This window comes from Dendropsophus ebraccatus, unplaced genomic scaffold, assembly GCF_027789765.1.
Source record: "Dendropsophus ebraccatus isolate aDenEbr1 unplaced genomic scaffold, aDenEbr1.pat pat_scaffold_976_ctg1, whole genome shotgun sequence".
Classification (NCBI taxonomy): domain Eukaryota; kingdom Metazoa; phylum Chordata; class Amphibia; order Anura; family Hylidae; genus Dendropsophus; species Dendropsophus ebraccatus.
Window position 1 is genome coordinate 1 of NW_027210576.1, and position 62,814 is coordinate 62,814.

The 62,814-nt window shown below is 42.3% G+C and overlaps 1 long non-coding RNA gene across 1 annotated transcript; it reads left to right on the plus strand.

Moving 5' to 3' along the window:
* The first annotated feature begins 31,632 nt into the window (after positions 1 to 31,632).
* Positions 31,633 to 42,792, plus strand: LOC138781410 (uncharacterized). The gene is made up of 4 exons (XR_011361474.1): positions 31,633 to 32,034; positions 34,628 to 34,773; positions 38,753 to 38,863; positions 42,663 to 42,792. It is a non-coding gene; the product is annotated as an uncharacterized lncRNA (long non-coding RNA).
* The last annotated feature ends 20,022 nt before the right edge of the window (positions 42,793 to 62,814 follow it).

Here is a 62,814-nt window from a genome sequence, read left to right on the forward strand (position 1 = left end):
TATTATAATAAATCATCATGAAAATCCCTTGAATTAATCTTTTTGATCATGCATCTACTGATATGGCAAACCACATCCCAGATGAAGGGCTGATAGGCCTGGCAGTCACAAAGACCTTAAAGGGTGTCTATTACTTTGTCATATAGCACGGCCAGGAGTTCCCATACCTCGCCTGCGTCAGGAGAGACAGCCTACCTCTCAGCATTTTCACAATGAATCCTGCCACAACATTTCATACATTTCATGTGAGGGAAAGCCATATTTTACGGCATTGCGATTCCAATTAGGCACTAAGGAACTACGTATCATGGTTGCTCCTTTCTGAATATATCTGTACACAGCTGTGTTTGTAAACTCGGTGAGCCTAATAAAGATTGTTTTATACTATTTCAGTTTTTGGATGTGTTTTTTTTTTTTGTCTCAGGCTTTTTCTTTTTGTGGAGTAGTACTATTTTGCACCTTTTCCTGGCGTACACCAGGTGCATAAATGATAAATTCCTCCTAAATGTTCCGCAAGTGACTGCTGGTATTTGTTGAACATAACACAAACTTTCAATTTCATCTTAGGCCATGTTCACACAATGTAAGTTCAGTAGTAACCACGGCTGTTGTTGACAATTTTCAACAACGACCGTGATTTAATACTGACCTTACATAGTCTAGAGGGAATCCTCCCCGGAGTGTATACACTCTGGCCAGGATCGCTAGCGACCCACAAAAAATGACATGTCAGTTTTCTGTGGCCGCTATTCATTGAATATCGGCCACAGAGAAACCTGTCAGTTCACACAATGGAGCGTGCAGCACCAGACGCCTGCTCCCCTGTGTGCAGAGGGGAATTCGGATGCGAACGCCTGCGTCCGAATTCAGCAGAAATGAAGATCTTGAATGATGATCTTCTCTGACACCGAACAGCCAGTGTGTTATGCCATGTAAACATGGCCTTATACTGTAAACGCCCTTATATAAAGAGACCGGTTTGGTGACAAATCCTCATTAATTTATCAACTGATAGCTCTATCATAACAGATTTTCTGAGAATTTCATAATACTTGGATGAGAAAACCTTAAGGTTTTTATATTAAATTGTAGTCATCCTCAGTATTTTAGCTGAATGTTCTTTACTCATATGATTAGTATATTTATAGTGTATTTAGATTGTATGTTATATGATTCTGTTTGATAAGAATGAAGCAAAATATAAAACATGTTAGCGAGTGTAAAGGATTCTTGACAATAGGAATGTTGGAAATATTGAGGTCAGGTTTAAAAGATATACAGAAATAAGGATAAAGGAAGGTATATGATGTACTTTACACTGTAGGAGAGATGTAGTACATCAGTTGATGATAAGTAATACAGAAAAAGATAGCAAGCCTTTTAGACTTGTAAAAAACAGTAAGACAACACATAACTTTTATAGATATAAAAGAACATGCTGCGCAAACTTGATCAGTAAGATAGTTTATTCTTTCGTGTTTCGGGGACTGGTGTAACTTGAAATATTGCATCATGTAGTAAAAACGATGAGATAAACCTGGATTGTGGCAGCTACAATAAAATATTACATGTGATTGTCTCTGGACATTATCGTCCTAAACTTTTACAGTTTTTTTGCTATCTATCATTCTAGCGCAACAAGCATGCAACGTTTTTACAAATCCAGTAATACATTTTAAATGGTTCAGGCATTAAACTTTGCAGAGATCTGAAATAAATAGACATCTTGCACTGTGGGATACCCATCAATCTAGCCCTCTATCAAGTACCATAGGACACAAACTATATCTAAAATAGGGTGAGAAAATAGATAGTTCTTTTTAATTTAAATATCATGGTAGATTTTAGGGGTGGTTTGCAGGTTTCCCTTTAGGAATGATCACAGAACGTCACAGGCAACTAAATTACTTGATCTTCTTTCAAAATGGTGACACAAACACTAAATGATTATGCAAGGTTCCTCTATGCGTCAAACTCGAACCGCCAAATTTGACTGTTCGTGGATACAGATACACTAACATTCAGGCATGTGTGTACCTGTTCGTTGTTCTGTAATAAAGTTTGTTGGAAAGCTGCCGAGCAAATCAGCAAGCTTGTATGTGCCACTGTTGCCCTGGCAATTCCAGCCATGCCCTGGTATAAGCACTAGGAATAGGGAGATTATGATTCTGCTGTATAGCTCTCTAGTGAGACCACATTTGGAATACTGTGTCCAGTTTTGTAGACCTTACCTAAAAAAGCATATTGATAAATAGAACGGGTCCATGGGTGCGGTGGCTTGTTCCAGACGACCAAATGGTAATGGGCCACTGGGTGGCTGGGGTTACGTGTCTACCACTGCTTCCATCAGAGAAACAGATCACTGATCTCAGGGAGACCAGCCAAAGATAACACTGTCATCTGCTGGTTAAAGTGCTCACTGCTAGTTAAAGTGCTCACTGCAGTGAAATCCTAGGTGCATTGCCCCTAGGTGGATAACTGACCTTGGTTTTTCCCTTGTCATAACATTGACTTATAGGGTATAAACCCACACACCGTATATGCAGCGTATTTACTGCTGCGATACGCAGCAAATACGCAGCAAATACGCAGCAGATTAGATCTAAATAACTGAACACAGCATCAAATCTTCACCATCAAATCTGCTGCGTATTTGCTGCATATCTGCTGCTTATACAGTGTGTGGGTTTGTACCCATAGGGGGTTTCCCTATAGGCACCACCCCTTGGCTGGGTCCTTCCTGGAGGGATATCTGGCTAGTCCTGTGTTTCGAGACTCTTAAATGAGGCTCCATGGCTCTTTCTTTGCATATTCATTTCTTCCATCAGACTCTCATGGGCTTCAGTCCATGTTTGGTCTACAACATCGTCATCACCTCATTAAATGCTTTGCATCTTCCCTTTTGCCCTCCTAGCTATTCTCCTATATGCAGATAGCTGCCTGTACTTGCAGTACTATGCAGACGTTGGGTCAGACTGAGATAATGCAAAGTGTGTGAAATCCTGGAACAATGCTTCCCCTATGATCCTTTGGGATTCGTCACTTCTATTTTGATGTTATGTTTCCTTTCTGCTTTCTGTTCCTGCCAGTAAAGGGAACGGTGTGGGTGGGGTTATGCATCCACATTCCTTTAGCCCCACCCACATCAGGTGGGGTGGGGTTATTTGTCCACATTCATTTAGCCCCACCCATATAGGAGGAGCTACAAACTAAACCCAGTAGAAACTGGAGCAGTTAGGGCAGCATGACATGGGGGAGACCAGGAGCTGATAGCTATGTTATGGGTGGCACAGAGGTTAGCCATGTTGTGGGGGAACCCCATGCTTTGAGTTACACAGAGGTTAGCCATGCTGTGGTGGGCACAGAGGTTAACCCAGTTGTGGGGGGGCAAAGATATTAGCCATGTTGTGGATGGGCACAGAGGTTGGCCATGTTGTGTGTGTGTGTGTGGTGGGGAGGGCACAGAGGTTATCCATGTTGTGGGGGGCATACAGGTTAGCCCAGTTGCTTTGTAGTGCTTGGGTCAAGGGATAACAGCTGCAAGTATGTGTCCCAATGTTTGCATGGACTTTACCACACTCTCCAAAACATTGTGAGCTTCATTGGGGACAGGGGCCAAGATGAGAGACACACAATCAATCTCTGTACAGCACTGCAGAATAGGTTGGAGCCATATAAGTAAAGGAACTATGGGGGAAGATGTCATTTATCATAACTTATGCAGAGGAACAGGGAAACAGTTGTCCATAGCAATCAGTCAGATTATAGGTTCCATTTTTAAAGGCCTGTTTAAAAATAAAAAAAGCAATCTGATTTTGTTGCTAAAAACAATTACTCCACTGCTCCTCTGCACAGGCTTTTGTTTTTTTTCTCCTCGTGTTTAAGGGTGCGTTCACACCTACAGGATCTGCAGCAGATCTGCAGCAGATTTGATGCTGTGTTCAGTTATTTAAATGAAATCTGCTGCAGAAAATCAGCTGCAGATCCTGTAGGTGTGAATGCACCATAAAAGGTTATAGCGCTTGAATTTTTTCATCTACAGACCTACATGAGCCCTTACTTTTTGCCCCAGTAGTTGTTCTTTGCAATGACAGACTTATTTTCCTGTAAAACAAAATATGCTGCGAAACTGGAAAAAAAAGTATTTGCGCTCAAAAATAAACACTTTTTTTTTTAAGGTATGCGTAGCACTTAGCATATTTGCACTTTATTGGAAGCTGGGCATCTTGTATGGTTGGAAGGCTGGAAGGGACATCCATTGCAACACGAGACACTGCCATAGGAGACCATGTCAGCCATACTATCATAGTATTTGCACTTTATCTGTACATTGCCCTTGGTGATGCTTATGTTTCTTATACATTTTTATGTCCAGGTGTAGTCTGTGGTCTATTTATGCCATCTCTGCATGTCTGTCAATTTTAATATATTGTGTTATTTAAAAATATTTCTTCAATAAAGGAATCATTGTTTCATATATTTGTGGTGGACACTATTCTTTGGTAAGCTGGTAATGTATTTAGTATTGTAAATTAGTCTATATAGGATTTATAAGAGGTAGAAGATAGCAAAGCCTAATACTGCTAAATACAGAACAACCTTGGACTAGAAAAAAACATTACCTGCATGTTGTAAATAATAGCTTCAAGTACTCATTCATAGTTCTATAAAGGATAAGTAAGGACAAGATTACTGGATATAAGATGCCATGTACAAAATAGGACTGTGATTAGAACACAGAACATACTGCTGGACTGATCATCACTTGATCAGCTGGGCACATCTACACTTTGCCTGACATAGTGAACACAGAGGCAGGTTGGGGTGGCTATAATGTGATCTTAACTTCGAAATGCTAAATAAAAATGATGGAAAGGAATTCAGTGAACTATCCTATGTATGTCAAGGAAAAGAGTTTTGCTTGGTGCCTACAGCATGGCATAATCAAATAGCGAGACAAATAAATAAAGTGGCAATAAAGTGATGGTATTTAGTGGCCTCCTTCCGAGCCTAATTTTTCATGGTTTAGTTGCCTTCTCCTGCACCTGATTTATCATAGTTTAAAGGGGTTGTCCAGCGAAAATCTTTTTCTTTCAAATGAACTGGTGTCAGAAAGTTGTATAGATTTGTAATATACTTCTATTTAAAAACCTCAAGTCTTCCCATAGTTATTAGCTACTATATGTCATGCAGGAAATGTTGCTGACATCTCTGAAAACTTCTCATGCTCTGGACTGTTCTGTCTCGAACAGAGTTGTCAGCAGAGAGCACTGGGTCTGACTGAAAAGAAAACAACATTTACTGCAGGACATACAGCAGCTGATAAGTATGGGAAGACTTGAGATTTTTAAATAGAAGTAAATTACAAATCTATATAACCTTCTGACTCCGAATAATAAACCAGGCATAAACAATGGCAGAAATCCTCCTTGATTTACTAAGAGGTGTGTGCCTCTTAGTTAATCTGGCGGGGTGAATAGGGCAGGCTTTATTAAAGACCAGCATACAAGTCTTGATAAATGTCCCCCTTGGTGTCATAAATGCCAGTTAAAATTATACCTAGGTTATTATATATGAATTATATAAATTGCATATAGGGAAGATGGAAAAAGGGCGAGAGGGGGCTGGGTATCATGGGAGAGTGCAACTGGACTCTACAGCCTTCACTGATCCTCCTTCCTGTTCCTTGTGAGGAAGCATCCATGGAGGCAAATGCAATGCATATGGAATAGTGTTGTCAACAGGCATCTATTAATTCTGCAAAAAGCAATCCCAGCATGCAAGTTCCATTCTTTGTATGCTGCATTATCTTGTCTCACTTTCACTGTGTTTCAGAGTGAGGAACAAACCTGTCACTACTTGCAGAAAGAAGCTTAGTGTTCTTAGAGCTGGAGTCACAGAAAATGCCACTGCAATTTAAGCAACCGTGATCAAAAGGAACTATCTGAAATCAACAGAAGTCAGGTTCAATCTCTTGTCTCTAATCCAAAACAAGCAACGGACAACATGTTCAAAATAGACAATTTTGTGAAAGCCTTGACCTTTAACTGGCGACTCAAAAGGCTAAGAAATACTCTTGAAAAGAGTTTTACTGGTTTTAGTTTTTAACCTTGAAAAGTTGAATACTAGCTACAAGTCACAAAGAAACAGAGAAGTGGATGAATAGTAAAGCAAGGGAAATTCACTAGATTAACAATACACAGAAGAACATTATTAAAGGAATGAATGATTATAAAGGAAGGGATGATCGTAACTTAGCACCACCCCCTCCCACGTCTCGGCTTTAGCTGGGCAACTTCTTTAAGGGTATTCCGGGCAAAATGTATTTTTTAATATTTTGTTACATAAGGAAAGTTATACAAATCACTAATATACACTAATTATGTGAAATGCACATAAAGTGCTATTTCCCTCAATTTAGTAGATCAGGCAGGTTTACTTCCTCACAAAAAACGTGAAGTCACGTCTCAAGTGCTCAGGTGTCCCGGCAGGGTCCAGCAGGGAGCGCACATAGACATATAGACTAAGAATAGATGTCTATGTAGAAGCCTGTGTAGTTGAATATCCCCCTCCCTCCCTCCATCCTATCCTGCTGCCTGTCTCTCTCCTGGCCATGCTGCTAATACATCTGGCGCCCCGTCCCATGCAGTGGAGTGCTCCTTATCTGCCACTCACCCCTCTGCACCTCGTTCCAAGCAGCTGCCCGTGCTGCTTGGAAGCTGCTGCCAGCTGCCTCTATGAGCGGCTCCGTGCCTGGCCACCCAGTCCTGTGCAGGAGCGCTCACCCCGCTGCCCGGTCCCATTGGGATGAGCGCTCCTGCCTCTCTCCCGTCCTCTCTGAGCCCCTGTGTCTGCGATCCCCGATGCGCCTCAGTGCTGCCCAGTCCCGTCGGGGTGAGCATCGGGTCCAGGAGCGGGACTTCCTGGAAGGATTAAGTATGCGGGGCTCCACCGGGGGGGGGGGGGGTCTCTGCCATTCACTTGCTCTCTAAAGTATGCCATTCCTTGACAGATGCCATTGTCACAGGATAATCAATATTTATCACTTCGCCTGTCAGTGATTTTAATGTTATGGCTGATGGGTAGAGATGAGAGATGAGAGTTCATAACGAGTTCATAAACCGCACATGTTGCAGTAAAGTCCAGTGAAAGGGCGCATGCAAGGAATTAATCACAGTCCAATGCAGCTAGCCAATTGTCTATAAGCCACCTCCCTCCAACACCACACTTCCTCCTTCAGTTTATATACAGGAGTGTTTCACCATCCCGTCATTCAGCTCGTGTACAGTGAATGGAACATACACATACATATAATGTATTCAGAGAGAGATAGAGAGAGGGAGAAAAGGAATAGTCACAGAGAAAAAAAGGGTGAGTCAGGGGAGGTTATAGAAGGTTTATTAGATATAAGGAAGAGATAGAGGAAAGTAGTAATGGAATCTATGTAGCTGGGAAATTTCAACAGTCGCTATGGGTGTCAGTACACTGTGTCCATTAGGCCCCGTTCCCACTGAGCAAAGCTAGCGGAATTCCGCGACGGAATTGTCCGCCGCGGAATGCCGTTAGCCTCCCGCTCATAATGGGACTCTATGGGAGGCGCGCGCTGCTGCTCTATACGCGCTGAAGAGAACATGTTCATTCTTCAGCGCGGACAGGGCAGGAGCGCGCGCCTCCCATAGAGTCCCATTATGAGCGGGAGGCTAACGGCATTCCGCGGCGGACAATTCCGTCGCGGAATTCCGCTAGCTTTGCTCAGTGGGAACGGGGCCTTACTGTCCTCCCAAAATGTAGGAGCAGTATTTTACCACACCCCTCCCCCGCCCTCCAGACGCTGATTGACAGTTGACTGCCTATACATGGATAGATAACTGCCAATCAGCAGCTAGTGGGCAGAGCTTTCTGCTTCATTTCAATATTGAGGACTACTGGGCTCATGCACATAATGGAGAGGACTACTTGTCCACGTTATTCAGGAGGATATCTTTACATTAGCTGCACAGGACAATGTAAGTGATACATCATTCTGTTCAGCTAGTTTATGCTACCCTGAGATAGGACAGTATAAACCTACTGACAGAGTCTCTTTAAACGTCTAAACTGTATAGTGTCTGCAGCTGCAGGGAACTTGGCAATGCTGTATACATACCTGTACTGTTCAGCTGCAAATGCCTGTTTCCAGGCTGCCTGTTTTTCCCCTCTCTCTGATCATGAGCTGTAGTTATTGCATTAAAGCAATCCTGTTTTGTAACCTTACTTGTTTGGGCTTCTTCTAATGTTTTGTTAGAGTTTTAATTTTGGAGACTACAAATAGTTCCAGGCGGTGTTGGACTGGTGTATCCTGGCAGCCCCCCAATGACAAACCAATGAGAAACGACATGTCAGTCAGTGTTTGTGCAGGTTCTAAAGCTGGGGGCCCACCGGAGGATTCTCGGTCCTCTGGTGAGCCAGTCCAACACCGGTTCCAGGCACAGAAATCACAGTGTTTTGGCTTTTGGGTCCTGATAGCTTGTAAAGCCTACTGTACAGTTTTGTTCTCTTGCCTTATTCAAGTCTCTAACAGTGCAATACAGCTGCCATTAAATGTTCTGCCCTCTGCTGACCCTGTCCTTCTCTACACAGCAAATCTGACAATTGAGCCTTCAATATTAAATAATAGTTTATGCTCCAGTGACTAAAATGAAAACTGCAATGTGTATTAATATACGTAGTAACATAGAAAACAAACAAACCAATTTTCACCAACAATAACATTAATTATAAAAAAAAATGTTTAACATAAAATGTGTTTTGATAGGAGCTAATTATATTTTTGGAATGATAGAAACACATCTAATTATAATGTGCACCCAAACAGAGAACAGAAAAAGGAAAATAGTTTACACCCAATGTACTGTGATAGGATATCGCTGTTGCAAAGTCAGTTTATGAACTTTCTTCTCGCCAAGATATTCCACCTTCAACCATCCAACATCAACTGTGAGCAGTATTCTTGAAAAGTGCCATTATTTGGGAATCTACCACAACCCAATCATGAAGTGACAATCCACATAATGTTAGAGAGTGGGGTCACTAAGTGCTGGGGTATACAGTAAAATGCAAGTCACCAAGGCTCTGCCGATTTAATAACAAAGAGCTCCAAATCTCATCAGGCATTTATATCAGCCATGGCCGAGCAACTCCATTAAAACCTTACATCATGAAGTGAAATGTCAAGCGTTGGATGGAGTGGTGTAAAGCATACCGCCACTGGACTCTTAAAATTTGTTTTTTATGGTGACAAAGCACTTTTCTTTTTCTGGCAGTCTGATGGACAAGTCTGGTTTTGACAAATGTCAGGGGAATGTTACCTGCCTGATTGCATTGAGCCAACTGTATTGATTTGTAGAGGAGGGATAATGCTATGGAGTTCTATTTCAGGGGTTGGCCTAGGTCCCTTAGTTCCAGTGAATGGATATTGTAATGTATTACATACCAAGACATTTAGGGTGCGTTGACATGTAACGGATCCGCAGCGGATTTGACGCTGCGACTTTCAGTGAAATCAGCTGCGGTTCTCTTCTTTGTCCGTTTTGTCAGGATGGTATCTTTATGGAGCATTATGCGGCCCTCGGCTCGTGCTGTGCGGCCGAGAAGGCAATTATTTTCTTGTATTTTGTTCTGTGTTTTGTTTTTGTGTGAACACTGGTTTTTGCATTCCCTGATCTTTGCCTTATTCCTTTACCTCCCTTGCTTGCCGCCTGCCCTGACCTTTTTGCCTGGACTGTGACTACACCTATTGGTTTGTGATTTTGTACCTTTGCTGCCCGATTGTTTTGACCCAGACTGTGTACCATTCTTTATTGTGTTTTGTCTGTCTGTCTTGTCTTTGTGTCCCACCTAGCCAGTGCAGGGACCGCCGCCCAGTTGCTCGCCACCATCGTAGGGCGGATTGTGGCAAGTAGGCAGGGACAGTGGGCTGGGTTCAGCGTCAGGGCTCACTGTCTTGTCTTGTCCTGCTGTCCGGTTCCTGACAGAATAACCAGCCTAATTTTTTTTCTCTCTCCACCTGGTTATGGACCCTATGATAGCTCTGGTTGAGCAAATGCAAAGTCTCAACCAGCTTGTTCTGGACCTTGCGCAATGCGTGCAGCAGGTAGAGTCTTTCCTGGGCCAAAATGCTTTGCTATCTGCTGCTGTTCCCCCAACCTCCAGTGCAGCTTCCTGAAAGGTTCAAAGGCAAGAGAAAGGCCTTTCAAATCTTCAGAGAGGGATGTAAGTTTTTTTTTCAGACTTTGTCCCCGGTCCTCTGGGGATGAGAGCCAGAGAATGGGCATTATTATGTCACTCCTACAAGGACCTCTGCAGGAGGGGGCCTTTTCTTTGCCTCCAGATGCCACTGAATTGTCTTCTGTGGATCTGATTTTCTCTGCATTGGAACTTCTCTATGATGACCCTGACAGGGCAGCAGCAGCTGAGAGACAGTTTAAAGCTTTGAGACAGGGCAAGCGACCGGTGGAGGAGTTGTCAGGAACTCACCTGACCTGGCTCCTGCGGCGTCTTCCCCGGCCTCTGCTCCGGCGGCCGGCTCGAGAACGCGCCGGAGCTCCGCCCGCCGGAGCAGAGTGACGTCACGGAGACCCGACGGCGTCCCTAGTAACCGGGGACGCCGCGGTCTCACGTGACAGTCAGTCAGCTGACTAGTCTTGCAGCTGATGCGGCTCGTGCGGGCTGAGTGGCAGATCGCTCTGCCACCTGGTCTGCAGCACCGCAGCTGCAGTATTGCTGGATCAGGAGACTGGACCAATCAGTGTCTGGTCCGGGCTCCTGGTTCAGTATAAAGTAATGTGAAAGCCAGCTGGTAATTGCTGGCTATTAGTTCTTCTAGTCCCAGCTCCCCTGCTCCGTCCCAGCGTTCCCTGCCCTATATCCCATTCTGCTTGACTTCTCGTGTTCCTGACCCTCCGCCTGACCCGTGACTATTCTTTGCTTGCCGATTGTGTACTGCGTTGCCCGTGTGGTTTGACCTGGCTTGTCGACTTCTCTTTATTGTGTTTTGTCCGTCTGTCGTGTTTTGTGTTCCACGTGTTCAGTGCAGGGAACGTCTTCGTGGTTGTCCGCGACCGCCTAGGGTCGACTGAGGCAATTAGGCAGGGACAGTGGGTGGGATCAGATCAGGGCCCACTGTCTGGTTGTGTTGCCGTTGCTGACAGAATAGCCAGCCTGATTTTACCGCCATGGACAATCGGACGGCCATGTCTAATATCGTGGACCAAATGCAGCGGCTCAACACTATGGTTCAGGAGCTTGCTGTAAGGGTCCAAAACCAAGAGACGACACCCCGACAACTCACGGTGACTTCCCCAGCATCTCCTGAGCCACCCGTTCAGCTCCCAGATAAGTTCTCGGGGGACAGGAGCAGGTTCCGTGCATTCAGGGAGGGGTGTAAGTTATTTTTTAGATTGCGCCCCCGCTCTTCAGGAGACGAGTCTCAGAAGGTCGGGATCATCATATCCCTCCTTCAAGGGCCGCCGCTAGAGTGGGCATTCTCCCTGCCCCCTGACTCCCCTGACCTGCAGACTCCTGACCAATTTTTTTCGGCCTTGGGGTTACTTTATGACGACCCAGACAGTGCAGCCAATGCTGAGCGTCAGTTGACTGGGTTGAGACAGGGTCGACGTCCAGTGGAGGAGTACTGCTCAGAATTCAGGCAGTGGAGTGGCCTCTCCATGTGGAATGACTCGGCCCTCCGGTTTCAGTTTCGGGCAGGCCTTAGTGACCGACTGAAAGATATGTTGGTGGCATACCCCCCTCCTGACTCCTTAGAAGAGAGCATGACTTTAGCTATCAGAGTGGACCGCGGCGACTTAGGGACCGACAGAGAGAAAGAGGTACCCCCGACCGACCAAAAACCCCTGAGTCACTGTTTCCTAAACCCAAGCCTTCCCTTCCTGTCTTGTCCGCACCTGAAGAACCCATGCAGGTAGATACTACTGAGGCTAAAACTCGAAGAGCCCATCGCATACAGAATAATCTGTGTTTCTACTGCGGGAAGACTGGACACCAGATCCGACAATGTCCTTCTAGGCTGAGGTCACCGCCGGAAACTCCAGCGCCTGAGAGATTATCGAGGGGGTCTCTCAGGCGCACAGGTACCCTCCAAAAATAAGCTACTGTTACCTATTTCTCTATCTGTGGGAGGTAAAAGTATCAATGGGTACGCCCAGATTGATTCTGGATCCTCCGCAAATTTTATTAATCCTGTGTTCTTTTCTGGTTTAGAGGTATGTCCCCTGCTGCTCCAGCGTCCTGTTAATGTCACTGGAGCAGACTCTGCTCCCTTTGCCCAGGGGGACGTACGATATGTGACCCCGTGCCTGGAAGTTAAGGTGGGGTCGGTCCATGTTGAAAGTCTTGATTTTCTTCTTATGCATAATTTGTCATCAGATGTAATTCTGGGGTTATCATGGTTGGAGACACATAATCCAGTGTTTGATTGGTCAAGCAGGGAACTGGTCCGGTGGGGGCCTGGATGTGATTCTCATTGTTTTGCTGTGTCTCTCTCAGGATGTGCTCCTGAGGAAGGAGAAATTCCAGAATTCTTGTCAGACTATGCTGATGTCTTTGATGAGAAAGCGGTAGAGGTGTTGCCACCCCACAGACCGTATGACTGCGCCATAGATTTAGTTCCTGGTGTCAAATACCCGCGAGGTCGCATTTTTAACTTGTCATGCCCTGAGAGGGAAGCTATGCGGGAATACGTTAAAGATAGTCTACGTAAGGGTCATATCCGTCCCTCCTCTTCCCCCATGGGGCAGGGTTCTTTTTTGTGGGTAAAAAAGATGGGGGTCTCCGACCCTGTATTGACTATCGGGAACTAAATAAAATCACTGTTAAAAATCAACATCCGTTGCATCTAATCCCCGATTTGTTCAATCAGATTGTGGGTGCTAAATGGTTTTCGAAGATCGACCTGAGGGGAGCGTATAATTTAATTCGTATCAGGGAAGGTGATGAATGGAAGACCGCATTTAACACCCCAGAGGGTCACTTCGAATATCTCGTCATGCCCTTTGGGTTGTGTAATGCCCCAGCGGTCTTCCAACACTTTGTTAACGACATTTTTCGGGAACACCTTGGTCGTTTCCTTGTTGTATATCTTGATGATATTCTGGTTTTTTCCTCAGACTGGTCGACTCATTTGCAGCATGTTCGTATGGTAATGGAGCTTCTGAGACATAATAATCTTTGTGCCAAGTTGTCAAAGTGCCAGTTCGGTATTCAAAAGGTCTCGTTCTGGGTATAATATTACCCCTGATTCGTTTAGTATGGATCCCATCAAAGTAGCAGCCATTGAGAATTGGGAGCGACCTTGCAACCTGAAGGCCTTACAAAGGTTTTTAGGTTTTGCTAATTATTATAGAAAATTCATCAAGGGTTTTTCTATCATAGCCAAACCTCTCACTGATTTGACCAAAAAGGGGGCGGATCTGGCACAGTGGTCCACAGAGGCTATCAAGGCCTTCGACACACTTCGTCACTGTTTCTCAGAGGCTCCAGTGTTAATTCAGCCAGATTTTGAGCGCCCATTCATTGTTGAAGTGGACGCATCCGAGGTAGGGGTAGGAGCAGTTTTGTCGCAGGGATCGAACACCCTTACCAACCTCAGGCCAGTTGCGTACTTCTCGAGGAAATTCTCGCAAGCAGAACGCAACTACGATATTGGTAATCGGGAGTTACTAGCCATTAAAATGGCATTTGATGAGTGGAGGCACTTCTTAGAAGGTGCCAAGCATAAGGTTACTGTATTAACTGACCACAAAAACTTAGTATATCTCGATACTGCCAACGTCTTTCTCCACGTCAGGCCCGGTGGGCCTTATTCTTTGCTAGATTCAACTTTGAGATCACCTATCGACCTGGTTCTCGCAACATCAAGGCTGACGCCCTCTCCCGCAGTTTTGATCCCGAAGACAGTTCCGAAAATCAGGTCGATACGATTTTACGGCCTGGGGTGGTGGTGTCTGTCCTGCAGCCAGACCTGGTGACACTAATCGCGCAGTCACAAGACCTTGCCCCCCATAACACACCTGAATCTCTCCTCTTTGTGCCGCCGAATCTTCGTCTCCGAGTGTTGGAGGAGATCCATAGTTCTGTGTTGGCAGGGCATCCGGGGGTGGCAGGTACCAAGTACTTACTCTCGCGTCACCTTTGGTGGCCAACCTGGGCTCGTGATGTTAAATCATTTGTTGAAGCCTGTGAAATCTGTGCTAGGTCCAAGGTTCCCCGTAGACCACCGGAGGGTCTATTACATCCCCTGCCGGTTCCTACGAGACCCTGGACGCATTTATCCATGGATTTCATTACAGATTTGCCGGTGTCTAGGGGTAAGACAGTCATTTGGGTGGTGGTGGACCGTTTCTCTAAAATGTGCCACCTCATCCCACTACGTAAACTCCCTAGTGCTCGTTTACTAGCCACGCTGTTTGTCAATCATGTTCTGCGCTTGCATGGGGTACCGGAGAACATTGTTTCCGACAGAGGGGTCCAGTTTGTTGCTAGGTTTTGGAGAGAATTTTGTGGTAAATTGGGTACCTCGTTGTCCTTCTCTTCTGCCTTTCATCCCCAGACCAATGGACAGACTGAGAGGGTTAACCAGTCACTAGAACAATTTCTAAGGTGTTTTGTGTCAGATACTCAAGACAAATGGCGTGATTTCATTTCCCTCGCCGAATTTGCTATCAATAACCATGAGCAACATTCTATCAAAATGTCGCCATTTTTTTGTAATTATGGTTTTAACCCCAGATACTCATCCGTTCACTCTGCTGAGTCTGTAAACCCCTCTGCTGAGGCTATTTTTTCGAAACTGTGCACAGTTTGGGCCCAAGCTCATCAGAGCTTGGTTAAAGCCCAAGAATCTTACCGAAAGTATGCTAACAAAAGACGCATATCTGGCCACCAATATGTAGTGGGTGATAAAGTCTGGCTCTCTACCAAGAATCTTAAACTAAGAGTACAGTCCGGAAACTAGCACCCAAATACATCGGGCCATATACCATTCTGGAAATCATTAATCCTGTTACTTTTAGACTTAAACTGCCTACATCTTTAAGAATCCATTCGGTTTTTCATAAAGCCTTGCTGAAAAAATATGTACCACCAGTGTTTCCGTCACCTCCTCCTGCTCCGCTAGTCGTCCAGGGTGAACTGGAGTATGAGGTAGAGAGAATTCTAAACTCTCGGTGGGTGCAGGGTTCATTACAATACCTAGTCCACTGGAAGGGTTTTGGACCTGAGGAGCGTACATGGGTGGCAGAGATATACACGCTCCTCAGTTAATCCGACGATTTCATACCCAGAATCCGTCTAAACCCGGTCCAGTGGATAAGGGTCCTGAGGCCCCTCATAAGAGGGGGGGTAATGTCAGGAACTCACCTGACCTGGCTCCTGCGGCGTCTTCCCCGGCCTCTGCTCCGGCGGCCGGCTCGAGAACGCGCCGGAGCTCCGCCCGCCGGAGCAGAGTGACGTCACGGAGACCCGACGGCGTCCCTAGTAACCGGGGACGCCGCGGTCTCACGTGACAGTCAGTCAGCTGACTAGCTTCTTGCAGCTGATGCGGCTCGTGCGGGCTGAGTGGCAGATCGCTCTGCCACTTGGTCTGCAGCACCGCAGCTGCAGTATTGCTGGATCAGGAGACCGGACCAATCAGTGTCTGGTCCGGGCTCCTGGTTCAGTATAAAGTAATGTGAAAGCCAGCTGGTAATTGCTGGCTATTAGTTCTTCTAGTCCCAGCTCCCCTGCTCCGTCCCAGCGTTCCCTGCCCTATATCCCATTCTGCTTGACTTCTCGTGTTCCTGACCCTCCGCCTGACCCGTGACTATTCTTTGCTTGCCGATTGTGTACTGCGTTGCCCGTGTGGTTTGACCTGGCTTGTCGACTTCTCTTTATTGTGTTTTGTCCGTCTGTCGTGTTTTGTGTTCCAAGTGTTCAGTGCAGGGAACGTCTTCGTGGTTGTCCGCGACCGCCTAGGGTCGACTGAGGCAATTAGGCAGGGACAGTGGGTGGGATCAGATCAGGGCCCACTGTCTGGTTGTGTTGCCGTTGCTGACAGGAGTATTGTGCCAAGTTGCGCCAGTGGTGCGTTCCATCCGGATGGAATGATCCTGCGCTCAGATGCCAATTTAAGCAGGGATTGTCTGATGTCATTAAGGATGCCTGGACAGGATACCCAGATCCTTCCACCCTTAAGCAGGCCATGAACGGCTATTCGCTTAGACCGTAGGCTCCGTGACAGACATAGGGAGAAAGTAGGCTCTGACGCTTCTAATACCCGTCTCCTACTCTGTCAAAAAACCTTTTGTTATCCCTGATATTCCTGAGGATGAGCCCATGCAGCTGGGACGATTGGACGCCAGGACCAGACGAGAACATCGTAGACACAACGGTCTGTGTTATTACTGTGGTAGCAGTAGAATGAATTCCAGCAGCAACCAACTAAGACAGGAGATAACCTTCCAAACGAGCCTGGCGCAGGTGTAGGGAAATCCAGTATATCATACACCACCAAGGAGAATCTCCAAGCGGTATAATATCATAACAAGCGGTATTTATTAACAGATGCAACGCGTTTCGTCTCACAAATAAGATAGAGCCTTCCTCAGATGGAGAAAGGTCTATCAGGAAGGTCACTTGGGCGCACAGGTACCCTTCTGCAAAATAAACATTTCTAGTTCTACTGTAACTGAGTTGCCTGTATCTGATATGAATTTATCATGTTCTTCTTCTCGTCCTGTCAGTAAGCCTCTTCTCCATGCCATGGACTCTTCTTCTGATGAATGGGAGTCAGATGGCAATGGGAGTCAGATGGCAATCCTGAGGCCCCTCATAAAAGGGGGGGGGGTACTGTCAGGATGGTATCTTTACAGAGCATTATGCGCCCCTTGGCTAGTGCTGTGCGGCCGAGAAGGCGCTGATTTTCTTGTATTCTGTTCTGTGTTTTTGTAGTGTGTGAACACTGGTTTATCTGCTCACCTTGTTTGGAGACACACCCGACTTCACCTGCTGAATTCTGTCTGGCCATGTTATGGTTAATCTGTGTTTGTTTCTGCTGTGACTGACAAGTATTCCTGCCAGTGGATCTGTTTTGTTTTCAGGTGTCTGTGCTTGGAGATCAGGGGATGGTCCAATTACGTTCTGGACCAGAACCCTGACCTTCTATATAACTAACCTCAGTCTGGGCACTCATTGATGGTTATTGACTTTGTCTCTGCCCACTTGTATCTTCTGTGTATTTGCATTCCCTGATCTTTGCCCTATTCCTTTACCTCCTTAGGGCGGATTGTGGCAAGTAGGCAGGGACAGTGGGCTGGGTTCAGCGTCAGGGCTCACTGTCTTGTCTTGTCCTGCTGTCCGGTTCCTGACACCTTTCAATATGATTACATACCACCAGCGGTATTGTCATCCTGCTTAAAAGACGACTCCTAACTTTTAAGAAGAATTTCCTGGGTTAAAAAGTAGTCTTATATGCAGGAAAATACAGCACATATTTTTTATGAATTTAAAATATGACTAACAATATCTCCAACTTGGAGTAGTATGCTATTTCATGCCGCCTTGCACAGATTTCAGAAATAGAAACTCCTTTATAAGTAGGTTGCAGGGTTGCTAATTAGCACTTGAAATGAATTGTGACACAGCTCCTAACTAGTTACAAAATAGGCATTGAGAGATGAGGCAGAGTGACAGTAAAATGAAAGGTATTGTGAGCCGGCTGTCATCTCTCACTTCATTAACAAGGAAACATGTCTGTAGCTTCTAAAATAATGTTTTTAATGTATGAGCAAGAGGAGCTGCAACAATCTAGACTAACAGAGAAGGCACCTTGAAGGAATAAATGAAATAAGTAGAAGTGGAGAACAGCAGACTTATACAGCAATCAAAGCATAGTAGAAAGGGCAGAAAGCAGTAAGAAACATGTATCCTCTAAAAATCAGAAATCAGTCAGCATAACAAATATGCAATATATAGAAGCTATGGAAAGTGTGCTCTGCTGCCATACAAGTAACAAGCAACAGAAAAGAGTGTTATTTCAGGGGGAAAAAGCAGACCCATTTCTACACCAAGCCAATATGTGAAATTCTGTGATTCAGAGTCACACTTCCTCTTGCTGCTCTGTAGGTATTAGATCCACCATTAATTAGGCTTATGGGAAGAAGCTTCTTGATTTGAGTCAATGGGAATCTATGTCACTCATAAAGGCTTCAATACTTCTTGTAAATGGACCAAAGGCATAGCTAGCAGGAGGGGCAGAGAGGTCAGCAACCCTGAACCTAATTACATGGTGGGGCTCACTTGAGTGTGTGTGTGTGTGTGTGTGTGTGTGGGGGGGGGGTTACACACACTAAGTGACCCCCCCCCCCTTGTGTTCTTAGAATGCAGATGTAGTAAATATTTTTTGGTAGAAAAAGGAACCACTAACTGGCGGGTGCAATACATTGGCATCATCACACCTGCCTACACCGGGCCCCTTATAGTTTAGACCATAGACCAGTAAAGGCTTATAGTCTGAAGTGTTCTGCTCTCATTGTGGGATTTGAGGTTGAGTATATTTTTTTTTTAGGGACAGATTTGCTGTAAAGAGACATCTCCACTTGATTCACTATCAATGCAAGGACAGTAATGGGGGCACTGTTAGGCTTGGTTCACAGACAGTAAAATAAAAGCAAAATATGACAGTAAAATAAGTATAAAACATGGCCATTTTTTAAAATGTAATAATGTGCTACATTAAAGTCTTTTCATTTTGCTTTTATTTTAATGTGTGTTAACATAGCCCTAAGGTAAATAGGGCACTTCTGTGTGGGTAACTGTCCTTTGAGAAGTGCCCTAAGTGGCCACTTTTTGTATGGGGGGCATTAAGGAGTACTATTTCTGTGTGGAGACATAAAGGAGAGCACTGTTACTGTGTGGGACACAGAGGATAACACTATTGTTGTTGCTGCCACTATTACTATCTGAGTCACTCACTGTGTGGCACTGTTTTTGGGGGATTCCTTTAGTTATGGCTGTAATGGGGCAGGAGCAGCATAGTATTGGGCCAAGCACTGAAGAAGGATGCCTGGACAGCAATTTCTACAGAGAGAAGTTGTGGCTAAAAGAAGTCCTCTGTGCTGGGTGGAGAAACAAAGCTACATTTTTTATTCGAATCTCGAAAACAGACATCACCTGTGTGATAAAATGTAATGAGGAAATTTCCAGTTTTTAAGACTGTCTACATTTTGCCCGTCTCCTTAACTCAATATTATCTTGGTATTTTGTCTGTAAATTAGTTCAATTGCTCCTGAATAACTCACACAATCTCAAAAGCCATTTAAAAAATTTAGAGGACAAATTGGCATGCAAATGCATAACACTGGCAGCAATGCGTTACACGGCTCAGTTTTGATCTGGAATGTCTGTTTTTACATCACATAGCAAATAGAACAGGATAAATTGGTATAATTCTCATAAAAAAGATCAAAGTTTCTTGCTCTAGTTACATAACACACAGGATCATTCAATCGCTACTCCTAAGGAATTTATTGTAAAACTAAGTTTTTCAAGGTCAGAGAAAAGGTCTTAAGATAAGAAAGCTAATGCTGTGTAGTTGTTATTAAATGGGAAAAAGAAGGAGAGAAATAACACTGAGGGAGTTAACCATATACTTTACTATATGTTTTGCAAGTACCTTGTTAAATGCAATACAAATATCCCTTCATACTATTCAGTATACTAAGAAAATTAACCATTATAGGGTAAATTAGAATTGATTTAAATAACATTTCCTAAATGTGAACTCCAATACTACTCAGAAAGCCACAAAGGAATATGATTTGTTCCATACTGAACTTATTTGCATCCAATTTTACATAGCAAGCGTGAAAATGTGTATCCAAGCTTTTAATGTGGCATATTTTATGCCATGCTAAGCATGGTAATGCTCTTTAGTTATTCTGTACCTAAGTTTCTTTCCAAAGAGCTTACAAAGTGCACTAGACGTACTGTTCAAATATATATGCTTGCTAAGGTGTTTATATTTTAAGCATAATGACTTAAAGGGGAACTATTATAGAACATTTCAAATGATTACTTTTTACTTAAATGTGTACCCAAATACTGAAGCAATAAACATCCCATTCCAAATATCATTTATTTAAGTAAAATGTGTCTTTGTGTTATTCCAATTACATTAAACGGTAAATTCTCTTGTTGAAGAATAGTAATGCTGTTTAACCATGTAGCTCAGGTGTGCAGATATAAATTAAAGGTTTAAATATTAAGGAACTGTATATAATGCTGCCTTTGCAATCTGTAGATAAAAAGGGCATCCCAGAAGAAATCAAATTCCCAGACTACAGTTTCTGCTATGATGTTGTATTTTGTTAAACAAGGATATTTTTACAACAGTATATATATATATTATATATATATATATAATATATATATATATATATATAAGCCAATATACACAAACTAATATCACCAATAATCCCAATAATACAAGAAACAAATAATTCTGCCATTCCATGACAACGACCTTTACCACCACATAGTGACTGGATGCTTCTACCATACTGAATAAAAGCTACTGTACATAGACCAATATCCCTCTCACCCATGCAGTGTCCATGTAGCGATTATTCCGACTCTAGACAAGCACTGCAGTCTGCAGACAATATACGAGGCTGCACTGTGGTTACATCCAGTGACTCACAGGGGTTACATAGTTACATAGTTAATACGGTTGAAAAAGACACATGTCCATCAAGTTCAACCAAGGAGGGGATGGATGGTTGTCTTATTGGAGTTGTTTTTTTCATTTTCTTCTGCATCTGGTTCAGACCACCATAAAGACTTTTTCCATCCACCACTTATCTCAGCAGGATCTGTCAGACAAGCAAGCTTCCCTTGGTGCTTTGCATTGTATAAGTGAGTAGGGCTGGGCAGGGAGGGAGGCTGAGTTAGGAAGATTGAATGGCGGTGAATAGATAGGTGTCCAGTTTGTAGGTAGTTCTATTTATTAAGGAAATGCAGTCTACGAGATGCTGGGAAAGGACCCCCCTGCTCTGGCCAGCCCAGTGATATGACCTACCTGGGGATCTGGTCCTGCACCTCAAAGGCTGCTGGCTTGGAGTAAAGGAAAGACCTAATCCATTCATCAAGGCAGCCCAGACTAGGTGAGTGTTGGGTTTTATTTTTTACTGATGGGACACAGAGGCAGGAACAGATTAATATTATTATTATTATTATTATTATTATTTTGATTCATTTAATGGAAAAAATCAGATCAAATACTATTATCATTACCACAATGCCATTGTCAATATAACTGTAATATCAATACTCATTTAGCCGATAATCGACCTGTGTAAAAGGGCCTTAAAGAGTCACTGTCGTAAATTTTTGTTTTCAGAAATCAATAGTCCAGGCGATTTTAAGAAACTTTGTAATTGGGTTTATTAGCCAAATCTGCCATTATCTGCATGTAAAAAGCCTTTTCCCAGGTCCCCCCTCCTCTCCTTTCTGTCATCCAATCCTCAGAATCAGAAAATCTTGACTGTTTTTTGATCCTGTCTGGTCTATAAAGAGGGGAGGGGGGAGGGGGAAGGAGCGAGATTAGCGGGCAGCTGAGAGCCGAGAACAAGGATTGCTCAGCAGGGAGCTATTCAGAGCCCTATTCAGAGGTCAGAGAGGTCCTTGGTGACTGTCAGAGGAGAGAGCCCACAATGTGAATGTAAATTAACTCTTTGTTGTCCTGTTTTGCTGCTTTTACTTTCTCTCTCCATAGGAAAACCATGAAGACAGGGGGGAGAGCTTCAAACTGCTTTTTCATGATAAAAATTCATTTTTCAGCTAATAAATGCAATTACAAAGTTTCTTAAAATCACCTGGACTATTGATTTCTGCAATTAAAATTTTAACGACAGTGACACTTTAAGGTTTCAGAACACAGATTTCCTGTTGACAGGGGAATTACTGGATACTAGAAAATGAGGAATATATCACTTTTCTCTAACAAATTGTATCACAAGACACAAGTGCTACAAAACATGGCACTTTTTTCAGAGACAACATGACTCTTAACTCCAGTTCCGGTGTGGTTTGCCATTAGGCTCAATTGCAAGTTTTAAAACCCCACCCAAACTGGAGACAAGAGTAGTGCTGTCTCTGAAAGAAAGTGTCCATGTTTTTGTAGTGCTGGATAACCCCTTAAAATTTATGTGCTACTGAGTAAGGTAAAACATATTATAATGAGAGGTGCAACTATATGGCTATCTTCTCACAATATTTTGAGGAGCAAACACTGGTGTATTATTATAATTATGGCTGCAAATAATGATCATGCTCTTTATTTACAGCCATAATTAATACACCACTATTTTAGCTTTTAAAAAACGTTGTGCTATCAATAACTTTTGGGCTATGTTCACAATACGTAAAACTACGGCAGTAGTTGCCGATGGCATCAACAGCCATAGTTTTTGCGGGTGTGAACACTGCCTTGGTTTTTATGGGATCCCGGCCGGAGCATATGCACATCGTATACGTTCTGGGCGGGATCCCGTGCGGCCCCGCAAATAACTTACATGTCAGTTTTCTGCGGCCGCAATTTAATGAATTGCGGCCAGAGGAAACCCTGTAAGTTCACACTATGAAGCGAGTGGCTCCTGCCACTTGCTCCATAGTTTGCCGGGGGAGGCTCTGATGCGGCCGCGCGCTAATGCGCCCGCATCAGAGCTCTGCGGCCAGACAGATCATCCGGCCGTACTTAAGTATGATCCGGGCAGAGACCGGCCATTCCGTAACCCGTCTGGGGTCACGGAACGGCCGGTCTCTTACGCTGTGTGAACAGCCTTGGCATGTCTGATGACATATCAAAAGTTATTTGTAATGACAGTGCCCATCTAAGTAATGTGCTGTAAATAGATTTCCGTTAGATATTATTTGTAAATGTAGGTGGTTATTCAATGAGTTAATCAATTACAAAAGATATAGTACCCATTAGCAATCACAAAACCCATCATGGGCATCTGTGACTACATTTGAATAATATACCTTATCATACAAAACACAAACACAACATGCAAAATATTCATATATAATATTCTAGTAAGAAGAGAAGCATCAACTGTGAATAATGCTAATGCAAATAAAGCCTTTTCTCCTTTGAATTATTCAATGTAATAATTCCTAACTGTTAAAGACCAGATGGTCATAGCCATTCATCAGTTGTTTTCTATATTCCTACAATATAGAATAGTTTCTTAAGAATAATTTTACTATACAGGCATGGAAGGCAAAATATTGAATTTAAAAAACAGATTTTTTCCCCCCCCCCTTAGGGTGCGTTCACACCTACAGGATCCGCAGCAGATCTGCAGCAGAAAATACGTGAACGTACCCTTAAAGTGAATGTCTGGATTATAATCATATTCATATCCATTAGACTATAGCTTGTTTATTATGTGTGATTTCTCATATTCTTACTATGAAGGCTTACTTAAGGCTTTGTTCACACCGTGTATTTTTAAAGACAAGAATGGATGTTATTAGCAATTAAAACAACGTCCGTTATTGCCTTAAAATAATGTACTGCATTGCAACGGCTGTTGTTCACACACTGTATTAAACAAGAGTCATTTATCCCCTTATGGCCGCACGAATAATTGACTTGTCAATACAATGTATGGCCGTTCTGATGAGTGTACATTGTATAGACTTTAATGGTTAATTTGAGTGCAGGCACACTCAAATGTGCCCGCATTCTAATTAAAATAAAATGATTTTCCTGCGGACGATATGGTAATATTGGCTGCAGGAACATGTTAAACAACGACCGTTGTTTATACACATTGTGAACATAGCTTCAATATGTACTGTGTATATTAGACAAAATGTGAACAGTCAGTTCTTGAAGTTGATGTTTTGGAAGCGGACAAATTGGGTGTAAGGGAACTGATCCGCCATACTTGCTCATTAATAATCATCCAGGTAGACAGGTGTCAGAGGGGAAACATAATTCAAAGAATGAGTCAGGATACATGGGAATTCAGCAGAAACAGTAGACAGACACCTTCACTACATGTACAGTATGGAACAACACTCAGGCAAGGAGGGGCAAGTGAAGCTAGTTTAAATAGGTGCAGGTAGCTATGGATTGGCAGATGGCAGTAAAAGGTGACAAGCTGCCTTTTTAAATCCAGAGTCTGCACACCTAGTGGCCAAAAATGTCATTGCAGCAGAAGGAAGAAGATGAAGAACATATCAGAAGCCCTAGGATAAGCATGAAGTACAGCAGAGGAGTGGACGGGACGGTCGTGGTGACTGGGTGGTGGACCTGGAGGGCTTAGTCGCTGATATCATCTGGTAGCATTACATAGGTCATCAAAGTGTTTTTAATCAGTAGATAGCATGTTTGTTTATTTTCTAATGCGGTCTTATACTATCACTGGATTTAGATTTTAGTCTTGTTTTTCAATAAAATACCATGTTTTTACTGCTTGTCATGTCTGGATGTCTTCTTTGTTTGCTTGAGCTTTTTGTGTGTCGAGCTGTAAAAAAAATAAGCTCTTACATGGCCCTGTAGATGGAAAAATAAAAGAGTTATAGCTCTTAGAAGGTCATTTTTGGCTCCGTCCTTCAGGGATTAATAATGTAAATTTGCTCATCTCTAGTAGTGTTCTTTGAATTAAAAGTCCCTTTTTGTAGATAGCAGTCCACTAGCACATAGGAAGTAGCGTTCATTAGCGTCTCTGCAAAATAGCCACCAAACATCAACCGTTATAAAAGACAGACAAAAAACGAAAGTGCAACAACAAACTACAGGTGCAAGTGCTTACCATACATACTCGGGGTACACACGATAAAAACCTGCTCTATAGATATTAAAAAATGAGGATCTTAGCAAATTATTGAACAGAGTGTACTATATCACCACATTAAGGTGTCCTCAGAGACATGGTCCTACTCTTGCATTCTCACACTAGCAATGGCCTCTTCTGGTCTAACAATAAGCCTACAACTGGGCAGATAGGAGCCTAATCTCTATTTATAGCACCCAGAGGACATTGGTGGAGTGCAAGCCAATAGGAGGTAGCCAGATGCCCCACATACAACAGAAAAAAAACAATAATTAGCAGCACTCCTCCTATGCTTCTTGCCCATTGTGGCTTCAGTACAGACAAAAACAGAAAGTACAACAGCAAACTTACAGTGCTTACCATAATACTCCCCCCGGTGTACACACAATAAAAACCTGCTCAATAGATATTAAAAAATGAGGATCTTAGCAAACTATTTAATCAAACTATTTGATGCTTTATAAAAGACGGCAGCAAGAATCACGGTAGTAGAGTATTTTAAACACATTAAACCCCAACAATATGTGGTCTAATGACCAGGCACTTTTCTTAAGCATAACATGTTGCCATCATGGCGCAACGTTAAAACTTTGCCTAATCAGGCTTATACAACATAAGCAAGAACTGCCAAAAGGTGTATGACATAGACTCTCTAACCATCCCTACTTTGCAAGCTACTGATACTGGGATATTAGCTCGACCTATGGCCCCTGAGACATCTGGACATACTCTCCTTGTGGAAGGAACTAGTGACGTGGAAGCGGATGCTGAAGAGATGGTTTTTGCTTCTGGGATTTGGCTTCAGGCCCTCAGGTGTTTTAAACAGGGCTTGACATGGGTGCTTTGGATATTCTTCTTCTCACTCCTAAAACTTTATGGGGAAAGAGGAAGGCTCAGGTGGCAACACACTTGGGCGAGTGATTAAAGAAGCCCACCACCCATGTTGCCCTTGCATAAAAGTGTAGTCCACTTTCTCACTAGCTTCAAGATTATGCATGAAGTCCAGGAGGTATTCCCTTTTATGTAGCTCCTGCTTACAAACAAAGTAAGGCCATGTAGGATGCCTTTTAGAAAACCATAGCCTTGTCAAACTCCGTAACAGTTGCCTTTCCACACTCAGGACATGCTTTACTGGGGTCTGGCTGCCCCAGACGTCTTCTGATGTCCCACCCCTGCTGTGTCCTCTCTTGGTAACATCTTCCAGAAGACAAAAGTGGACTAGGGGAAGATTATGATGAAGCAGTTGCGGATTGGCCTCTAAGGAGGGTTCTTTGAGGGGGCTCATGCAAGCTGCAAGCATGACGGCCTCGGTGGGATATATATATATATATATATATATATATATATATATATATATATATATCTTTATTGGGACATTAGGCAAAGTAAAGAGTACTTACAGTTTGCTGCCTTGTGATGAATGATGCTGCAGAGCAGGAAGGAGTCAATGCAGCAGGGACTGCAACCTGACTGTGCAGTAGTCTGTGTTATGGCCACAGCGGTGTCCTATGTTCTGGACCATCGCTGTATCCCCTTCTGCTCCCTTACCCCGTCTTCTGTGGCAGACACTGGAACCCACATGCAGGGGTCCGTCACCACCATCTCTTCAGCCACACAGGCGTCTTATCCGTCGCTTTTCCTCTACATGCTCTCCTGCTTTCTGACCCCTGCCTCCTAGCGCTGACTCTGTAAAATTTAAAGGGACAGTACATCCCTAATTGGTCAAGTGCAGTAAACACCTCCCTATAAATTCCGAATTGCCCTGACCCTAGTGTTGGAGCCTGTTGGAGCCTCTGCACGCTTCCCATAAGTGTGTGGTCCCAGCTTGATTTTTGGTGGCTTCAGAATTGAGACAGAAAGATGAGCAATGCTATTTATTAGGCAGCATGTTTATTTTTTCTGTAAATTTCTGGTGCCATCACTTAGCATGGTGTTGCCGTACAGTATTCAGAATATTCAGCTCTGGCAACACTTTTCCAGTCGTCAACCATCCAGTTCTAGTAAGCTTGTGCTGACAGGAAAGAAACCTGTTATAACCTATCGGCTTCAAGGTTAATGAGCTGTTCATTCAGACATGCTATTCTGCATATCACTGTTGTAACTCATGGTTATTTGAGTCAGCATCACCTTCTTGTCACCCTTAACCACTCTCAGGCTGGCTATTCTCTTATGATCTTTCTCATTAACAGAGTATGTGTCCTACTGAACTATTTTTGAGATCACACACATCTGAGATTCCTTGACATTGTCTACATAATGCTTTCATTCATTATGTTGCTACCAACCGATTGGTTAGACATTGATGAATATATAATTGTATAAGTGACCACTAAGTTTACAATTTTAACTTTATGCCATTTCTTGGAGCTGTTGTCCCACAACCCTCCTTTTTTTCTATGACGTGTCAACTCAGTTGAGCCTTCCAAGCAAAGTATAAGGTAGGCCATGACATCTGACATTTCATTACAGGTGCATCTGCTGCCTTTCTGGCTTTCTCAGCTAATGATAAATGTGTAGAAGGGTAGTTAGAAAGTAGTGGAAATTGAGAATACCATAAAATAGAAAAATAAAATTCCCAGCTGCAGTGTTAGAATCCGGACAGCAGGACAAGACAAGACAGTGAGCCCTAAGCTCAGCCCCGCCCACTGTCCTCTACCTACTTGCCACAATCCGCCCTAAGATGGCGGCGAGCAACTTGGCGGCGGTCCCTGCACTGGCTAGGTGGGACACAAAGACAAGACAAACAGACAGACAGACAAACACAATGAAGAATAGTCAACAGTCTGGGTCACAACAATCAGGCAGCAAAAGTACAAAATCACAATCCAATAAACGTAGTCAAAGTCCAGGCAATTTGGTCAAGGGCAGGCGGCAAGCAAGGGAAGTCAAGGAATAAGGCAAAGATCAGGAATAGCAAATACACAGAAGATACAAGCAGGCAGAGACTAAGTCAATAACCAGCAATGATATCCAAGACTGAGGTAGTTATATAGGTTGCCAGGGTTCTGATCCAGAACATCATTGGACCATCCCCCTGATCTCCAAGCACAGACAGCTGAGAACAAAACAGATCCACTGGCAGGAAGACCTCTTCAGTCACAGCAGAACCAAAACACAGATTAACCATGACATGGCCAGACAGAACTCAGCAGGTGAAGTCGGGTGTGTCTCTCAAGGTGAGCAAATAACCAGAGTTCACACACTACAAAACAAAACACAGAAACAGAATGCAAGAAAATCAGCGCCTTCTCGGCCGCACAGCACGAGCCGAGGGGCGCATAATGCTCCGCAAAGATACAGTCCTGACATGCAGCTTGGATTTTCTTGCAGACATAGTTTGTTATTAGTATGGGGTTGATGACTAGAACTGGCACCAACTATTGCATATGTTAAAGAAAACCTGTCACTGTACTGTATTTATGCTACCCTAGATGAGTGGTATGTTTCTTATTCTGATAGGTAGAGCATTTAGAAGGACTTACATTCTAAGGTTTGCAGTCCACACCCAGTACTAAGGAGGAGAATCACAGATATTCACCGATATTCAGGACGGGGCACTAGCCATGTCCATCTACTGATGATGGGCAGGGTTCTTATGCACAGTACGTGGGAGAAAATGTAAGTTATTAGCAAGTGGCCAGGGCCAACAGTCTCCCATGTTTATCAATGACTCCCCTCATGCAGCATATTCTTCATCCCGTGAATCCTGCTATACTGCTCTACCTATGGGAATAATAACAGACTGCTTGGAACAGTGTGTCTGTCACAATGTTATGCTGCCTTCAGTTATGACAGACAGATTCGCTTTAAAAGAGTTAATTGACATGCAGCAACCAGTCACAACAATCTAATAAATTTACTACTGTTGAGTATTTTTTCCATCCCAACCCGGGGAACTCATGTTAGGCACATGTTCTTTCTGTAACCGCAAAGTAGGGTAATGCACAAACATCTATCAATCTCCTATGTTAAATGCAAAAAATGTAGCCCTATACCAATATTCAGCTTCTGATTCAGATACCGACCTTACAAATTCCACCTACTGTACATGGCTCACAAGGGAAACCCCAGTAGTGTAGTATTCCCTGTAAATTTAAGCAAAAAGCGACTAAGGCTATGTTCACACAACATCAAAAACAGAGAAAAAGCGCCTGCTTTTGCAATTTAAAATAATGTCTTTTATTACCGCGATTAAACTGACTGCAATGGCAATGCATGGAAAGACGGGCGTCCAATGCACACAATGTATTGAATAACAGACGTTATCACTACAGACGTCAAAATAATGATCATGACAATTATTTTTGGACGTCTTTTGCAAACAGCGGACATTTTTTATTAGCTGTTCACTCAGTTTTTCTTTTTTCACCTTCCTTTCTCCGTTTTTACTATTAAATTCAATGGACTTTTCAATTAAGCCACAGCCAAAGGCCAATTAGTAACCCCAAACTAGAATAATGTACTAACAGCCATCATTGCACTAAGGGGAGGCCAGACAGTCATATGACGTCCCTTATTTCAAAGTCAAAATGCCGGACATCATTTTAAATGGAGCTGAAAAAACGAGGTGTGAAGATAGACAAACAGTGTTTTTTAGGGGAATAAGCATTGAAGATTTATATATATCTCTAATGGTACCTTGATTTAAGAGTAACTTGGTTCAAGAGTGTTGTGTAAGAAGAGCGTGGAGTTTTTAAAATTTTAACTTGGTTTAAGAGCATTACTTTGGTTTAAGAGCTCCATTACTGTACAGTAACTTATAATATGACATATTCAGCTGTTTCTGAATGTTTGTTTCATCTGTTCTACAGTTATTCAGAATTTAAAAAATTATTATTTTTTGGGTGTGGAACCAATTGTCTGCATTTCAATCATTTCTTATGGAAAAATTTGCTTTGGTTTAAGAGTGATTTGAATTACAAGCGCAGTCCTGGAACAAATTATGCTCATAATCTAAGGCACCACTGTATATATATATGCTTATGAGATCCACTACTGACCGAAAGGAATCTGGTGGTAGATCTTGCATATTGTTTACTGTTACACATCAGGGCAGCATAGTGACTGACGGTTGCAGTCAGGCACTGTGGCTGATACACACTGTTTTGAACAAAGTGGAATACATAAAGGACAGGAGCAGTTTGCAAATAAGGATTGGACACTCACCCGTAAAATAGGAGTAATAATAAAGTGGAAATGGTTGCTTAGATGTGGTGCCGACTGGAGTTGGCCAGAAATGAGGCCTAGCAAAGGTAGGTAAGATGACAGTGAGTAAAAGGCACTTGCAGCAGCAATGCCAAAAGATCTCCATAGTGTTCAGTGCAAAGAGTTAATTTTATAAAGACAAAATAAATACAAATACAAAGAATTGACCCCTTTTAGAACTGATTCTGAATAAGAGGGAGCAACCCTAAAAATGTGTTATAGCTTTATATTTATATTTGCTTTTTCAAGGGCCCTTGACTAAGCGGCTGAATGCGAAACGTGCGTTGGGTAAGGTGGTATAGAGGGTTACAGGTATTTTACCTACAGAGGCCTGGACATCATAGCTTTAGCTACCTACTTACTATTTTGCAGCAGAGGTTTTATGTGCACTTTGCACTTTATTGTTATACCATTTGCTGTGTTGTGGTCCCCATTTGTCTGCTGCTATTTATCCTTTTCTACATGTATGCCCAGTGAAATATGTTATTGTTTAATATTTTTTGCATACTCTGCATTACTATATTGTTATATACTTACCTCTGAAACCTCCCTTGGGGTTTGCTGCTATGCACTGCCTTGTCATAAATCAATACTTTTAATGTTATGTGTATTTACCTAATAAAGCTCTATATGGTACGTATGTCCAGAATTTTTTCTAGTTTTTTGGCTTATACACCACCATTGTTTCTGTATATTACTGCATCTTTTCCATTTGGCCAAGACCGACATTTCAGCTTCTGCTAGACTCGACTTGTCTCTGTAGAGCTTGCTGCCTAATGCACTACAGTATATGGACCCAATGAGTCTGGAGATTGTGCCACTCTAATAGAGGAGACCCAGCTATAAGGCAAACCTTAGTATTGCTTAGCCCCAAATCCATTATAGTTAAGAATTACACAATAACTAGGATTGTGAAATGTATAAAACATGCATATATATACTGTATATATATATATATATATATATATATATTATATATATATATAATATACGTATTTTTTTTTATATTTACTCTTTAGCTACATTCTGCATTGTATTGTGTCCTCACTGTGGCATAGCTATAGAATATGTGTTTTTAATGATTAAAAAATGCACAACCACAATAAATGTTCAATAAAAACCATGCTCTTCTGTCATCAGAAGGTTAACAGAATTACACTGTTGCCGACGAGTCCATATTATGCTAATATATATATATATATATATATATATATATATATGTTTAGTACAACTGTAGATAGTTGCATCTTAGATTTTACAGTTCATGCTGGAAATGAAGGGCATAGAGCATGTTTGTTTTGCTTGAAATAGTCTGACAATATGCCTAATAGTGTTGACATTTGAATAAATGAATTGCAGTATGTCTGTTCTGTATATACCAGGATGACTCTGTAATCCTTTTTTAATTAGATGAATGTTAGAAGTACACTGAACTCACAAGCTGCACTCCCCGTAGTGATGCCATACTGGCAAGGAATCAATCACCATGACTCAGGTTACCATGGAAACTAATAGCTGCTGTACCACTGTCTAAGTGGCAAATGATTGGTAGTGTACTCATAACACAGGGAAAGCAATAAGTTTTTATATCCTGTCCAGCAGCTGTACCAGTCAGTTAATTAAAAGCTGAGAGCAGAGAATATATCTAAATCTGGGAAGAAATGAAATCTACAGTACAAATTGAATTCCCGTGATGTAAAGAAAAATTAATATGCAGCACAAGGCACAAGACTGCCTGAATAAGCAATGGCAAAGGACATTGGGAAAAAACACCTTAGAGGCTGACAATACTAAAATTGCAGTCTTCTTATCAGCATACTTAGGTCTTTGTGTTGCAAGTTGCAACTTGAAATGTTTAAGAGTAGAAGCATCCCTAAAAATATGACAGTGCCTAACCAGGATTTAATGAAGGAACTGGTAGCAAGTACAGTTTATCTACAGAAAACAAGATGTAAGTATATGTTTGAATCACAGTGAAAGAATATGCCTGTGTCTGGGAGCATCAATATGGTTTTAGTGATAAGCTAGAAATTTTCTATTTATATATCACTCATAAAACGGCTCCCATGTACATGCTGAGCGGAAACGATTTCCTTAGCATAACAGAGACAAGAACATAAATATAAAGGATATTAACTGCATGATGGACAAGAAATTTGGTAGTCAAAAAAAGAGAGGATAGCATTAATGCAGGGAAAATTGGATCAGCTCATATTGCTTTTTTCTGGGTGCCTTTGAAATAAATATTTATATTTTAAAGCGCCAGCTTGTGAAAGCTCCGTAATTACATTCGCTGGTATGTTTCATTAATGTGTACAAATATCTTCTATATGAAACAGTAGACAGTCAAATACCTGTGCTGGATTTTAATAAACCCTGAAGTCTACTCTCTATCATAACCTGGGACTGGGAGTTATTTTTAATGACATTTTTTTTTTAAAAAAGTACTATTCTACTCTCATATCCAAACAGATTAAAACCTAAGCATGGGGCGTGGCTGGAAGGAGATGAGAGCAGCCGCATAAGCCAGAGCTCCTCTCATTGCGCTGTACCTGCGGTTTTCTAAAGCTAATCTGGACCCCAGACCGCCGAAAATGCACAAGAAGGGACCCCGAAAGCTCACCCTCAAGCTAGCCCCTGTGTCGGCACTATGGACCCCTTTGTCCATGCCGCGCCGCAGCACTTGCCTTCCAAGATGGCGCCGGGCACAGCAGGAAGAACACACACCAGGCATCACCCAGGCAGAGCACTGGATCCAACTCCCCCACCATGGCACCTCGAGGAGCAGAGCAGGAGACCGCTCACATGTCAGGTGGCTCTCTGCGGCGGGAGGCAGACCCATTCCTCCCGGCGGAACACACCAGGGGAGAAGAGGACGATGCTGTCCCCAGCGGTGATGGGGCGCCATCTTCCTCCCAGGTGACGGGGACCCATGTGGGACAGGGACTAAATCCATTAAGGGGGAACAGTGATCCCATGCCCCTGCCACAATGCACATCGGCTAAAGGGCCCAGGGACATGACTAGGCCCCAGCAGACCTCTCTTGCAGGGGGACTACAGTGCCCAGCAACCCCTGGATGTGCGCACCACATTAATGCTGCTGCACAATCAGATGGAGCCGAATGGTGGTCCTCCCAATCCACCACACAGGACACTGACTTAATCCAGGTTAATGCAGAACACAGGTGGTCTTCTTTTCTGCATAATTTGCCCACTAAAGAGGACTTTAGGTCACTAATCTCAGAGGTAAGAGAAGCCTGTAAGGCAGAAATAGCAACAGTGCGCCAGGACTTACAATCCATGCAGCAGCGCATAGAAATTGTGGAAGATGAGCATGATAATACACGTACTTACAGGACCTTCACTCTACTATATCTGCACAGCCATGTGTGAGTACCAACGACACTTAGAGGATCTAGATAATAGAGGGCAGAGGCATAAATTCGAATTAGAAAGCTTCCTGAGGCCACCAGAGAGGAAGATCTGAAATGTACTGTGGAGGCTATATTCAACCAGATTCTGGGAGCCCCTGCTGGACATAAGATCCAATTGGACAGAGCTCACAGGGCGCTGCGACCCAAAAATGCCTCCTCCCTTCCACGTGATGTGATATGCTGTGTCACTGATTTCACTATAAAGGAAAATGTCATGTCTAAAGCGAGAGACCTGAGAAACATAGACTTTGATGGAGCTCATATTCATCTACTGCCTGATCTCTCCTGGGTCACTCTACAAAAAAGGAAGAGACTTCACCCATTGCTTCAAATCCTGCGTGAGTTGCAGATCCCATACAGATGGGGTTTCCCATTTAGCCTTACTGCTAGGAGAGATGGACGGTCGGCCACACTGAAGGTTGCTGGAGACATAGAACAGTTCTGTGCAACGATTGGCATCTCTCCACCACGCCTTCAGAACTGGGAATTGATTCCACCACCCCCACCACCACCTCCTGTGTGGACCCCAGTGGCGTCTCATAGGAAGGGTCCGACCCAGAGGTCATCCCCTATGCAGAAGAGACCTCTACTTCAAACCCGCCCAGGCTGATTGTTGAGAATTATGCGAAGGGACAGCCCCTGTTGAATTTCACTGTCCTAGTATTCTCGACTGGTTCTTCAAGGGTCTTATGTACATGATACCGCAATTATAACTATACTCTTTCTGTTCATGCAGTGTAGGAGGGTGAGGTGGACGCATACCACCTGAGGTTAGAATGATTGGAGGCTTTTGGCTTCTGTTCTTACTCCTCCTACTTGTTCTATTTGCTTTACTCTCTGTTTTCCTTCTAACCTCTTTCCCCCTACTTCTGTTGAGACTCTTTATTTCTTCTTTTTCTGGGACTAACACTACATGAGGGACCAATATGGAGCCCTTTTGGGCCATTTCCTCTTATAAGTTGCGCTCAGTGGGACGCGAGGGAGTACTGGTGCCTCCCTTGGGCTAGACAGTTGTTATATTTGATCATCATATGTTTTCATGTTATGTTTTGTTTGTATGTTTTGTCTTGTCTTTCCCCTTGGTACATCTCTTCCCCTCTGTTTCCACAGTTTACGACGGGTACTCCACCGAACCTGCTTACGAAGATTGGTTTGTTCTACAATTCTCCTCTTGTCTGCTGTTCTATTATGCTGTGGGTCAGGGCTCGCTGGGACCCTGAGCTGCTTGTGCTTCTGCCTCCTGATATGAGGCCTAGGTATTTCTCATCATTTCAAACTCTGTCTTATCATGGTGTGTTTAGTTAGTTACAATGTTAAAGGACATAATTCTGATTTAAAGAGGAGGCTCCTTCTTAAACAGCTCACTGACCTTCGTGCAGACGTAGCATTTATTCAAGAAACGCACCATGATAATTCTGGTAATTTTAAGTTTGCTCATTATAAATATCCTGTTGTTTACACAGCCCCACGGGACGAAAAAAGAGCGGAGGTGGCGGTAATGATTGGAACTAATTGCCCGTTGCAGGTGGATACGTCCGAGGTAGATCCTCTGGGTCGTTTTATCATTCTTAGTGGCACATTGGAGGCAACCCCGGTTATATTGTGTAATGTATACTCACCAAATGAAGGCCAATTGCCATTTCTTACACAGGTGTTCACTAAATTATCTCGACTCCCCCCAGCAGTACTATTGGTGGGCGGTAACTTTAATACCCTACCTTCTGAGATATGGGACAGACATACGGTCTCTCCTTCCCCCCTTCCTCGCGGTGCGGCCCAACTGTCTGCAGCATTTTGTAGGTTATTTAGGAAGCATCAATTACATGATCTTTGGCGAGTTTGCCATCCTATGGAAAAAACCTTCACCTTTTTCTCACATCCTCATTCTACCCATACCCGCATTGATCTTTTTTTGGTAATTTACTGGGGTTAAGAGAGACGATAAGCTCAGAGATTCACTCTATTACTTTGTCTGACCATGCTCCGGTCACCTTAGACCTGACATTGCTATCCCGCCCCCGTAGAACCTGTCATTGGCGACTGAATGAAGCCCTGTTGAAACACCCTGCACATAGAGGGAACCCCGGTTATATTGTGTAATGTATACTCACCAAATGAAGGCCAATTGCCATTTCTTACACAGGTGTTCACTAAATTATCTCGACCCCCCCAGCAGTACTATTGGTGGGCGGTAACTTTAATACCCTACCTTCTGAGATATGGGACAGACATACGGTCTCTCCTTCCCCCTTCCTCGCGGTGCGGCCCAACTGTCTGCAGCATTTTGTAGGTTATTTAGGAAGCATCAATTACATGATCTTTGGCGAGTTTGCCATCCTATGGAAAAAACCTTCACCTTTTTCTCACATCCTCATTCTACCCATACCCGCATTGATCTTTTTTTGGTAATTTACTGGGGTTAAGAGCGACGATAAGCTCAGAGATTCACTCTATTACTTTGTCTGACCATGCTCCGGTCACCTTAGACCTGACATTGCTATCCCGCCCCCGTAGAACCTGTCATTGGCGACTGAATGAAGCCCTGTTGAAACACCCTGCACATAGAGAGACTTTAGCTGCGAGATTGATGGGCTACTTCCAGATTAACGAGGGTAGTGTTGGCTCTCTGATCACGCTTTGGGATGCCCATAAATCTGTGTTTCGAGGTAACTGTATCTCTCTTGCCTCACATATAAAAAGAACTGGGAAACTACGCCAAGACCTCACCGCCAATTGCGAGTTAAAGAGGCTTGTATGCTTTGTTCCCCAAATATCCCACTGCTTTGCAGCATAGTGGCCATGCGTAATGAGTTAAAAGACTTGGATAGCAAGACGATAGCAAGAGCTCCTCGTCTCCCTATGTTCAAAAAACACAAAAATTACAATAAGGCCAATAAGGCCTATACTTTGCTAGCATCCCAATTGCGGGATCAGACGGTCAATAGGACTCCTCACGTGATGAAGGATAGACATGGTAAACTGCACTATGACCCTGAGGGTATTGCTGCAGTTTTCTCTGATTACTATTCCTCTCTCTACTCTCTTCCTGATACCCTTCCCTCTGACCCCCAACAAAGGGAGACCCTTCTACATTCTTGATTCATGACACCTATCCAAGCTTTCCCCTAAAGATCTTGCTACCCTTAATGGGCCCATCACTTTAGAGGAGATCTCGGAGGTACTTAAGGAACTGCCATCAGGTAAATTCCCAGGTATAGATGGCTTGCCATACGCCTACTATAAGACATTTTCAGATATCCTGGTTCCTTGCATTCTCCCCCTCTTTAATTCCTTTCTTAGTGGGGAGGAACAGATCTCGAGAGAGAGATAGACATTGATTTACCTTTTAGGCACAGTATGGAACCTCTGAAGGTGGCTCATAGATTACACAGCCTTGTCCCATGCATAGTCCTAAGCCATGCACACACATTTGGGGTTCTATCTGGGTATGTCTATTGCAGGTGATGGAATTTTCCAAACAAAAGTAAAGGATAGTTTACAGGGAAATAAGAAGTGTAGTGGCTAAGACAGTAACAAAACACTTGTGGTGGGAGATACTTTTATTTTTCTGTTCTAACAGGGTGAGTAAATAGACCATTCATATTACTGAGGAACTGCCATGCCACTTCTTTGTTAGATTCTGGATAGACTTTTGAGTCAAGGTCTTTTGGAGCTGTGAACCGATTTATAATATTGTTTATTGCACAGTGCTGACTCTCTGGCCACATTCACATCACAATTTCTACACACATCACCTTTATCTGTTGATAGCCTTGATAGCCTGGTAAGAGATTTTGTCGATGTATAGCCAAACAAGTTGACTGGGGGCCCATTGACTTATAGACAGAGCATAGTCTAAATGTTTTCGATCCAAATTATGGGGGAGATTTATCAAAGGGTGTAAAATATACACTGGCTTAAACTGCCCACAGCAACCAATCACAGCTCAGCTTTCACTGGTTCACTGGTAACATGAAAGCTGAGCTGTGATTACGGTTGGGCAGTTTACGTCAGTGTATATTTTACACCCTATGATAAATCTGGTGCTATGATAGTGTCTGTGCAGGACTCATACAGTACATGTTTCCTGCTGTGCCTTTGCATTCCACACAGAAACAGACGATGTTTCATCTATTAAAGTCAATGGGCCTGCCAGGAACATGTTGTGGCATATGTTGACAAAATGTTTTGAAAGGTTGCTGATCTATACCTGAAAGAAACGAAACACACGATAATACACAAAATGATATGTGTATGGCCCCTTATCGCGCATTTCTGTATGGTAATGTATCAGCTATCACACAAATATCAAGCAGCTTGTAAACAAAACTTCCACAAACAGATGCCTTTTAAGATGTGTCTAGTAAATAGTTACAGATGGCATGTACATTTGTTATTGTAGACCAAACATGGATTCTTGCATGGATTACACTATTAACTGTTGTTAGAGCTAATGAAATAAAAGTATATAAAATTGTAATGCATATGCAAATTCTGTGCATTATTCTTACTTGACCACTTCATGAGTAAATAAGTCAAATTTATTAATGGCATAATAATTTTAATTATTATGTGGATGCAAACATCAGTCTCATATAATTTATTGCAACCAGTGTTATGCATATACACTCTAGGAAGGGACACAGCCCCTGCTATTGACCACTATTCTTAACCATTCTTAACTGGTCCAGTGATAAATGCTTTTTATAGTTGGTGGATTGTGCCCCCTGGGTGGGGTTTCACGGTCGCAGCACCATTTGGCCTCGCCTACACCGCCACAATAGACCCCACCCATCTGTGACATCATTGTCATCTAGGTCCCGCCCCTCAGCGGCTATTGGAATGGAGTGGCCTAGAGGTCCATTCTTACGGCCACCAAGGGAAGGGGTTCTGGGGCCTTGAAGCTCCATCCAAGTGGCACAATTTACCATGGATAAAAAGCATTTTTCACTTGACCAAACATCAATAAAGTAAGGTATGAAAACTGCAGAATTAAGGCTGTGTAGAGAAGTCCTCATCCAGAAAGGGGGTGACAGTATCACTTTAAATACTACTGAAGTAATATTTACCATAGACGTGAATGCTAAAAAATAAAAACCGTGATCCTGTTTTTTGCTATGGGTAAATGATTTTTGTAATGCTTTAGTGAATGTTTTGAGAGCCCATGTCTACCTGTAATAATTATACAAATACTCCAGATGTCTAGATTACATTGCCATGTTTTGTCTTTGATAGATGCTTACAAGCCTACAGGTATTCTTAACCCTAGATATCCCATTTAAAAGTAGAGGCCTCCCAACTTTTCGGACTAAGAAAATCCCAGTATACTGCAGATACAATGCAAAGGTAGGGTGTTCTTAAGTCTTGGGCGCTGTGGCATTTTACATTGATTCTGCCTAGAAATAATTTGCCTAAACCTAACAAAAGAATAGTACTGTACATTGTAGAGTTTTAAGAGAAGGTGGTCCACAGTTGTTGTATAATATGGAACGGCAGTATCCTCTGAAACAGACGTGAGGACAACTTATCTTTTACAAGGTCATATTTTGCTAATCCACAATACTGGCCTTTTTAAATCCCATTCTATGTCTTTTTTTCCAAGCTTAAGCTTTTTCAAATGATTTAATCATATGAAATATCCACCAAGCAGTGAATCTCAGTTTTATAGTATAGCTATATAGTCTCTCAGCTCTAGCTAAAGAAAATCCTAAAACAGAAGATCAATAATATTAGCTTTCTAAAGAAGTTTTATATCATGTTGTTACCAAGGGCACAGAAGTCCCTCCGGAGGCTTTAAATGTAACATGAATGAGCACAAAGCAGAAGGGAGCTGGCGATAAAAGCAGATCTTTCATCAAAGCATACAAGAGGGAATATTATAGCTTCCTATACACTGAATATATTTGGAAAATATTGGATAGAGCTCATGCAATTCTTTCCTACCCTTATATATTTTACAATAGAACAAACACAATGGCGATACAGATGTAAATTAGGTAATTAAGGACACCTTGCTTTGGTATGGGCCTACTTTTATAACTACTGTACCTCAAAATAGCATGGTTTCTACAAGATGACTGTAATATGTAGTGAGTATTCTGTATTATGCTGAAATGGTGGCATTGACCAGCATTGGTAAGACAGATATTCTATTCTCTACTGTATAATACCTTGTTAAAATTAAGTTGTTCTTCTAAAAAAAAAAAAAATCTGTCCAAATCTGGATATAGCACAGGGTCAATAGAGATTCTAAAAATTCCTGTATAACATGTTTTCCTCTTTTCATTTATTGGTGTCAACCATAATCTGTTGTGGCAAGCTGGTTAAGAACTGAGCAGTGGGCCCACCATTTTACATTATTATAGTGACGTTGCATTCACTCCATGCAAACAGCATAGCATGCTACTTAAGTTTATGAAAGAGGAGTCCCATGAAACTAACGAATCTCAAGCTTGCAGGGAAGTGCGGGAACATAATAAAGAAAGTATACTTACCCATCCCTGTGCCTCCATAGTGCTTCCTTAATGATATCCGACAGCTGCTGGCCTCCCACAGCTGCAACATCACAGACTTGGCTTAGCCAATTATTGACTGGAGAGGGACACTGTTGCAGTCACTGAGTGGCTGAGCAGGCAATCCATCCATGACATCATGACACTGCATGGAGAGAGGCCTGGGTGGTGATTTACATGGAACCTGTCTGAAAATGACTTCTGGTGGTTGTGGGAGAGACCCAGGAGTGGCGCTAGGAGGGCATGGGAACTGGTAAGTATTCTTTCTTTATTATCTTCCCGCAACCCTCTGCCAACCTGTCATTTGTTAGTTTCACAAGATTTCTCCTTTAACCTCTTAAGGACATATGACGTACCGGTACGTCATATGTCCCCAGGAGGTGTTCAGAGTGGGGCTACGCGGCGACCCCATTCTGAACCGCTGCGATCCCGGGTGCCGTGTGTAGCCTGGGACCCGCTTATTAGCGGCCACGGTGTGATCGCCGTGCACGCTAATCAGGTAATCGGAGGCAGCTGCCTCCGATTACCGGCTGCAGCACTTCCCTAGTGTCTAGTGGGGAGCGATCTCTGTACCTGCTGCGGGCTGGGGTCCGCTCCAAGATGGCGCTGACACCGACTTGGCACCCGTTTGTTTTCGGCTACAGCAGCTGAAAGCAAACGAGTGCTGATCTCATTGATCTTTGCTGTATAACTATACAGCAAAGATCTCAATGAGAGATCAAAGTGTATATACTAGAAGTCCCCCAGGGGGGCTTCTAGTATATGTGTAAAAAAAAAAAAAGTATTGTTATAAGTAAAAAGCCCCCTCCCCTAATAAAAGTTTGAATCACCCCCCTTTTCCCAGGTTTTAAATAAAAGTAAATATAAATAAACATGTTTGCTATCGCCGCGTGCGTAATCGCCCGAACTATTAATTAATCACATTCCTGATCTCGCACGGTAAACGGCGTCAGCGCAAAAAAACCTCCCAAAGTGCAAAATTGCACATTTTTGGTTGCATCAAATCCAGAAAAAATTTATTAAAAAGCGATCAAAAAGTCCTATATGCACAATCAAGGTACCGATAGAAAGTAAACATCATGGCACAAAAAATGACACCTCATACAGCCCCATAGACCAAAGGATAAAAGCGCTATAAGCCTGGGAATAGAGCGATTTTAAGGAACGTATGTTTGTTAACAATGGTTTGAATTTTTTACAGGCCATCAGATACAAGAAAAGTATATGTTATATATCGTTTTAATCGTAATGACTTGAGGAATATGCATAACAAGTCAGTTTTACCCCAGGGCGAATGGCGTAAAAACACATACCCCCCAAATAAAAGAAATGTGTTTTGTTTTTTTTTTCAATTTCACCACACTTTGAATTTTTTTCTGGTTTTGCAGTATACTTTATGCAAAAGTTCAGCCTGTCATTGCAAAGTACAATTAGTGACTCAAAAAATAAGGAATCTATCAACTGTATTCCATGTTCCTAACTGCTGACACTGTTAGATGCTAATTGGTCAAAAAGACACTTATTACCTCAAATATATTTGACTGTGCTTTCATAGCATACAAAATACTTTTATTCTCTGGTACAAAAAGTCAAAGAGACATTATGTTACAAGCAGGGGTGTTGCTAGGCTTAAATTTCTGGGGGCCCCAAAAGTTTTTGCCTGGCCCCGCAGGAAGCAGGGCCTTCAGTCTTATACCAAACTCCCTGTTCTCTGAATAAACTAATAGTAAAAAAACTTATAGTAGCTCTGACATGGCTTAGAGAGCTTTTTGCAAGCTCATGTGATCCTTCCTCCTCTATTCAGCCATGTGGTCTTTTTAGCAATTTCAGCTGAAATAGACCATTGAAGGTCAAATTCATATTGAATCAAACTTATAACAAGGTTTGGACAAAATGAGGGTTAGACAAGTTTGGTTTGCTCATCTCTACCCTGTGCAGGGGTGTTGTCAGCACCAATGCCCCAGAGGCACAGGAGGCATTATTACTGTATTGAGACACAAGGGCCATTATTACCATATGGGGCACAGGGGACATTATTACTATATGGAGGCACAGAGGTAATTATTTACCCTTTCCGGTGAGTCTTGCTCCTGGAGCCAGTCCTGGGACGAAGATATCAGCACCCGAAGCCGTGCGTGCTGCTGAGATGAGTCCGATGCCCATAGAGAATGACGGCTCCATTCATTCTCTATGGGCATCGGACCCACCTCTGCAGTGCGCGCGCACAGCTTTGAGCGCTGATATCTTCGTCCCGGGACTGGCTCCAGGAGTGGGACTCGTCTGAAAGGGTAAGTATCTGCACCGGGGGTCGGGCGGGCTCTGTGCCTGCATCCCTGGTAACAGGTTCCCTTTAAGGTACCCTAATAGGGAAACTACACTCTGCAGTGTTAAAGGCGCAGTGGGCAGAAGTTGTCATGGCCGTCAGATATCAGATGGAGAAGAAAATGAAAAGAGCACCTCCAGTCAGAGCAGGCATTACTTGTGAGCGTCCATATTATACTACAATCTACCACTGTATGGGGGCTTAGTTTGGCCCTTCTAGAGCAATACTGTATATATATATATTTTTTTTGTGTCTAGCCAAGTTACAGCTGCTCAGCCGTACAAACCTAATGGTGTTTTTTCTCTTCCAGATTTGTTTTCTGAGAAACATAAAAGACTGACTGCTGTGGCTGATTACCAACTCAGAATACTTTTTTGAGATGTTTACCTAAACTCCACTTCAAAACATAACAACAAACTCCTTTTACAACACATAGGGGGAGATTTATCAATATGGTGTAAAGTGAAACTGGCTCAGTTGCCACTAGCAACCAATCAGATTCCACTTTTCATTCCTCACAGACTCTTTGGAAAATGAAAGGTGGAATCTGATTGGTTGCTAGGGGCAACTGAGCCAGTTTCACTTTACACCATGTTTGATAAATCTGCCCCATGGTGTATACCTTTTCAGCATTAATCTAAGTCTGTACCTTGATGGGTTTTTTTTTGTTCCTCCTATGTGTGCTGAAGCTGACACTGCACTTCGTCAACTGGCAAAACATTCAAATAGAAGGACTAGACATTCCGTCCCCTCCATACTGACATTATCTTCTCTGGCATTTTCTTTGCATTCAAACTAAGCCAATTTTTCTTAGCTGCCAGTCACGCTGCTACTCCAAAGATACAGTATAGTTGCCTGGCAAAGCTACAGCTGCTGATTTTGCAGTAGATGTAACAGTGTGCTTCTCAGTTGTTTGCTCTATCTTCTAATTCAATTATTCAGAGTGTCATAGATATATTCAGAATATGGAATGACAACAAGTCTATTTTTGTATGTACATAAATAAAATTTTAATATATTGTGGATTTCTTTTTTGTTCGTATGTGTGCTTTTAAACTTTCGGCTCCAAGAAATGCGCAGAGTAGTTCATAATGCTAGAATAGGATTGTTTAGGGAATGTGCAACCATGTAAATAAATGTAGTCATATACCTTGACCAATCAAGATTTTTTAAATAAATAAATAAAGCTCACTTCTAAAAAAGAAAAATAATTTGTAATGCTGACATCAGTGTAAACTTACGGGTAGTATTATAACATACATAAAGCAAAGTGCCTTAATATTATAAGCAGATTAAGTTAAAAATTATTATGTTTGGGCTAAGTAAATATTGATATACATTTTCGATGCTCATTAAGGCTATGTTCCCACTTCAGCAACATATTGGGAGAACGTGGCCATTTTGTTAAATAGACGGACGCTAGCAAAGAAGAACTTTATGAGCAGTCGTCTGTTTAATGAGACAGCCGCCTTCCCCCGATATGTTCACGAAGTGGGAACATAGCTTAAAACTGAATAATCAGTAAGTGAATGGCCACAATATTCTCCTCTGGTGGTTTTCGTGGTTTCCCTACAGGAGCCACCCATTGGCTGGGTCCTACCTGAAGAGATATCTTGCTAGTCCTGTGTTTCGAGACTCTTAAATGAGGCTCCACAGACTCTTTTTTGTATATTCGTATATCCCAGGGACTGGGAGCAACGCACCTAGGATTGAGCGCTTTAACTGGCTGACGACAGTGTTACCTTTGGCTGGTTTCCCGTATGGCTTTACTAGGCATTGCTCCCACCTAGCTAGAATCCTTCTCCACACTGATGAGGGGTTACACCCAGAAACAACTGTCTGTGGGTAGATACCTGGCCTTGGTTTTTCCCTTGTCATTACATTGACTTTTAGGGCCATGGTGGTTTTGGTGGATTCCCTACAGGAGCCACCACATGGCTGTACCCTTCCCGGAGGGATATCTGGCTAGTTCTGTGTTCGAGACTCTCAAATGAGGCTCCACTGACTCTTTTTTACATATTTGTATATCCCAGGGAGCGATGCCCTTAGGATTTCACTGTATTGAGCGCTTTAACTAGCAGCCGGCACTGTTATCTTTGGCTGGTCTCCCTGAGATCAGTGTTCTGTTTCCCCCTCTGGGAATAATGTAATAGTATTTAGAGGAGCCATAGGTAAGCAAGGGCTCTTTGTAAAGGAAACTAAAAGCAGTTTAGAAGAATATAAACTGAGCTAATAAGGCAGGGGAACCTGAATAATGTTGTACCTTTATTATACTCCTCCGCAGCTTCTATGCCTGTGTCATCCTGTAGACTAAATTAACGTTGCTGCAACATCAGGCATAGGCTGCAGCGACGTTAATTTACTGTGCAGCGGCGGGAGAGGGTTAAAAACCTCCTTTAGTTGGTCCCTAGCACTACTACGCTGCACTGTGCTGTAAGCCCAGTGCACAACGCTGATTACGCAAAAGTTCAAATATACAGCACAGTAAGGTATAGTGGTGCTAGGACACAATATGTGTCATAATATAAATTATATATAGCAGTATTATATTAGCATTATATGGTAGTGTTGTGTAGTATTATGTAGGCTCAAATTTGGGAAATGTGTAGCCTACTTTGCCTGTTGCATGTCTCAATTTTTAACATTTTTTTTATTACATATGAAATACTCAATATCAAGATCTGTGATGCTTAATGATGGCACCTTCAGCTCACCATACCCTGGTTTTGCAGTTGTAAAAAGGAAACAATACAGTATTTGACTTAATTTTCTTATAAAAGGTCCTTGTTGCTACAACATGTTAAATGTGTATCTTTGCATATACATGGGTTTAAGCAGCTACAGTAAGAAAATCATATTTTTCAGCAGCACAAAGTGCATTGGGCTCAGACACTGAAGGTAATAGGCCAATATGAACACTGCCCAATTAAAAACGTATTTGCTAACTTAGTATGAAATGTATGTAGGTTCATTAAAGTAATCTTCCACCATTTGCATGGTTCATAATTAGAGACAGTTTATGTTTTTGAATAGAGTGCCTTTGAAACAGAATATAATCTGTGTTGATTCTATCTATTCAGGTGACAGTGATTATGACAAATAGCAGTGGCTGTTTTTGTCAACCACCTGTGTACAAAGCATATCTGTGTTAATGTTTATAATTTTACTTTTTTATTTTTACAGAGCGCACCTGACGGTTCACCATGAATTCCCAAGTGCTTAGCATTCTTAATGAAAATGCCGATTTCTTGCCATAGTTGGTTGTTTTAGAGATGTATTTTCTTAAAGTGTACATGCACTTTGCAAAAACTGTTTCAATACATCTCAAATTAAAAAATTAAACAAACAACTGTGCAAAAGCTTTGGTGAAACTATTTTTTGCTTTTCTTTGCAGTGGTCCTTAAAGTTATAATTAGAGATGAGCAAATTTTTCAAAATGTCAGTTTGGCCGGATTGACGAACTTAAAAGTAAAGTACAGGTTCTTTCAAACCGGGACTTAAATAAATCCCACTTAAAGGGCTAACCAATTGCGGCTACAAAAGTGTACTATTGGGGCTCCTTTGCATTGAAAACCGCTTACAAAACGTAAGTACAGACTATCTTTCAAGATTACAGTGTTCAGAAAACATGTATGAAAATATTGTAAACTGAGGTTAAGTTGAGGGACCACTGTTTATGTGGTACACAATATGTGGAGCAAATTTTTAACATAATTCTGGTGCATTTACAACATTTAGATGTACAGGGCAATAGAAAATATTAATTGGGGAAGGGGATGGGGGTAACATAATATAGAACCTATATTTACAGGCCCTGGTGCCCTCGCAGCACTCTGTCCTGCTTCTGGACTTCCATTGGAATTTTCTATACCTCCCCCCCTGCTACGTCATGACCCGGTGACCGATGCCCTGCACTGCCAGTCAGTGACTGGGGTGGGACACCACTGCAGTCACTGACTGGCTGAGCTGGTCCACCCTTTCCTAACGGGTCATGACATACAAAGAAGAGAAGATGACATCCAACGGGGTCTGGGAGACAAGTGATGTGGCGCTAAGAGGGCAAGGGGACCGGTAAATATAGGTTCTTTATTATGTCCCCTTCCCCCACCCAATTCCAGCAGTATGATAATCATCCTGGCCAGACTTCTCCATTAAATCTTCTCCAAAATGTTTGTCAATCATGGGTCGGTATGGAAAAATGGGCATGTAATCCAAGGTAGGAATTTACCTTGGTCTATGTTTCTATTCAAAAAGGTGTCTGTTTTTTCAGCTCTTTAATTGACCTCAATGCAATGCATTGAAGTCAGTGGAATAATGGACACCCAATGTACACAGTGTATTAAAAAACGGATGCTGTCTGCACAGACGTCAAAATAAGGATCATGACAATTATTTTTGGATGTCTTTTGCAAACGTTGAATTTTTTAGTAGTTCGCACACACTTTTTCTTTTTTCATCGTTTCATTTGATCGTTTCTACTATTAAATTCAATGGAATTTTCAATTAAAGACATGTCTGAAGTTTGCATCGGTCGAGGTCTGGGTGCTTAGACCACCGCCGCTACAACTGCAGTATACTGAATTATAATGGAGCCTTTGAAACTTCCGTCCGGACTGCTAATATGAGCAGTCTACGGGATTCATCTCCATATAGCAGTAATGGAGGGACAGAGTGCGCGCTGTTGTGTGCTTCTGCCCCTTCATTCTAGTTATCAGCACCGATATGCACTTCTGACAAGTGTGCATACTGCAATAGGCATTATTATCAAAGTTTATACCAAATTAAAGTTCATATATGTCTTATAATTCATTATATAAGAGTTATATACACCATAGCTGCTCGAACTGTGTTGCTGTCAAATTTTGTTCAAAAAAAAAGTTTTATGTGTTTGTGTCCCTGGGAAACTTGTTAACCCTGTTCCAAAGTTTTAATTGCTTGGATTAGAGGTAATTCCTAACAATACTAGATGTCCAGTGAGCAGCTTTATTTGCTCTCTATAAGGCAGTGGACATCAGATAAGCTGCTTGTAGTGACATAAGTCATTTATAAAGTTAACTCCTATTTACAGTTTTATTATTGGTTGGAAATATAATTTCATAGAAAGAGAGAAAAACACTATAAACCACGGATTTCAGATAACTCTCTTCTTAAAGGATGTATTTGCTGCATTGCTTAGTCGCACATTTTTGACATAATAAATTTATTAACCCTTATACGACCCTGGCCGCACCGGTACGTCTTGACTGCTTCATAGGAGGTGGGGGCCGGCTGCAGTGAGCAGCCAGCACCTCACCGTATATCACAGACTGCAGCAGTCGCGCTGCAGCGTGTCATTAACCCCTTAAATGCCGTGATCACGGCGGGACCGCAGCGTTTGGCTTGGTTCACACTACGTACATTTCAGTCAGTATTGTGGTCCTCATATTGCAACTAAAACCAGGAGTGGCTTAAAAACACAGAAAGGCTCTGTCCACACAGTGTTGAAATTGAGTGGATGGCCGCCATATAACAGTAAATAATGGCCATTATTTGAATATAACAGCCGTTGTTTTAAAATAACAGCAAATATTTGCCATTAAATGGCGGCCATCCACTCAATTTCAACAGTTCGTGAACAGATCCTTTCTGTGTTTTTAATCCACTCCTGGTTTTGGTTGCAATATGAGGACCACAATACTGACTGAAATATACGTAGTGTGAACCCAGCCTCAAAGTGTAAGTGACAGGGGGAGTCCCCTGTCACTTTCCGATCGGGACCCCCGCAGTGAGACTTTAGGGATCCCTATCGCTGTATTGGACCGCCAGAGGTCTCTTACCTGCTTCCGTGCGGTCCGATCGGCTTTCTACTCAATAAGCCTTCTGCAGGCAGGCTCAATGAGCAGAAAGCCTATTACACTGATCAATGCTATGCCTATGGAATAGCAGTGATCAGTGTAAATAAGCAAAGTATTGTATGTACAAGTCCCCCAGGGGGACCTAAAATGTGTTTAAATATATAAATAAAACATATAAAAAAATAAAATAAACATATAATATACCGTAGCGTGCGTAATTGCTCGATCTATTAAAATATAATAAGTGCCATTGCGAACGGCAAATGGCATAAATGAAAAGAAGGAAAAAGTGCGCGGATTGCTGATTTTTTTGTTACATTATATATAAAAAAATTTTTTTATAAAAAGTGATCTTCACAAATATGGTATTAATAAAAATTAGAGATCATGGCAGAAAAATGACACCCCATACAGCCCCGTAGGTGAAAAAATAAAACTGTTATAAGCGTGACAATAGGACCATTTTATTAATAATTAATTCCCAAAAAAAGGATTTCATAAAATATAACATTAGAGAATCTGTGTAAGGTCATGTTCAACGACAACGACTGTACTTTATGCAGTGTGGAACATTGCCTGTTCTTCTATGGGATCCCGGCCGGAGTGTATACACATCGTATACGCTCCGGCCGGAATCCCATGCGGACCTGCAAATAACTGACATGTCAGTTTTCTGTGGCTGCAATTCAGTGAATTGCGACCGTAGGAAACCCTGTCAGATCACACAATGACAATGAAACGAGCGGCTCAGGACGCTTGCTTCATTGTGTGCTGTGGGAGGTCCTAAAGCAGGTGCGCGCTGATGCGCCCGCATCAAAACTCTGCAGCCGGAAAGAACATCCGTCCGGAACGGACGGTCTAATACTCAGTGGGAACATAGCCTAAACCTGCATATGGTTGTGTTTGGGCTGACCTTTAGAATAATGGTATCATGTCGCTATTACCGTATAGTGCATTACGTAGACACAGGAACCCCCCAAAAGTTACCATATTGCAGTTTTTTTTTTTAACGATTTTACCAGTTTATAACTTCATAAATAATATTTTTGGGGTTCCATCATACATTTTATGGTACAATGAAAGACACCATTACAAATTACAACTACTCCTTTAAAAAACAAGCCCTTACAGGGCCCTGTAGATAGAAAACTAAAAGGGGGTACCCCTCCAGAGTGATCAATACGTGCAAACAGAGAGTATTGGCTGCAGAACGTAAGGATTTATTATTTATGTGTACTGACTTTTCTTCACAGATTAACAAAATCATATTGAAACATTAGAATATCATTATTCCTAATCACAGCAATATTCCAGAACTGACATGCCCGCCACTAATGTCATATAGACGCAGTAGAAATCTCAAAGACTGATTGGTCACCACGGAACTTAATAAACACAATAAAGACAGACAAACTTACCTGACTACAAAAAGAATCGGATTGTTTCCGTGTCTTGGCTGTGTGAACTGCAAGCACATGATTAAAGGCACAAGCTTCATACATCCTAAAAATAAAAAAGAATATCACATTAAACAATTCTTGACCTGTACATCGGACTGGGTAGTCTATGTGTTGACCTGCCCGTGTGACAAATTATATGTAGGTGAAACAACATATGATTTGAAAACAAGAGTGGCTCAACACCGGTATTCCATTGGAAAACAAAAACGTGACCTGCCAGTAGGGATGGTCCGAACCCTCCGAGGTTTGGGTTCGTATGAATCCGAACGCTCGGCATCAGATTCCCGCTAAGTGCCCGCTCCGTGGAGTGGGTGGATACTGCGGGAGGACCGCCTGGAAAACTGGGATACAGCCTATGGCTATGGCTGTATCCCAGTTTTCCAGGCGGTCCTCCCGCTGGATCCGCCCGCTGCACAGAGCGGGCAGACAGCGGGAATCATTACCAAGGGTTCGGGTTTGTACGAACCCGATCCGAACTCGGTTCGGACTATCCCTACCTGCCAGTGTCCAAACACTTTGCATAGGAAGGGCACACAGAGAGAGATCTGAAATTTATGATTCTGGATCGTGCAAACCACTTAACGGGGGAGTCTTTTCCTCTGTTATGCCTGTGATTCTGTTCTGTCTCAGGGAACAGGTTTATGTAGTGAACTTGATTCGATTTTTTTAAATATATTTATATTTAAATGAATTACATTACTTATAAACTATGCGTACTTACCATATTTTTTGTATCTTTTCAGATCTTATGTGTATCACAAGAGTGAACACACCGGGGAGAGAGAGATTTACGCCACTATTTAAAGAGGTAGTGTGGTGCTAAACATTTATTTACAAAATGTGAATGTATGTATGTGAATGGCCCCCTTCCCTGTGCCCCCCCCCATGCTAGACCCGGAAGTGTGGTGCATTATACTTACCGCATGTGTGTCGACCCCCGGCCGCCATCTTGTGACAATGACTTCATCTTCGGGAGGCAGGCCGGACCGCTCCAGCCGTCCCTAATGCCAGCCCCCCTCTGCCGCGTCATCAGCTGCTCAACCGCGTCATCAGCTGCTCAATCATTTATCAATCGCCATAAAATAGTCAGGAAACCTACTCCAGCTCTGAGGTCTCCTGGCGCGCGAACTCGCCCGCACGGGATTTATGTAGAGGCAGCTCCGTACTGTTGGAGCTTTTAAGTCTGGCGCAGAAACGCCAGACTTAATAAATGTCCCCCATAGTATACACTCCGGTCAGGATCGCTGACATGTCAGTTTTCTGTGGCCGCTAATCCTTGAATTAACAGCCGCAGAGAACCTGTCAATTCACACAATGGATCGTGTGGCTCCGGCCGTGCACGCCCGAATCCCATTTAATCAGAAATGAAGATCATCCGGCTGGTACTGCAGTACCGGCCGGTATGATCTTCTCTGACACTGGCCATACTGGGACCCGGCCGGGTCACAGAACTTCCGGAGTCTTACGCCATGTGAACATGGCCTAAGGGTTTGTTCACACATACCACATCCGCAGCCGATTTTGCACTGCAAGATCCACAGTGAAATGCACTGTGGTATGCAGTACAATTATTCCTCTATAGTCTCTGCGAGAATGCAGCCTCTCTGTCTTATTAACTAATTGTCTGCCGCAAGTTGGGTGCTTGAAGAGGCTCATACATTACACACTCCAGTTTTCTTCCCCAGCTCCTGGGTCACTGATGGTGCCCAGCCAATAAGTCCGTTGTCGGGCTAAGCACCAACAGTGACCCTGGAACTGGAGAAGCAAACCGGAGAATGGGCAAGTAATGTATAAGCCTCTGCAAGCATCCGACTTGTGGCAGACAATTAGTTAATAAGACAGAGAGGCTGCATTCTTGCAGCAGATTGCAAATCCGCTGCGAGAATGCAGAGATTATAGGGAATAACTGTCATGTTCTAGGCCTTTAGGGTATATTATTGTATTTGATTCGGAGTCCAGCATAGCGTCCTCTGCTACTTTGTGGCATGGATTATATGACCTTGGACACGTCAATCATCTTGGTCGGGGTCTAAGAGCTGAGATTTCTGTCAATATATTTGTGTACAGTGCTAATTTTAAACAAGGAGATTTGCAGGGGTCCCTGGTGTAGGTTCAGTGAGTTGGTATAAAAAATGAAGATGAGGCAAGGGTGTTTTATTAAACCTATTGTGTATGGTGTTTTGGAAGAGTAGTGGAAGCTTTGTTTTTGTACTTGCTTTTTTAATACTTTCAATAACTTACGAAAACAAGCAACAGTAACCTTACTCTCAAAGTGGCAAGGCCATTCCATTCAGCCATTGCTAAAATGAAATACTGCCCATTGCTGGAATGAGAGGGACTATGTATGTTGTGCCCCTCTGATTTTAAAACCTCAGTAAAATGTGTAGTAACAAATCTGTGAGGTTTTTCTGTGCAAGAAAAAAAAAGTAAACCTATCATCGCAATATTACAGCACCAAGAGGTACAATTATACAATTTCCATTTGCATATTTTACGAACTAAATAATAGCAGCATTTTATACATTTTCTGACCATTTGTCTTTTTTTAACCATACTATGTAGCTATGTAACTATATATTTTTTAATGTTTCTCTCCTTTAAAAAAAAAAATCATCTTGAATTAAGACTAGCTATAGTGAAATGTGAATACCTGCCAATAGGCCTTTTATCTTTTGTTCATATAACATGTTTTATATACATATATTTCCATGTAAATAATAATTCTTTGTTTCCATAAAATTAATGGTTCTAAGAAAATGTTTCCCCCCCCCCCCCCGTAAATAGTTCTTTTTATCCTTGTTGCCTGTTTTTGATTTTAATTACAGCATGAGAAACATGCATAGTCATTTCCAATGTTTTAATGGATTGGAAAGCATGTAAAATGCCACTTTTATGTGCTTTTCAAAATTCAGCACTGTAGTACTAATGGACTGTGAATGGATGACATCCAGAACTTAATGTATATTAGAAGTTCATAACCTTTCCTAATGTGGTACCCATTAATGGATACACTGTAGTTAGGAACCTTTTTTTTAAGTGGTACTAAGCATAATGCTGGCACAGAAGAATCCTAAAAGGTTTTTGATGTATGTTAGCTATTCTTGTTTTCCACAGGAAGCTAAAAAATATTTTAAATAAAAGCCATCCTAAAATTGTTTGTATATATATATATATACATACAGATAGAGCCTGGTTGCCTGGGTTGCCTGGGTTAGTACAAAACTGGGTTCTGGCTAGTAGGCTTAGTATAATTAGATGTAACTTGTGGGCAACTTCTTACCCAGCTTGCCACTATCTGCTTGCCACACTATTTTGTCATTTTTTGGTGTCATTGTTGTATGGCCGACTTCCTTCTGTGCCCTGGTCTTCGGACAGATGATCTGAAAATATTCTCAAGCACCCTATGATACAAAGTTGTCTTAAACCATAAAATTTCTAGCACCATACTTTGTAACTGGTGTCACATTCTTTGATTGGAATGGAATCCTAGGCTTTTACTTTACATATCTCCTCTCCTGACATTGTCGCTATAGAACTCTTTACTTGCCTCACCTATTCAGATCACTTTGGCCTGAAAATCTTGGTGTTTGCCCTTATATAATTCTCTACAGAAAATGTCTCCTTGGAAGTTGCATATCCTATCCTGCTAATGCTTTGTTTTATTTTTCATGTCTGCTGCGCAACAAATCCAAGTATACTTTATAAAATCTAACTTTCTATATCATTGCCATAGGCCACACTGTCACATCATAATGAAACTTGATATGTCTTGCATGTGATATCTAACCTATCTTCAGCTGTAATATGTTTTATAATTAGAAATGTAGTCTTTCATGTAAGACATTACAACATTACTCACAAATTTGATTTGAATCAGAGAAGATATATCAAGTAAGCAAGATCACCCCGACCACGCATTTAAAAGTTCAAAGACATGCAAATTTACTCTAACATTAACTTGGGTCAGCATCTGTTCAAAGGCATTTGTACCTCTTTTTTCTGTCCAACTGTGTATTCAGTTGATTTTATTTCAATCAGAAACAAGTGAGTACTTTGATCCTTGTATTTCTTACAGATCAAAAGATATGTATGTACTACAGGACAAAATAGACCTTCATAGGATGCTTCACAGTATTTTCTAAAAAGAGCTAATGCACAGTAATGACCCACTTGAGGAGGGGGTAATTCTTTTGCTGTTCTTTCCCTTTTGAGCATGGGAATGGACTCTACAACACAGTTTAAATTGTCAATCTTCAACTTTGGTCAAAGAAAGTTGTAGTAACAAAAGTCTCACATTAAATAGCCTTGGTACAGGAGTGATCACGTATAGTTTCAGTTAAGTATGCTAAGTTTAATCCCAAAATGTATTTAATACTTACCTCTAGTAATGCATGTTTTTAACACTTCATACAGGTATATGTTGCATTTAGTTACATAATTGAAAATTGAAAAATCTGTTTTCCTTTTAAGTCCACGGGAATCCTGTCATTTCTCTACTACAACTGCTTATCGATTGTCCCTCAACAATCAGCATCTAAGGCATTTGGTTTGACATACTTATTCCACAGATGGAGGGTATTATCAATATGTCCAACAATATCAATAGATGCCAATAACAAAGTAAAATATTCCTTAGCAAGTTGAGGAGGCCCTACATCAAATCAAAAAGTCTTCAAGTATTGTGGGAGTGAGACAATAAAAATATAGACATAAACTATTCATTACATTGAGTTCAACACAATACAATACAAAATATTATATTTTTGGTTAAATTGTAAAATAATTGAATGCATGATTTTTTATTCTGTTCTTGGATACATCATGAAAATCATCATAGGAAAAAAATGGTTTTATAGGCCAGTTAATTAATGTACACCTTGATGTACATATATAAATTAAATAGTAAAGTGTCACCCAAAAAACCTTGACCCTGTTTTTGAGCCTCTGTATGTTATCCCTATTGCATGTGGTCTCAGCTGTATGTGATTCCTGCCCATGGTTCCTGTGTGTGATTCCTGCTCGTGCATCCTGGCTGTGGTTCCTGTCTGTATCCTGATTCCAGCTGTGAGTCCTGCTGCTACCTTGCCTAACAGCCTACATGTCTCCAGCCTCACCTAGCCTTTTGCCACTAGCACTAGCACTAGCAAGCAGAAGTAGTGACTTGGAGGTCCAACCCACCATGTGGTGGGTGCTTGTGAAGACAAGCGTCGCCTTAGACTCTGTTCCCTGTGTGGTTTTGTCATCGCTAGTGGTTCGACAGCAGATCCACAACTCTGTTACAGTAGGCTCCAACCCATTGTCTCTGACAAGGTACCTCAATTTGTTTAAAACTTTTGGTGTGCCCTCTGTTCCCAGCTCCAGGTGAAGTTGGAATTTTATTGGCCTATCATTCTGAGATCAATGGGCAAGACGAGAGAGTCAACCAGGTCCTGGGAAATTATCTTCATTAATTTTGTTTAAGCCTGCCAGGACAACTGGTCTACTCTGCTTCCGTGGGCAGAGTTCTCCTATAACCAACTGGACTAAAGTTCCACTGCCAAGTCACCATTCTTCATCGTCTACGGGAAACATCCTTTTCCTCCGTTGCCTCTGCCATCCCCTCCGAGGTACCTGCTGTGGATGAACTGGTCAAATATTTTGCCTCCATTTAAGAATAGACACACCAATCCCTGATGCATGCAACTGATAGGATGAAATCCCAGGTAGACAAGCAGGGGAGGCCTTTCATAACTTTTGCCCCGCTGTGACAAGTCTGGGTATGTGCAGCTAAAGATCCCAAGCTACAAATTGGGCCCACAGTTCCTTGGACCATTCAAGGTGCTGAAGCAAATCTATCCAGTCACCTACAAACTCTGATGGCCTCCCACCATGCAGATTCTGAACACCTTCCATGTCTCTCCCCTAAAACCGGTTGTCCTCAACCATTTCTCAGGAAGCCCATCTCTCCTTTTCCACAGAGTCTTTAGACATCTATACCGCCAAGGTTATCCAGGCCATGAAAACGGTTAGAGGGAGTGGGTTCTTTATGGTTGATTGGAAGGTTTTGGTCCAGAAGAGAGGTCATGGAAGCCTGAAGCAAACATTCCTAAATCAGAATCTCATTAACAAATTCCCGCAGGGAAGAAAGAGGGGGAGGCAAAAGGGGGTACTTTTACTGATGTGGTCGTGACCCACACTTCGGGCAGCGGCCGTCCCCGCTCTCCTCTCTCTCTGTCTTCTGTGAACTCTGGGTTGGTGATGCAAGGATGTGGGTACGCTTGCTCTTGCCCCCCCCCCTGTGTGTGCCTTTACCTTGGCATGCTCCTGCTTGCTCTCCTCATCACCATCATCTAGGGCATGCATGCTGAGTCTCTGAAATTTAAAGGAGGCCCTTAATTGGCTAGTTACACCAAGTACTCCCTATAAATGACTCTCTCAAACCCTGTGTTGGGCCTCTATTTTCTCCCCATTGCATGTGGTCCCAGCTGCCTTTGATTCCTGCTTGTGAGTCCTGCCTGCATCATGGTTCCAGCCATAAGTCCTGCTGCTACCTTGCCCGCCAGCCTACGTGTCTCCAGCTGCACCTCACCCACCGCCACTAGAAAGCCAAGCATGGGGTAACAACCTGGGGGTTTTCTGCCATAGCAAGTCCAACCCACCTTGCGGTGGGCACTGGTGAGGACTATCGACCCTTAAGACTCCGCTACCTATTGCAGCTTTGTCATCACTAACGGTACAGTGGATCCACAACAGTGCCTCTTTAAGATAACTAGTTAAAGTGTCACTGTCATTATAACTTTTAAAATCTAAATCAACAATAGATGTGATAAAAAGCAAGTTTGCAATTTACATTCATTATTTTTTTAGTTATCATGGAAAACACAGCACTTCCTGATTTCTGACTGTTTTTTTTCTTAAAAAACACGAAACAGTCAGAAAACAGGAAGTCCTGTGTATGTGTATGTGTCCAGTCATGTGATTTATAGAAACATGCTAGACAGTGTTAAATCTGTTTTTTTTTTTTTTTTTTTTAACCAGCACAAGTCAGAAAATCTGCCTTCAGGAGACTGGACCTGGATTTCTAGTAAGTTCAGCTTTGTTTTACAGCATGATAACAACAAAAATAAGTGTACAGTATATTGCAAACTTGCTGTATTTCACATCTACTGTTGATTTAGATTTTGAAAGTTGTAACAACAGTGACAGTTTAAATTAATTGTCCATGGAGCAAAAAAGGTTACCTTCTCCACTCCCCAGCACTCAATTCTACTCTTAGCCCATCTTGAAACTATACCTTCTGAGATGAGGGGACAGGTACCAAGTTAAGATGAGCTGTATTGTTAGATATCACAGAGTGTAACATGGGAAACACATGCACACACATTCAGATGTGTTCAGCCTTAGGGCCAGTTCACACGAGGCAAAATCGGCAGAATCCGGCTTGCATCAGTGTCCCACAGTGTCTCTATAGAAAGGCTCATGCGCCCCCACTTCCGTCACTCTCTGCTCCAAGAGTTAACATGCCAATTCTTTGAGCGGAGAGTGGCGGAAGCGAAGGTACTCGAGCCCTCCCATTGACACATGGAGGCAGGCGGGATCCCGCTGCTTTTGCTCTGTGAGAACTGGCCCTTACCTTTCTTTTAGTTGAAGTAGATTAGTCAGCTGCAAATCCGGTTCCAAACTGCTGATGCTGTTAGATGACTCTTAGGTCAAGGAAACACATGGTGCCTTTTATATATCTGTCTGTGCTTCCAGAATGTGGTAAAATGTCAAAGAAACTTTCCCAATCCCCTGAAGTGTGAAGAACTGGAATGCCTTATTCCTTCTCCTTTCCCTATCCCTGCTTGGTTGACTGTCAGGGCTTAACTTCCCACTGATTGACAATCGGCCACTTTACACAGGAAGATGTGTGGACAACTAGCAATAACTTTGATGAGTGTTTTTTTTAAATTCATCGGTTGGCTCATTGCTGGCCCCTCTACACAGACTGATTGTCAGCAATGAGCATTACTGGCAGCCAATACTCGTCTTTTGTAAAGAGGCTTTTGGTAATAACATGTCTGTAATAAAATGTCTTAAGATCATGTTATTGTGAAAGGTTGGTTATCTTACACTATGCATCAATGAATACATTGATCTTACAGAGAACTTAGCTGTACAGAGACACAGCTGTATATACAAACCTTATACTATACAGTTTAGGACACACGGGTTTCAGGACAAAGGCTCTTTCTTTCTTTCTTTTCTTATTTTATTTAGTCATTGACAATAAATAATCTTTAGACTATTGTTTACAGGTACACAATTTGTATAAATTAAAGCTCTCTCTGTACCCAAAATCTGAGCCCCCCAACCGCTTGTACCTTCAGATAGCTGCTTTTAATCCAAGATCTGTCCTGGGGTCCGTTCGGCAGGTGATGCAGTTATTGTCCTAAAAAAAACTTTTACACTGGCAGCCCCGTGCCCAACGGCCGGTGCTTAGATTGTGTATGCATTAGGCTGGCACAACCTCTCTATCCCTCCTTCCCGCCCTCCTCATCATTGGGAATGCTCCAGGCAGATTGTCTCCTATTCATCAGCTGTGTAAGCAGGGCACATGGGCTGGATCGTTAAGGCACCTGTGCAATGTTCAGATAGGAGAAAATGTTCCAGTGGCATTCCTAATGATGGACAGGGTGGGGAGGAGGGACAGAGGGGTGGTGCAAAGTTAGGGCACAGATACACCCGTTAGGCAAAGGGCTGCAAGTTTAAAAGTTGTTTTTAGGACAATTACTGCATCACCTGCCCAACGGACCCCAGGACAGATCTTGGATTATAAGCAGCTATCCAAAGGTAGGGGGGGGGGGGGGGGTGTCAGATTGTGGGTACAGAGTCGCTTTAATATTGTTGTTGAATTAATTAAATAATTTTTCTTCAGTAGTGTTTCTTTGTTTGTTTTAGTTTTATAAAAACAGAAAAAAATGACAGAACAAAAACTATTTTTAAAATGTCATTCTAATTTATTCCACTTGCCTTTCCAGATATTTTTGAAAAAATTTAATAGTTAGCATCTTTCGCCATCTGGACATTCCTAGTCAAATGCTAGCATACTACCCCTACTAATGAAATGATTATTATGGTCTTTGTTAAGATTATATTAACTTGGAATATTATCTTTAACTTTATATTTTTAGGTAACTAAGGGACATATCCATACAGTATTTACATTGTAACAGTTTGGAGTGTGAGCTCAGGTAAAGAGACACTCTAAACGCAGGTTTCTTGTCAACCAGACGTGTCAGACGCTTTATTTCCAAGCATAGAAGCTCCACAAACAAAATACAGCTTTCTTCAGCAGAAATAAGTCTTTCAAACGGCATAAATGAAAATCCACAGAAATAATACAGTCCTGCACAGTATCCTTGAGTACAGTCATAGCAGATACAGGGTTATCTCTCACCCATCTGTAACTCAGCAGTCTCTCCTGGTATACAGCTCCAGTATTAGCAGCAGCAGCAGCAGCAGAGCAGGGTCCACACCACTGCTTTTAAGTCCAACTCCCATCAGACTAGCTAGGGTTTTAATCCACCTGCACCTGTGTGGAGATCAGCCTCCAGGTTAACCTCTTAGTAGCCGGTGAGGAATATACCTGCCTTGTCAGATTAACCCATTGAACATGCTACAACATATATAAGCAATTTACTGTCCAGATACAAATTTTAAGTACATTTTACGTACATAAGCAATTTACTGTCCCAATACAATTTCTTTCAAATTTTTTTTTTATTGAAACAAAAATAAAAATATCAATATAAATCTCGCAGAATGGATGAAACAATTTCAACACTTATTAATATATCAGAATAGTGAGCGAGCCAAACTGGAGTAATATAATGGGGGATAAGAAAGGAGAAGACAAGTTGAAAGGGGAAAAGAGGGAGGGGGGGGGGGGAAGAGAAAAGAAGGGAAAAGGAAATGTTGGGTGGGTAAAAAGTAGATTCCTGAATCCGAGAGCCAGTCACCTATGCATTCACAAACAATGGATTGAGACTCACTTAGTAAGTGCTCAACAGAGCCGAGTAGTCGAGTAGTCCCCCGACATCACCAAGATCGTCCATTCGGCGCGGGGTCGTCCACAAAGAGCTGAAAGAGTCGTGTTTGAACTCTTACCTCCAATAGAGTGGGTGCTTAATGTGTGTTAAGGGAATGGAACGAGGGGGACTCCTTGAAGGAAACCCAGGCCTGCCATTTAATATAGAAATTCCTGTTGTTTTGTGAATCCTCAGAGACCAATTCTTCCAACCTGTGGAGTTTATCTACTTCCTCGATCCATTCCCCCAAAGTGGGGGGGGGGGTTTGTGGACTTCCATTTCCTAGCTAGAACTGTCCTGGCGGCGACCAGAAGGAAGCCCACAATCGAGTTTCTGTTGCTGTGTGTATGCCCAGGAATCATGGATAATAAGACGTGTTGAGGAATGTTGGAAATCTTATGCTCTAGTAAGAGATTAGTTGTAGAGACTATTGAGGGCCAAAAGCCTTGTAAGGCGGAGCACTTCCACCAAGTATGTAGCATGGTGCCTCTGGCTTTCCCACACCTCCAGCATGTGTCATCTGCCGACGGGTACATGTTGCTATTTTGGATGGAACCGTGTACCACCTGTAGAGAAGTTTAAAATTTCTCTCCTGGACGCTGCAGGATATCGAAGTTTTGTGGGCCATGTAAAAAGCCATGTTCACCTCTTCTGCAGTGAAAGATGTATTCAAATCTTTTTCCCAGCTAATCAGATAGTCGGGAGGAGCGATGCAAACCTCTTCCAGGAGTAGGTTTTAGATTTTAGAAATTGCTTTTGTGGTGGGAGAGCCAGAGACACAGAGCTTTTCAAAGGGCATAAGACTTCTATTTAGTTGGAGTAAATTTTTCTGCCTATTAAAGAATGCAATGAGTTGATCGTATTGGTGGACTATGTCTTGATTGAGCATGTGTGTCCTTTCTTCTTTGTGGGGAATTTCCTCTAGAGGACTAATTTCTCCTTCTTTCATGAGGGAGTGAAAAGTAATACCCGCATTTGTTGGCATTCCTAGAAAGGAGAGTTTGTGGAGCGCTGGAAGGAAGCTATAGTTGTTGCCCAAGGGGATAAGGGGGCCATTTGCTTTAAATAGAGGATTGTGTGGGTGTTTTAAGGAGTTTGCTAGAGCTACAATTGAGGCGCTAATGGGTGAGCATAAGAGAGCTTTGTACAATTTAAGTGACTCTTTCGATGTCCATAGGATAGCTGTCGGATCAATGTTATTGATAGCGTATTCTAGGTTAACCCAAAGTTTCTTCTGCCTATTATGGAAGCAGTCTAGAACTCGAGTCAAAACTGCAGCCCAATAATAGAATTTACAACTTGGAAAAGCCAAGCCTCCTTCCAATTTTGGTCTCATCAGAGTTCTGGCAGCGATCCTAGAAGGTTTGTTCGACCAAATGAATTTGGAAAGGATTGAATTCATTTTATTGAGGTATGTGTTTGTTAGGACTGTCGGTACCGTTTGGAATAAGTATAAGATTCTTGGGATGACATTCATTTTTAGAGTGTTAATTCTGCCCACTAAGGATAAGTCTTTTTTGTCCCATACCGACAAGTCTTCTTTTATTTTTTGGAGTAGAGGGGTAAAATTTTGCTTTATTGTGTCATTCGGTGAGGTGGTAATATGGGTTCCTAAATATTTGAGTGATGATTCGTTCCATTTAAATTGGAAATTTTCCTTTAGAGTGGCTTTTATGTTGTCTGGAATTGCTATACATAGAGCTTCGCATTTTTTAAGATTTAATTTGTAGTTACTAAAAGTCGAGAATTCTTTAATAGTGGCGAGCAGGGAGGGGAGAGATGTATGCGGTTTTGTGAGGAAAAGAAGCAGGTCATCAGCATAAGCTGAGCAGATATGCCTTCTGTCCCCTACCTGGACGCCACCTATATCTGGATTCAACCTTATTGCGTTAAGGAGGTGTTCCATGCACAAAACGTAGAGTAGGGGGGAGAGAGGACAGCCCTGGCGGGTACCATTTTTGATGTGGATTGTTTCAGATAGGGTGCCATTGATTTTGATTTTGGCTTGGGGATTGGTGTATAGGGCTTTGATCTTATGAAGTAAGATGGGGCCTAATCCAATCTGTCTTAGAGTAGCCTCCATGAATCTCCAGTCGACCCGGTCGAAGGCCTTTTCTGCGTCAAGCGCCAGTATTACTGTTTGAAGCTTCTTATTGTGGGCGTAGTTGGCAAGTGCAAACGCTCTGAGAGTGTTGTCCCTTGCCTCCCTGTTAGGGACGAAGCCACTTGGTCCGGATCGACTAGAGATTCAAGGAGTCCCGAAAGCCTATTTGCTATTGCTTTCGCGTAAATCTTTGTGTCTGTGTTCAGGAGTGATATAGGTCTATAATTTCCGCAGAAGTTCGGATCTTTCCCATCCTTCGGAAGCACCGTTATAATGGACTCCAGAAAGGCTGGGGCGAATTTTTGTTTGTTAGTAATGGAATTGAACAGTTTAACTAGTAAAGGGGTAATTATATCTGAGAATTTCTTATACAAGGCTGCTGTATAACCATCTGGTCCTGGGCTTTTCCCTGTAGGGAGATTTTTAATGATTTCTTTAATTTCGTCATTCGTAAATGGTTCCTCTAATTGTGCTTTAGTTTCCGCGGAAATGGTAGGGAGGGCGGTTTTATTTACATAATCAGTAAGTTCATCCGCTCGTTGGGTGTGTGTTTGGGCTCGGGAGTGTTTCGGTATAGGCAATTGATACAGGTTATCGTAGAAATATTTTGAATGTTCTAGAGATTTCCCCTGTGTTGTATGTTAAATTACCTTCGGGAGTAGTAATGGAAGGAATAGTATTAAATTTGCTTTTATTTTTGAGGGCGTTCGCCAAAAATTTGCTGGGTTTATTACTGTATGTATAGAAAATCTTCCCACATATCTGTACAGCTTTCTTGTATTGTTTGTGCAGAATATCTTTAATTTGCAGCGTGTCTCGTTAAGTTCCAAAAGGGTCTGTCTACGTAATGATTCTTTGTGGGCGGATTCCAAATTATGCAATTTACTAAATAGACTATTTAATTGTGGGTGTTTTTTTCCCTTTTCAATCTCGCGCCATGTGAGATAAGGACTCCTCTAGTGGAGGCTTTGAAGGCCTCCCACTGAAAGGTCACAGCAGTGGGGTCGCGCTCATG